At 34.8% G+C, this 72,089-nt stretch overlaps 5 protein-coding genes and 1 long non-coding RNA gene across 11 annotated transcripts; all 6 read right to left on the reverse strand.

Moving 5' to 3' along the window:
* Positions 1 to 4,210: 4,210 nt before the first annotated feature.
* Positions 4,211 to 8,757, reverse strand: LOC112001529 (sulfite exporter TauE/SafE family protein 3). Of its 6 annotated transcripts, none has more exons than XM_065782106.1 (12): positions 7,929 to 8,757; positions 7,424 to 7,583; positions 6,665 to 6,865; positions 6,521 to 6,585; positions 6,385 to 6,412; positions 6,197 to 6,288; positions 6,039 to 6,125; positions 5,817 to 5,888; positions 5,463 to 5,684; positions 4,904 to 4,997; positions 4,658 to 4,798; positions 4,211 to 4,544 (listed from the first exon to the last, which is right to left on the reverse strand). In XM_065782106.1, exons 1-12 carry the CDS (start codon positions 8,148 to 8,150, stop codon positions 4,462 to 4,464), a joined length of 1,467 nt encoding a protein of 488 aa, XP_065638178.1. In that variant the 5' UTR covers positions 8,151 to 8,757; the 3' UTR covers positions 4,211 to 4,461. The 6 variants fall into 6 exon arrangements, with proteins under 6 accessions (XP_065638178.1, XP_065638176.1, XP_065638177.1 ...); XM_065782104.1 differs by having other exon boundaries at positions 5,817 to 5,939; XM_065782105.1 differs by having other exon boundaries at positions 6,039 to 6,131; positions 7,929 to 8,754.
* An 11,592-nt stretch (positions 8,758 to 20,349) lies between these two features.
* On the reverse strand, positions 20,350 to 21,205 carry LOC112001575 (uncharacterized). Its single transcript, XM_024033754.2, has one exon. The coding sequence runs from the start codon at positions 21,018 to 21,020 to the stop codon at positions 20,496 to 20,498; it is 525 nt and encodes a 174-aa protein (XP_023889522.1). The 5' UTR covers positions 21,021 to 21,205; the 3' UTR covers positions 20,350 to 20,495.
* Positions 21,206 to 24,035: 2,830 nt separating this feature from the next.
* LOC112024093 (ras-related protein Rab7) lies at positions 24,036 to 27,749 on the reverse strand. The gene is made up of 7 exons (XM_024056732.2): positions 27,583 to 27,749; positions 27,226 to 27,252; positions 27,013 to 27,112; positions 25,953 to 26,099; positions 25,786 to 25,866; positions 25,481 to 25,626; positions 24,036 to 24,452 (listed from the first exon to the last, which is right to left on the reverse strand). The coding sequence occupies exons 1-7, from the start codon at positions 27,633 to 27,635 to the stop codon at positions 24,383 to 24,385; spliced, it is 624 nt and encodes a 207-aa protein (XP_023912500.1). The 5' UTR covers positions 27,636 to 27,749; the 3' UTR covers positions 24,036 to 24,382.
* A 1,227-nt stretch (positions 27,750 to 28,976) lies between these two features.
* On the reverse strand, positions 28,977 to 30,359 carry LOC136071147 (uncharacterized). Its single transcript, XM_065782088.1, has one exon. It carries the CDS (start codon positions 30,357 to 30,359, stop codon positions 28,977 to 28,979), a length of 1,383 nt encoding a protein of 460 aa, XP_065638160.1.
* Positions 30,360 to 31,281: 922 nt separating this feature from the next.
* Positions 31,282 to 38,943, reverse strand: LOC112024110 (proline-rich receptor-like protein kinase PERK1). Its single transcript, XM_024056749.2, has 8 exons — positions 38,221 to 38,943; positions 35,731 to 36,240; positions 34,590 to 34,676; positions 34,428 to 34,498; positions 33,967 to 34,043; positions 33,643 to 33,790; positions 32,453 to 32,614; positions 31,282 to 32,116 (listed from the first exon to the last, which is right to left on the reverse strand). The coding sequence occupies exons 1-8, from the start codon at positions 38,600 to 38,602 to the stop codon at positions 31,814 to 31,816; spliced, it is 1,740 nt and encodes a 579-aa protein (XP_023912517.1). The 5' UTR covers positions 38,603 to 38,943; the 3' UTR covers positions 31,282 to 31,813.
* A 25,358-nt stretch (positions 38,944 to 64,301) lies between these two features.
* On the reverse strand, positions 64,302 to 66,415 carry LOC112009250 (uncharacterized). Its single transcript, XR_002882652.2, has 2 exons — positions 66,209 to 66,415; positions 64,302 to 65,275 (listed from the first exon to the last, which is right to left on the reverse strand). It is a non-coding gene; the product is annotated as an uncharacterized LOC112009250 (long non-coding RNA).
* Between the last annotated feature and the right edge of the window lie 5,674 nt (positions 66,416 to 72,089).

Here is a 72,089-nt window from a genome sequence, read left to right on the forward strand (position 1 = left end):
AGCTACAGTGCCACTTGGCATTGTAGTTACTATTCAAAACTTGGGAAAAAAAAAGTGGCTCACAAAACCAAAGCACTGTGGCTACAATGCTTTAGTGCATTTGCACACGTTAATAATTGTGAAAATATTGTGAAATTTATTGTGTCAATATAACAATATATATACCAGTTTACATAAATATTTAAAAGGAAAAAAAATAAAAACACAAACTGATTACTGAAAAAAAAAAAAAAAAAAAAACCGTAGCTATTGTAGCTACAGCTTAGCAGTAGCTAAAGTGCCACTTGGTACTGTAGCTACTGTTCAAAACTTAATAAATAAATAAAAAAGACAAAGTGACTCAACAAATGGCACTGTAGATGTATAGCGCAAAAATATTGTACATGCAAAAACACTGGATATACAATGCAAAAATACTGCACATGCATTCGCGCTTTTATATATAAGTAAAAAGAGCACAAATCAATGATTGAAAAAAAAAAAATACATATTGAACAAACCAAAAGTACTATAACTTTTACACATTCACCTAACAAGTATCATAACATTTTCACAAAACATTTATTTTCAGTTGTAATTGGTCACATTTTTATATTTTATTATTTTATTTTGACTTATAAGAAATTGACACCTCAATAATTGTGAAATTTGTTGTGTAAGTATAACAATATATATAAATGAAAAAAAGTACAAATAGAAGACCAACAAAAAACCGGTAGCTACTGTTCAAAAAAAGAAAAAAAAAAAGAGAGAGAGAGAGACAAAATGCCTCACCAAAACTTTGATGTAGATGAATACTGCAATACGTTATGTGAACAGTAGACAATCACTGTTTATATAGTTGATAGAAAGTAGATGTGAAAGTAAGAGATTTTATTATTCATGAACAATGTCAACACTCACTAATTAAATCAAGATTCAAATCCCCTCTTCCTGGGGCGGTTTCTCAAAAAAAAAAAAAAAAAAAAAAAAATCAAGATTCAAATTTACTTTACCATCCAATATTGAAAAAGAAATATACAAATGAATGGCTATCAAATTCTTATTCATATAAATGAGGTTGTAGATAAGTTGAACTGAGCCCAGTATTAAAAATTCATGCTTATTCGCTTAATTTCATTTCAAACACAAGTTGAACTCAAGCCCAATTCAAATAAGATTACTTAATCATGATTAAATTTGGTTCATTTTCTTGTCGAGCATGCTCGAGTTGTTTAAAAACTATTTGATTAATTTATTTTTGTCCCATATATAGTAAAACTATGACTAGATCACCCATTTACAAATCTATAAATTTTAATTACAAATGGACGGTTCATATTATATTAAACTATAAAAATATTCATATCATAAGGACATATTTATAAACTTATACAATTCAATCTTAAGTCAATATAATATATATTTTTACACAATTATACTTGTAAAAATATAATATTATTTATAGTTAAATCGAACCTCATGTTCACAAACACATTATTATCTTTGAACTTGATGAGTTTAATAGTTAAGTTTAAACTTGAGCTTGAGCTTGAGCTTGAACTTGGCTTGCTTGCTAAACAAACGAATATAAATAAGTATTTTTCAGAGCCGAGCTCAAGCTATTCATAAATAGCTTAGTTCATCCACAACCCTATCCATATATCGCATTAGACTAAAGTGTCTCAATAATTCAAAAGATAGACCATGACGTAATCTAACACATGTGAATGGCACATGTTAGCATATGTGTGTGTGTGTGTGGCTCTTCATTCAATGGTGGAAAAAAAAGCTAATAAAAGTCAAAGTCGATACCCATCAACAATAAGAAATAGGGCAAGATAAAACATAAACATGACAAATGGTTTGAGTCGATTGGTTCAAGTTCGATCAAACAAAATTTGAGTCAGAATTTGTTGGACTAAAATGGATTATAGTTCCTATGACCCTCACTCGGATTCTAATGGATTGAATTAGTTCAAAATGTCCCATATTTCTTTCACTTTAAAAAATTATCTCCTTTTCCATATTTCTTTTAATACAAATAAAAGGAAAAAAAAAAAAACTCAATTTTTTTTTAATGGCACATAAATCCTTAAGTTTATAATTCAATAATTAATTCTAATCATTTACTAGTCTAATAACTATTTATACCAAATAAGAAAAGAAAATGCATATGCATGTTATACACGAAACATGAAATAAGGTTCAAATCACCTATAAACTAAGTGTGATTTTGGATTAGTTTATTTTTCATTTTTATTTTTATTTTTTGAGAGCTTATTGTTTATTTGCTAAAAGTTGGCAAAATTATAATTGTACTTTAAAAATGTTAAGGCTTTTAAGAAATTGTACATAAATAACAAGCTAAAAAGTTAAAAGGAAAAAACTAATCCAAACTCTTATCTTATAATATATATAGCTTTAAGAAATAAGAATAAAATATAATATGATAGGCCACAATCTGAATGATCCCTTGTGATTAAACCAATTAATTAATTTAGCCAAGTCATTAATTAATCAATTTAGCATGCAAATATGTGGAAGCACAAACAAATCACCAAATAACTAAATATGCAGCAGAAATTGAATAACACGGTGATTTGTTTACGAATGGGGAAAAACCTTGCGGCAAAAACCCCACCGGGTGATTTTCAGGTCACCACTCCCGAAACTCCACTATTATCAAATCAAGCGGTTACAAGTAAAGGAATCCCAAGTACCTTACCAACCTACAGTTGAACCTTTACCCCAATACCCAATTGGACTTAATCTGTAGCGACAGTTCCCACCTTTGATGCACGACTCTCAAGTACATGACTAACCAATGCGTGGATCCCAGTACGCGACTTCAAAACACCAACTTAAGGAAGAAAGGTTGGCTGCAAAGTTCTTCAGTTCATCTTACACGATGAAGATCAGGAAGATGCTTGGTCACAAAACCCTATGGTGCAAATACACAGCAACTTCTTTAGAGAAGATGAACTAGGTCAAGAACTTCGTCTTTTAATCACAATTTGCTTGAACAGAGATTGCTCAATGAATTTGCAACTTGTGTTACACTTGACGACTCTTAAAACAATCATTTTATATGTTTAGGGTTTGGAGAAAAGAAGGCTCAAAAACATATTCACGGATCTCAAGAAAATCATATCAGAAAATCTGAAATTTGAAATCTCGATAAATAGCAAGTGTCGAGGTAGCTATTGAGCAGGTGTCGAGTTTTAATGAAATTGCACTTCAGCTTACTTTTTCTTGGACAGACTTGATGACTTCAACACTTGACCTTGAAACCTTGTTTCTTGAAGTATTAAAAACACCTAGAACTACCCAATTACAAGTAGAGTGCGTTTTGTCAAAGGATTAGCCAATTTACATAAATAAGTGACATATGTTCTTAATAAGTGAAAACACATGTCCTAACATAACAAACTAGGTAAAAAAAAAAGTAAACAATCAGGAAGAAAATCTATAATGAACTTATGAAAAAAATACTCAATGTTAATAGCAGATTTGATATTGAAAAGATTCATATTTGAGAATTTCTTGTCAAGTTGATGAGTTATGTTATTATTATTTTCATCGAAAATATTACAATTTTAATAAAACTTTATTATACAAACATAAATTGGAAATGAGTAAATTAAAAAAACTTAAATTTTTATAATAAAGGCTTGATGAGCAGGTTAGGGTGGGTACAAGTAGACTCAACTGGCCGGTTCAAACCAGATTGGGTTCAGGTTTGAAATTTATTAGATTAAAAAAAGTTGTTATTCTTATGAACCATAGGTCCCATACCCTATTTTTTTAGTTCGGATTCATGAATTTTCCTGTTGGCAAGTGCAAACTAGTCAGATTTTGCAGTTCTTTATCTGCTAAATGAACCAATGTTAAGGTTGTTCATATTTGTTATTCTAATTTGGAGGATCCAAAACCCCCCACAATTAGAAGAATGAGACACAGTGCGCTGTTTCAATCATTGGACATATACTGCATCGTCTTCTTTTAAGAAAGTGACATACATAGCCAAATGCTTCCTAGAAGCACATCATTTTTATCTAATACTCCAGCATCATGTCCCTATTATAGACACCACACAACTCATCCCTAGTATCTTTGAGAACTACCCTTAGATGGTTATGGAACTTTCCAGCATCCAATCATTGCTTTTCAAGGTTGCCAATATATAACTTCATGCAAAAAAAAAGGTAAAATCTAGAGAGCGTGTAGGTTGAAGCATTTTAATCAGCTAGTGTGCCTCCCTTCATACTTGAATTAGGTACAGATCAATTGGTGCAAAGAGGAGTACCACAAAACAACTGCCATTAAAAGTTATTAACTACAAAATACAAAGCCTAAGAGTGGAGCTTTTATTTGATATATATACTGTAACAAGCCTGATATATTGCTCTTTGCAGGTTTCAAAGAATTTGGTTGCCTAGTATGAGAAGAAGTTTGAGTTAGGCTAAAAAGTCAAAGGTTTTAAGGCTTTGTGCAGAGGCTATAAAATCCCCAGTAGCCCTTGTGCTCAATCTTTTTGATCATGCGATCTATGTCAACCCCACCTGTTTAACAAGGAAGAGAAGTAGTTAGCACTTTTGAAATTAATCCAATCTGACTAAAATCAATGAACAGAACACCAAGGAATATATGCATGTTTGCCCCAAGTGACACATACCTAGTGATATTGCGCTAATAAAAATTGTGGCAGCCAAAATGAAGATAATCAAAGATGCTCTCCCTATCATTGCAATCACTTTTGTTACCACATGTTGTCCAACGAGAGCAGCAATGATCGCCACAGCAAAAAAGTAGAGAGCTGCAGGGTGTAAATAGAAAATGACTATGCTGAACTTTGAGAGCAATTCACGTCTCTAATACTTGTTTAAGGTAAGATCTGTATGGTGGTGCTCAAATTGCTTACCATAAGGAACAGGGAAGCGTTTTAGAAGATAGTATTCCACCACAGACATGGATGAGGAAAATGCCATGACAAATGTGGCTGTGGCACTTGACACCTATATGAAGATTCTAAATTAGTCAGTCCATGAAAGAAAAAGTTGACTTTAAGTTGTAAAATAGTTAGGGGTGTTTTATAATTATAATAAGGCAAGATTACTTTTTGAAAGGTACATTGAAGTTTTTTGTTTTTATTCTAGACGTTCAAGTGAAAGTGAGTGCCAAATGATACTGTAACCATGTATGTATTACACTAGCTTAACCACCAAATCAATTCTTTTAGAGTTTCTTCCAAAGATGGCTTACTTCAAATATGTATAACTTAACCATTAAGAAAATGAGTTTTTACATTAAGATTATGCTTGCATAGTTCAAATACCTATAATTTAACCACCAAGTGAACTATTTTAGATAAGAGTCCCTTAAAAAAGAAGATGGTTTGAACTATCAACAGCTTACTGGATAAGTAAACACAAATTTACAGCATCAATATGTTATAGTTTTACATAAAGCATAAAATGTACCTGAGGAGGGATTCCCAGCTCCAGAAACAGTGGACCCAAAATGAACCCTCCACCAAGACCAAGCAACCCACCAATAATTCCAGCTACAATGCCACAGACACAATAAAGAACCAGCTGGTGTACTCGCAAATTTGTGACTGCTTCGCCTCTTGATGCAATCACTCTCCGCCCTTTGTACAGGCCAACAGCCTCATATGATGTCACTCCAACTGTCACGGGGATCTAAAAACAACAAGAAAGGAGAACAATCAGAATGATGCATTAGAACTGGATTTCTATAATTTTAGGATCAAGTCCACATCTCATCTGTCATGCTTTGCCCCAATTCTTAACAATGAGGTTGTGATTTCATACCCAAAATAGCCACCTAAAGAATAATGAAATGAAGAAATTAATCTGTTCCCTTATCGATGTCATAGAAGGTACCTGCAAGAGGTTTAAGATCCAATATGGCAATGAACAAGTTGTTGTGTAATTCTGTGTCCAACACATTTGCATCCCATCAGTTTACTAGTAGATGAATAAATCAGAGAACTCCAAAATTTACACTTTTATGATGAAAATTGAAAAATAAACCTTGGCAATCTGCAATGCAAGGACTATGAACCAGACAGCAACAATTATTCCAAGTTCCTTCCAGTAAATGTTCTCAAGAATAGAAACCTGGACCTGCTACAGAAGTGAGTCCTAAAAATCATAAATCATGGTCGTAATTACTGCCTATATATTCTAACCTCTGATTTTTTTGAGTCCTTGGATTCTGTATGAGCACCATTGCTTTGGCCTTCAGGTAGAGGTCTGAGTTCAACATCTGCACTACCAATACCTGATTGAACGGGAAGTTAGCCTGGCAAAATGATTCTCTAAAATATCCAAGATAGGCTTTGAGCACCAAACCAAAAAAGTTTCATGACCAACTCACCACTTGATTGCAAGCGTTGAGCAGCCTCCTGAAAACCCCCCAAAAAAAGGGTAAGAAATGGAATAGTGGATGGCCTAAATTAACATAGAAAAACACATCAATGTCAACATTGAGTGAGAGCAAAATTTCAGACCACCTTTTTAGTTATGGTTTCCTTTTTCCATGTCTCAACACCCTTGAGGAAAGCCTTAGTTGACATAACTGCATGTCAGGATGACCAAATCAAGGGATGTCGTCGAAGAAGAAGTGGAGAAAAGACTACAATTTAAACAATATATACCTATGAAGATGATAATTAACAATACTGTGATCATCCACTCAGCAAAAATCACATTGAAAGAAACTCCAATACTAATTCCCAGCACCAACATTGGTTGAAATAGAAGAGCCAAGTTATAGTCAATGATGGGCAGGTCAAGGGTGGGATGCCTTTGCCTTAAATTGTAGAAAACTGTTGCAGCTGCTCCACCCATGATCATACCTGACCAAAACAAACCAGAACAAAGACAATCGCTGACAGGTTCTTCAACAGAATAATGCAATGTAATTCAGCAAAACAGCCTTTTATACGATATAATCTTGGCTATTAAGTAAGAAAACTGTATAAACCAAATGCTAGCTGCTCTCAGGCTCCAAGCTACCACATATCCACTTCAGGAATCAAAAAGATAGTAATATGAAAATGATGCTCGGATAAGCAAAACCAAAAGTGTAAACTGCTGCATTATGTCAGAAAGCTTATGGAATGACTGATAGAGTGCCTATTGGATTTCCATGGTATCAAAGAAGTAAAGATCTTTATCTGGGTAATGGCACTTGCCACTCCAAGTCCTAGCAAACCATTGAATGAACTCGGGTGGCTTTGAGGGTAACTAATTAAGGTTTCATTTCTTAGTTCTAATCCTCCCACGTTCCAATAACTAATTACATATGACAAGTTAGAACTGAGCAGAGATGTTAGGCTTCTTAATTCTAAATAACTTTTCAGTGACCCGAATAACTGCTTAAGGCATGAAAAACCAGTGATGAGAGTACTTACATTTTGATAGAGCAGTTGATGATTTCTGATCAAACCCAATAATCAAGGTTAGCATTGGAACAAAAATTCCACCCCCACCAACTCCTCCCACACTCCCAAACGCCGCCCCAAAGAATCCAATTATTGCTCCCACCACTATCTTCCAGCCAAATTTCATTTTCTGTCCAAATATCTCAAGCTATAAGAACGATATTCCAAACATTTTCAGAAAACAATTTATATGCTTAGAATCAATGCAAAAGGCTGCTTTAGTAAGAATCTAGAGTAAAAAAAATTTCATTTGTTTGAAGCAAAAATATGAGAAAATATTAGCACATATAATTCTTTAATCCTTTTAATAATTTTTTCAACTTCACAAATTAGTTGAATTAGACCAGAAACATAGAAAGTCAAATTTTCCAACATTTCTTTTACAACCAGAGTAGGAATAAAGAATGAACTAAGAATTACATGAAAAATCCTATGAACCAATATATATATCCTAAGTTATGAAAGATGGACTTACTGGCCAAACATGTGCAGGACTTGATCTATTATGGTTGTTGCCTGGGGAGTCTGATACTTTCATTACAAAATGAGTTTCAACCTCTTCAGTCACTTTGTAAGTTGAAACTTTGTGTTCCGAACTTTCTTTTGTGACAACATACATAGAAGCCATAACAAGTAAAGCAATCACAACCATTCCAACCAATCTTGATCTCCACCATTCTGATCCAATCCCAGCCATTATATATTTCAATTCTCACCTCCCTTTCCCTCAAAACATCAAACTCTTATAGAATTTACCTCAAACCCAGAACTCAAAAGGAGCATAAAATGTTAACAACAAACTCTACTTCTTATACACAGCTCTTCTGCACTTACAGCACACTAAAAACGTGTAGACCAAAAAATGAAAAGCACACCAAGGAGCTAACGTGTGTGGCTCTTTTTGAGTTGAAAAAGAGTCACCAAACTGAACTGAATTTCGAAAGAGCTAGCGTGTGTTGCCTTAAATGGAAAGCACACCAAAGAAGTATTGGTGAGGCACCGCTATGCAAGTAACATAAGTGCATGACCAAGAAAGGAGCTTGAAACCGTAGATGTGAACTCTCTCTCACTCACTTCTCTATCTCCATTACTTCCATGAAGTTTTTTTCAAAGGGTAAAAGTTAGTGTTTAGGGAATAAATTCTTCAAGATTAAAACAAAAAAGAGCTACTGTTTTTACTGTTATTAATAATAGAAATTGGCTTTGCGCTTGTGAATGTTCTTTGTGTTTATATGAATTTCCTGAGAGTACACGCTACCCCTTGTGGAAAATTTAAGTCCCTTGGCTGAGAGAGAACAGTCTCAATCTTTTTCATGAACATAAGACATTATTGAATTTGCTTTTGGAGGTGATAGAGAATTGATTCGACTTGTTTAAAGTGTAGTCCAACTAACACACTGTAATTCTGATTTGGGAGAACCTTGAAGTAGACTTGTGAGCACAAAAGTCTCGTATCAACGAACTGTTAATAAAAAGGGGAATGACTTATGCACATGAACATGATGGATCCCAAAACTTTTGTAGTCTAAGCTTTTGGATGTGTTTTAATCATGCATGTGCATTAATCATTGTTACATACGGAAATTAATAGGTACTCACGAAATACGGCTATGTGGTGTTCACTCCTCACATATGAGGTGGACCTCATCATAAATTTAATTAATTAATGAAATTTGCCAAGAATGTAATAGGAGGAAACACCTTACTTTGGAAGTACTTAACTTGAAATCGTGACTTGAAGTCACAATTTACAATAAATTGTGACTTGTATGTACTATGTGTACACTTAAGTATGTGCAATAAACCGATCTTTTACTCATTAATGAAAGATACTTTTTAAACTCTTACTCAAATATAACTAAACCCATGGGTTGTGTTTGTTTACACACAACCATGTTATACACACTTGTGTGTAACAAGAGTGTGTATCTTACTCAAATTATTGAAACTAATTGCACATCTTTGGACCTTAAAGTTTAGTTATATTTTCATTTTAACCCTTTTATGTTTGATTTTCTTTTCATATTGGTCCTGTAGGTTTGTTTGTAATTTGAAGATTAAATGTCTTAATATTTAACAATTTTATGAAATACTACTATACTAGCTTTAAAATGTCGTTTAATGTAAATTTTTTTCATTAATTTTATGTCAAAACAAACAGTAGCCTTACTTTTGTAACACTTCAAGCTCTGATTGGGAACTTGTAGCATAATGATAAAGCAGTTGATAAATGGTAGGCTGATAAATCAAATACCTATATCACCATAGAAGAGAACTTGGAGTATCTATGTGGAATCAACCTTGTAACTTTAATGCTTAAGTTAGCGGGATAACTATGGATATGAAGCTAATCTAATGAAAGTAGAAGGAATTTTCTCATACACATTCTTGATTCGAATTTTCTCATACATTTCTTTTTTAAATTTTTTATGGAACTCTCATACATTTCTTGGTCAAGCTTTTTCTTGGTTGGCATATCTTTGTTGGTGATGTTGCATTGCATCTATAAATCTTCTCTATATATGGTGGTATGCCATTATTATATGTATCACATCATATTAATTATAATTATCTCAATCTAATGTTGAAAGTGTGAAGCTTGTTAATAGATACACTAATGCTTTTATATGAAGTTAATTTTTTATTTTTTTATTACAGTGTCAGTAATTGATTAATCTTTATTTATTTACCGTATTTGTTATCAACTTTATGTAATTTATGCTATCTATGAGTCTAATGAATGCTATTAATAAAAGGTTGATTTGTCCACGGGTCGGGCCAGGTCGGGTTTGTGCCCAACCCGAACTCCACCTAACCTTATCGGGTGGGGAAGATTTCAACCTGCAACCGACCTGAATGAAGTTTCAAATCAACCGGGTTGGGTCATATCGGTTTTCGGGTGTGAATCGGTCAGTTTCGAATTTTTTGATATTGTTGGATTTTGGTCGGATCTCGTCAGATCTAGTCAGATCTAATGAGATTTAGCCAAGATCTAACGAGATTTAGCTGAGTTAGAGTCAGGCTTACCAGAGTTTGGCTGAGTTTGAGTAGATTTGGGCTAGATTTGCCGAATTTAAGCATATTTGAGTGAGGATTTGAGCCGATCTGAGTAAAGGAAGGCCAAACATGGCCAGATCGGAGTTGAGAAGCGCTAGATCGTCGCCAGATTTTAGCCTTCTTTGAGGTTTTGTTGAGCAGGTCAGATAGCTCAGGTTTTTGAGGACGAAACCCGCCACTCGACCCGCCGAAGTAAAGTTCTAAAGGTTGGGAGCTATCACCAACCCGTCAGAGGTGTCAGTCTGGTCGTGACAGGTTGGGTTGGTCGGTTCCGGCGAGTCTTCGGTTTGGCTAGACAGCCCTAGTTACACGTGTTTGATTTTGAATTTGTTGGGGTTTTTTTTTTTTTTTTGAATTTCTTAATTTAATTAAAATTTTAATTTTAATTTTAAAATTTTGAAAGATTAAAATTTCAATTAAAAAAACTTTTGATTACCAAAAATTAATTTTTGGTAACCATTTTTTTTTTGGGTTGTTTTTGGCTATAGTGGCGTTTTGAAACGCTACTATAGCCAATTTATAAAAAAAAAAATATATATATATATATATATATATATATAAAATAAGGGTCTATAACAGCGTTTTAAAAACGCCACTATAGAGTTCAGACCTATAATGGCGTTTTGAAACATTGTTCTAGCTTAATTAATAAAAAAAAAAAAAAAAGGGGGGGGTCTATAGCAGTATTTTACAAATGCCACTATAGGTCTATAGTCATGGTGCAATAGTGGCGGTTACCTATAGTCCAAATGGGCCTATAGTGGCATTTTTAGGACCTATAGTGGCGTTTCACAAACGCCACTATAGATCAAATTTTTTGTAGTACACAATTTTATTTATTTATTTTTTTGGTCTTCATTCTTCTTGTAAACTTGTAGTTTTGTTAATATGTTATTTTTCTTCCTTTTTTCCTCACTTTAGAGTGTATTTGGTTGGAGTGAAAATAGAAAGAATGAAAAAATAGAAGAGATTTTGGGTAAGAATTGTGTTTGATAATTGGGTTGATTTTGGAGTTGAGAAAATGGTGGTCGTTTCTCCCTAGGCTCACCACTTTTTAAACCCCCCCCCCCCCTCTCCACCAAAAAAAATGGAGAGAAAATGGGAAGAAGCGGGGATTTGGATTGAAATTACCCATTTACCCCTCCCCTCCCCTAAACTAAAATACAATGTGAAATCTTTTCTTTCTTTTTTTTCCTTTTTTTTTTTTTTTTGGTTTGGCTATTTGCTGAGTGTTTAACTTTCATATTTGCTGAATGGTTATCATTTTTTTTGGTGGAAGGTGAACTTGTAGCCCAAAATTAGCTAATGCGCATTATGAAGATTATGCACTAGCTAGTGTTTGCCACAATTCAAACATTACTAATTTGTTCTTTTCTTCCTTATTAAATTGGTTCCGATTCTTAAATAAAAATAAATAAAAACTCAATGGTATAATATGGTGTTTCTAATAGAGATATTTTGAATTCAAATCCTCCCTCACTAACTTAAAAATGTAACCATAAAAATAAAATTAAAAAAAAAAAAAACCATATACAACACCACAAAGATCTTTATTAACAAATTTTTAATAAAAATGGTGGGGTTTGAATAAAAATCCTCAATCTCATTCTCAAGGTTCATTTGGTTGGAGGAGTGGAAAAGTAGGAAGATGGAAAATATTTAGTTTTCCTTGGTGTGTGTTTGGTTGGAGGGATGGAAAAGTGGGAGGGTAGAAAACTTTTTTGTTTGGTTGAAAAGAAAAGTGGGAGGATAGAAAATGTAGTTTATATAAATTGACTATTATACTCTTGTTACATAATAGGTAAGAAATAGATTTATTTGTACTCATTAAATAATATAAAATTTACCAACAATTATATTTTTCTATGAGAAGTGTTACGTCCACAATATTTTTCGCAATACTTTCACAACAAAATTTATATGGAAAGTTGTTACTAGTTTTAATTTGAACCCACTATTGAAATTATTTTTTTACTCACCAATATTAACTAATAACAATCTGTTACATAATATTTATTGTAAAAATATTGTGACAACATTTCTCAATTATGATTTTTTATTCTTTATATTATTTATCTTTCTCCCATTTCATTTCATCCATACGTTTTTCTTTTCTTTTCTTTTTCCTCCTCCATACATGTTTGTCCTTATCTCTTTATCTCTCCCTTCTTTTATTTTCTTTTCTTTTCTCTTTCTCTTGAATGCTCTCATTCTCTATTTTTTGTCTCCAGCTCTTGCTCTCTATTTTTTTTTCTTCCTCCATACATGTTTGTCCTTATCTCTTTATCTTCCCCTTCTTTTCTTTCTTTTTCTCCCTCATTCAAGAAGTGCTCTCATTCTCTATTTTTTGCCTCCAACTCTTGCTCTCTGTTTTTTTTTTTTGCTTCCTCCATACATGTTTGTCCTTATCTCTTTATCTCCCCCTTCTTTTCTTTCTTTTTCTCCCTCATTCAAGAACGTTCCAACTAGTGCTCTAATTCGCTCTCTTTTTTTCTCCAGCTCTCGCTCTCTGTTTTTTTTTTTTTTTTTACTTGATTCCGAAACAGTCGTTGTGTTTGTGAAGAGAGTTGGTGGGAGAGAGCATTTGTGTAATTCCACGGTGAGAGCAATTTTTTCTCCACAATTTTCCTCCCGATTTGGGAGGACATAAATTGTGGGCTCGGAAGAGAAAATTTTCTCCCATGTTTTCCATCCTCAGCATTTTCCTCAGCATGCCAAACAATGGAAAACACTGTTTTCCACCCTATTTTCCTCCCTTTGTTCTCCATCCTCCCTATTATCGCCCCAACCAAACACAGTGTTAATGTTCTATTTTATGCTCTACTAAGTGTAATATGTCATGTGTCTAATTTTTTATTTAAATTTTAGTTATTTTATAAGGGGGAAAAATATTTGGCAAACTATAATTAATAGAGCATAATTAAGTTGAATACTCATAGTGAGATAGAAGATTTTCATTCAAAAGGAAAATTATATAATTTTTTAGGTAGGAGGGTTAAACAAAAAGGAAAATAAAAAATAAATAAGAGAAAGCTCAGGGTTCAAGGGGAAACTCTCCCTCGTCCAACTCTGCTAGCACCTCTCTCAGCTGCTGATGCAATTTTTTTTACCTCTCATTCTAAGATATGTAAGTTTACAATTATATCAAACTTTTATTCAATGGAATCTTTGTTTAGAAAAGTGAAAGGGTGTAAGTAGGTCCACAGGAACAAGACACAGGCAAATGGATTAGTGGCGTACTACAAAATTCACCTGGTTGCTAAGGGTTTCACCCAAGAATATGGTATTAATTAAGAGGAAACTTTTACTCATGTTGCTAGAGTGACCTCTATTAGATTTTAATTACAAATGTTGTTATCTGTTATTGGCCTTTTGTAGTTTAACCATTACCTCTTGAGATTTCCAACAAAAACATCTACGAATCAAATTTCCCATCTCCCATTGTAATTATTGAATTTATAATAATAAATTATGGATAGATAGTGAGAAAGGAAAAGTTCAAACTGCGTACAAAAATGAGATACTCTATTCATATCCATTTTGTTTCAATTTTTATAATTTATCCACACTATTTCTTTACAAACTCTCAAACATAGTAGTAATTATGTTGGAGCAATAGTATTGGTGGAGGCAAATAGGTAAAATGCTAAATTTAGCAATTAAAAACAACAAAAGTGAAATTAAAAGTGTGCTGCACCAGTGGAGTGAAAGCCATATTTTTTTGCTGTTGAGCTATAGTGCCCAGCTAAAGATGGTTGTGCATTGTAGGTAAGATGGTTTTAAAAAAACAATATTTTATTAAAAGATATATCATTTTATTGTGGTGGTGGTGGTGGTGGTGGTTGTTGTTTATTGTAGTAGATATATTATTTTGTTATATTGTTTATATTATTTTATTGTATTGAATGCTAAAATAAAATTACTAATATTGGGTGTTTTGAAAAATAAAGTGATAAAATAGATAAAGTAGCTTTTGTGGTGCCAAATTGCTAAATTTTTGGCACCATCGATACTGATGCTCTAGTTTAAATTGTTAAAACTTTAAATTTTGAAAATCATCCAAGAAGTCTCTTGCTTGCAAATGAATATAATAATTGATAGAATCAAAATAAGTGAAATATGAACAATCATCTTAATCTTATATATAACTAGGTTATAACTCTTGCATATGGAGAGGTGCAGGTAAAAATAGCTACAATTAGACACACACATATATGGAACTTTTTTACTTTATAAGTAATAGAATGTACACATTCACAATATTACATAAACAAAGTATAATAAATTTGAATTTAATATTTTTATATTTTCGACATTTAGACGTATGGATTTGTATGTAAATATAACTAACACAAAATTAAAGTATAATTGGAAGATTTGGCACAAAATTAGAATCTCATTTGGATTTTTGATTGAGCTTCTACTTTTATATATATGAAAATATGATTATTTGCCATTGCAAGAAAGAGCAAGGGGGTTCCAGAGGTGCGTTAAAAGAATAATATCAGGAACACACCCCTTCTTACACCCAAATCAACACCTTGCTTAAGTATCAACTCCTGATTGCTGGATAAGGTGGCACAACATGCTCAGGTATCTATGATGAACCGGCATAAAAGTGATAAAATCCAATTATGAGTTGACACATAAATAAGACATGAATTTGAGTGTGAAAAGGAATGTATCCTTAGGTGTACTAGCTTTAAAAAGAGAGAAACAAAAGCTATAAAAGAATAAACAATAGCTACCTCACGTGTATGACTATGATCAAACTATCCTTTCACTTTCAAGTTAGCTAAGCCTGCATAGAAAAGGAAAAATAAATAAACATAGCCACTCAAATTTCAGACACAGTAAAGACAAGATTATATCTTTTAATTTTTTTTTATTTATTTTATAAAAGACAAGATTATAAGTCATGACTCATGACGCTTGTGGTGCCTGTATAATATTTGGAGGTTGTTGGGAGACCAAACTTTCCAGTAAATGAGAAATGGATTTCCAATTCCTTCCCAAACTTTTCAAATCAAGAAGCCTATGTCTGTCTTTTTGTCCAATCAAACAATCTAAACTAATAAATTTCAAAAAAAATAATGGATTGAAACACATATTTCCAAACTTTAAAATGGTCATGTGTAGAAGTATCTAGTTGAAAACTGAAGTTTCTAATATTAGTAACCTCAATTTTATTATGACAGTTGACCTAGAACATGCCATTAAAGACTTGTTCATAAAAAATCAGTTTTGGACCCACTTCCCACGATGGAGGTTTGCAATTGTGAATTGTGATAGAGCTTCCGCTAATGTAAACATGCACATTTTTATATAATTCAAAATGGACTCAACACTCTTCTCTACAAAGTGGCGTTAAGTAGCCAATCTACTTCAATGGATGCGGATTGGTGAGAGAGCTTATCACAAGTAACCAATCTAATATTATATTGTACCCCAAGAGTGGTGGTACTATGATGCTTAATTCCTGTAATCTTCTAGTGTCCACTGCCACTGGTGTTCTTGGTGTTATTGATTCATCAATTATTGAGGAAGCAATTTGGATCACACTTAAATATGGTGGTCATGACTAATTGGAAGACATGAGCCAAATTAGAATATTCTTTTTCTTCTAGTTTGGTACAAAGGAATTCAATTAGAGAAATACCCAAGAAATACAGTAACTAGTAATACAACTCCCTTTGCTCTGCTCCACAACCCTAGAGCCAAAAGATTGCTTCATTTTCTACTTTATTGTACCTATAGAAGGATAAGTAAATTAAGCTCTTAAGTATTTAGGCAACAGACATGGTTTAGCTCTAGTGTTTCAATATACTGAAGTTGACACAATACGGACACGTGTCTGATTTTTGCTACATGTTTACATTGTGTTGGCTCAAGTACATTAGAGCTAAGCCTTATTCATATCCAATCATCTAATATCTAATTAGATGACAGTTCATGATTCAATGGTTCCACAAAAAAGTACTATAAAGCATGTCAATAATATACATACATATATATATATATATATATATAATGGCATGATCCCATTTGTTCACATTGTAGTACTATATTCAACCCCAAAAAAATAAAATAAAACATTGTAGTACTCTAAAGAAAACTTCAAGTCAATAATATATTTAATTGATTGTTTGTACATTAGTAATGGCATGATCCCACCCAATGTGAACAAACTTTGAAAAACAAACAAATTGCAACCTATCTATTTCATTGGAACCATATAATCCAACACCAACACGTATTCATCAGTCCACACATGAACCACACCATTCGTATGGAGTTAAGGACCACTGAGTGGTTTGTCCCATTTACACTCTGTTTTTAGGATTTGGCCATACCATTATGTTGATTGAGAGCGACGGAAAATGATTGAGGTTCAAGCTTTGGGCTCCATTCATAGCACATCAAACGTTCATCTATCATGAATTAATTACAGCACTCACATTTAGAGAATGAAAAGAGGGATTGCATCAAAATCAGGCTTCATGCAATTTGGATCACATAAACTTGACACCATGATCCGTTAAAGTTAAAGGAAAAAGTTACAATAGGCCCCAGCGGTTTTGGGTTAGTACAGAGACCGAATTATGTTCAGATTATTCCAGATTCCAACACCAAAATGTCGGCAAACCATCAAGCTAAACTAAACTATCCATACATGCCAAATGAAATATTTATTATATATACTTCGGAAGTAATATGGGGCAATGGGGCTTAATTACTAAATTAAGCCCAGTTGTTAATTTGATTAGTGATCAATCGATAGGAAATACCAAAACAATCACAAGCAACCCAAGCATCGCAAAGTGCATACAAATAAAAAAGGACCCAAGACCAGGCAAAAAAAACTCTCTAGGACCTATGACACCAACTAACATCACTAACAAGAATAGTTGCAATACAACTCACTTACAAACCCTCCAAGCTATATAAATGACAACGTATTTGAGCTTTTCACTCTTGATTGCACCAATCTTGTATCCTTGCTAGCCATTGGTTTCGCCAGTTGAGCCACCAACTGCAAGACCAAGTCTCCTTGTCCACTCTAAGGTCTCTTAAAGATTTAGGGATTGCTGCAATAATTTCTAGTACCAAGCATCAACTAATAACCCTAAAAAGTACAAGTGTTTAAGGCTTCGGTCTTCTCCGATTTGGCCATTTGAGAGGGTGAAGGTAGAAACTACAATGGATTTTTATCCTAAATAAAATGGGTGGCTGTCTAGCTCTTTAATATGAGAATCGAGTGTGAAATTTCTTAAGATTAGATGGCTATATGAGAGGGTAATTGGATGGGTACTACAAAAAATGAGTGTAACAAATTTCTCCCTAATTCGCAATCTCACTCAACCGAGTATCGAGCAAGTGTCTAGTAATGTTGCAAGTTAATTGATTTTCAAACTATGAAACTCGCCTAACGTGTCCATCTCACTCAACCGAGATTCTTTACCCAGCAACTTCAATTTCAACACTTTGAGCTCTCAATCCAATTACAAGGTAACCCACAAACGTTCAAATCATACTAATAATAATAACACAGAATATATCAATACTAAGATTATGCAGGAACTTTGGAAGTTAAATTAAACGTCCTATACAGCAAATGTATGTTCATAGACAACGTGTTAAATGTTTCATTTGAAACCCCATAAAGCGAGAGAGAGAGAGCCATATGAATTAGTAATTTATTTTTGCTTAAGTAGAAGTAAAGGTAAAGGACAACTGAATTTAGACTTTTTTTGGGTGGGAGGGGGGTAATTCATAGATTTTTTATAGTACGTTTAGATCGGTGCTTTGCAAATTTGTTGAAAGTAGAAAAAAATACACTTATACATGGGAAAATAAGTGAAACTTTAAGAAGTTGAACATAAGAAGATAGAATAAAAAAAATGCTAAACCAAATGCACATTAAAAATTTTGAATTTGTAGCATTAGATAGTCAGTGCCAAACACGTCTAAATTATTGTTCAACCAAAAAAAAAAAAAAATCGAAACTAATGGAGTATATACTTTCTTCTTACAAATTAATTAGATAGATCTTATAGCCGGATTTGGGGTTTAAACCTAGCCATAAGGTCTTAATCTTTTTTTCTTTTTTTTTTCTTTTTCTTTTTTCCTTCAAATTACTTTAAAAAAAAAAAAAACGACGGGATAGAGACAGCTGCATACAAGCATCTTTCCAACAACAAAACGACGGGAACACCTAGCTAAGCTATCAATTGAGCGATCAACAGCAATGTCTCAATTCGCTCAATAGCAAGGTGTCAATTTCTAATTTACACTAAAAAGTAAAAACTTGCACACTTTGATTGACTCTAAAAAAAATTGTGTCGGCTTTGCCTCCTAGAAATATCAGCAAATCATGCCATATGTTTTTTGTTTTTTTGGAGAACTTGATTACAAAGGGAAGGAAAGGGTAAAATTGAACTCGGAATGTTTCAATTGAAAATATCAAAATGGTGCCAACCGAGCTCCCGGCACGAAATAAGCTTTTTTGTAATTGAGAGAATGTTTTTGTTTAGTTTTGTGGTGAAGGACAGCCCATTCATATAGATCAACTTCTAGTTTTCACATCTCCAAGTGCCATGTTATGGGCCATCTCAAAGGCCCAGTAGGCAATTAACCATCTGTTGAACTATACTCTGGGAAAAGCCACTTGCAGTGTATCTCCAGTCTCCATGAAGCTCTAGTAGGCAGGTTGAATCAGTAGCTATTTCTGCCTAAAAGGACTGGGTTCTCCAAGCAATGATAGATCCTTGGGATTACATCATTTGTTGATACAACATGGCATCGTTTGTACTAAAAATAAAATAAGTGTATGAGTTTAGATCTATTTAATATTCTATTAATAATTGATAGGATTCTAAGTTAGGGATTGGAATTTGGGTGGTTGATTCAAGATAGCCAGGTCTCCTAGAGAATTTGTGATATAGAATAGAGAACAGAAAGTATAGAAAGGTCATGAGCTTCAATCTTATTACTTCAATGCAAGTACAATCAGATCTCCTTCTATTTAACAGTTCTCTTAAAACCTAACATAAACCAACTAACTGCTAACTAGCCGCTGATTGGTAGTGTAATTAACTTCTAACTGCATTCTTAAGCATGCTCAATTCTAATGATACATGTAAATTACAAAGTAGCATATGCTACAAATTACCAACTATCCAGCTTGGATGCCATTGTGCTACTGAAATGCCACTTAGCTCAGACTGCACTTGCTAGTTGCTACTTGCTACCACTACAAGCTGTGACCACCAATCCAGCTGCACTACATCAACTATCTTAAGTGCTAGTAAATTATCAATCATTTACTTTTGTTATTGCTATATACGATGTGGGACTTGAATCCAAATCTTTTGTTCCCCACACTCTCTGCTCCAAAAATCAAAATCTGCAATATGTCCATCTATTTGATTAATTCTTAATCATATGCTTTTGCTTATTTCATTTACCTAAAATAAAATAAAATAAAAAACCTAAAACATCCCTTCCACCACTACTAATCTCTATGATGATAAAATTCTTGGGAGCAAAATATTGCAAGCAGCATTCCATTTCTTTTTTCAGCAAAAGAACCATCCCGACTCTTGTGTTGGCAAGGTATTCTTCCTTATACAAATTCAATCCCAACTTAGGCCAAATGGAAATGCAACCTTTTTTAAACCACAATCTATTGGGTTAGAAATGCATTCTTTGTTATAGAAATTCAATCCTAACTTATACAGAGTTCATTTCCAACTTCTCAAGAGTACCTAAAGTTTCAGCATTCAGTTCACAAGTTACCCCATGTATATTCACTATTCAATCCTAATAAATCACAATCAAATTTCTAATACCAAAGTTTATTTCCATAACCAGCTACAACAAAACTTCAAGACCTCATCATATACAAATACAATACAATACACAAAAACAACAACAACAACAACAGCATAGACACTTTGAAAGAAATGTAAGAAAAAAAATATATTCAAACAAAACCCTCAGTTAAAGTTGGTTTTTTTTCACCTTCTTTCTCATCATTTCCACCATTCTTCACTTTCTCTCCAATCTTCAAACCCTGCAACCCTTCCACACAAGCTTTACCCCCTCCATCTCTCACACCCACTCCTCCTCCCACCACCACCACATCACTTCCTTTCTCCTCAGCCTCGCCGCCGACCACCACGTCGTCCGGGCCCACCTCTGGGACTCCATTTCCCTTCTCCTTAGCGCAGGGCCCCGAATCCGCTTCATCTTCGTGCTCCGGCGAAAGTCCGACCAGCGTGTCGTTGGCGCCGGCGGTGGCCCAGGGGTCCTTGACGCAGTTTCCTTCGTCGTCGTCGTCGGTGGCGAAGATTGAGGAGGCGCGTGACTTCACGGCCGTGGCGGCTCTGAGAAATGCTTCTTTAATCGAGTCCGGTGGGAGCGCACAGTCTTCGAGGCCTGCGTCTTCGAGTCGCGGAGGTAAGATCTGGTTCAGTAGTCCACCTTCTTGATCCTTCGTTGTTTCCATGACTGAAATTTTGAAAACCCTAACCCTAATTCTTGGACAGTTAAAACGCCACCCTTTATGACCGTATAGCTTGAGCTATGGATTTTGCATTATATATTGGAGGGAATAGAGAGGAGATCTCGGATCGGTGGGGTTTTGTTTGTTGAATGGTTTTTATTTCCCATTTTAGCCATGAATTCATGTTGGTTTTAACAAGCTAAGTTGAGCTAGTCCATTTAGGGACAGGACTGTCAAATGGGTCATGGCAACGTGTCAGTACTTCTCAACGAGGGTGACACGTGGGTTTCAGGGCCACGTGTCAAAGCAGGACAGTTATTTCAGTTTGAAGGTGCTCAACCGAATAGTTAATTATGAGAAATTCTTCGTTAACGTTGGGAAGATGTACAGTGTTTTTAAAGAATGTGTACATGTACATAATGTAAATATTAGTACATTGATAGTGAAATATAAACTAACAAGGACCAAGTTTAGTATTGGCAAAATTTAGTTACAAAATTATTTGTAACTTCAATATCTTCTTATTAGAAGTAAATTTTGATAAATCCACTATTGAATTACATTTCTTTATATCTTTCATGCTTACAAAATTTTTAGAAAATTAAAGATTAATAACTATGTCATTAATAAATTATTTAAATTGCAAGTTTTTGTAATTTACAATTATGCATAAAATATAAGTTTATAGATCATATAGTAAATAATATCTAATTGTCACAAAATTTGACATGTGTATTAAGATAAAAAATAACATGCAATTCAACAGTTAAATTTTCAAAATATGTAGAAATACTTATTTTATTGAGTAAAATTGTAGTATTAGGCTACAATCAATTTTGTAGTTACAGTTTTTCCAACATATAATTTTCCGAATAATTATATTTATTGTGTATTGTGGGGGAGAAAAACCCAGCCCAACTTATTGGGCCCAAGGCCCTGAATGAGGAACACTCTTCATCCGAGGAGATGAGGCCTTCAGTCGGAAGCCCACGCCAATGGGGGACGCCTGGAGATGATCACGAATACCATCCGAGGAGATGCTCATATGTCCGAGTAGTCATGCATCCTCGGATCCGAAGAGGTTTGATCAAACACGAGTATGGGAGGTTCAAGTGATCTATTTGACAAGTGTCAAGAGGGAGAGGAACCTCGGACACACATAAAGATAACGGCAACAGAGAAATATCAAGGAGGCATACTATATATAAGGGAAGGGTACCTCTGATAGTGGGGGACCGAAAAAGGGAGAGAAAAAGAAGATATTTGATTGCTGTAGCTCCAGATATTGTAATCCTAAATGATCAATGAAAAGCTCTTCTTCGGACATAACACTCATACTAGTCCGAGAACACATTAATCCAAATCTTCCCATTAGCATTGCTGTTTGATATTGTTATTTTCATTATTAGCCTAGCTCTTTCACCCACTCTCTACAAAATTTATTGTCTTGGGCTCGGTGGGCCAAGGACCCATACTTTTTTGGGCTTGGGCTGCAAAAACGGACCCTACATGTATATTAATAAAAAAAAATTAAAACAGTTTTGAAATATTTTAACTTGTGATTATTCCATTTGACTTGATCATAAGAGTTTCTTTATTTATTTATTTTTATTTTTTATAAATGAAAATGCATTAAGAAACTAAGAAGAGTTTGGAATCAAACAGATAATAGAATCCATTGAATACTGCCCCTAAACAGATAATAGAGCATTAGCATTTGGAGTTCTAAAAAATTACTTATTTTATACTCTAAAAAGTTAGTTTATTCATTTTAACAACTCATTTTACAATACACTAAACATCTAATTTCTTATTTTTATATACAACCCAATAAAATAATATAAACTATATACTCAAAAAAGCTAGATTGGTATAAGGGTTTAGAGTCTTGAATCAAATTTTTTATGTTGTTTCAAATAATTTCAATTGTTAATGGAATCTAGACCACCCATTATTTTGGAAAAAAGCAGCAAGCTAGATAGCCTCCATTGGAATTTTTATTATCTTTTTGCTCTTGCACAGTGTATCCTCAAAGCTTTCAACCAGAAACTAATCACTGTTCGCACTGAGTGAGCCCACAAAGGGGTAAAGTGTTGGCCCATGAAATTCTTTTCAAAGTGCAGGTAGCAGGACTCGAACTGGGGAGCACACCCAGTCGAGCCTGGTACAAACACTTTGAGACTGAGAGCCCAACCAACTCAACCTAAGGCACGTGCAAGTTTACTTCATATTACAATTCTCTCCATTTGAAATTAATCTATTTCATGGTTCAAATTAAGTATTAATCGTGAAATAGACTCACATTTCAAGTAGAAATAGAAAAGATTCTATTCTATATTAAACTTGAATTCAATAGGACCTTTATTGAGAAATTGAGACGAGAGTTCTCCCTTCTCTCGAGGGATGGTTTTGTTTAGAATAAAGAATGAGAGCAATGTCAAATAGTGACTCTACCTAAACATGACTAGTACTCCTTGAACAGCACCTATAAGGGTCTAGATAGGAAGGTGAGTTGAGGTATAACATAATCTCCGCTCCATCCAATGCGCCTATAGTTTCAGTGGATGGAAAACATGGTGCTTAAGCTAAACCCCACTTCGAAGTTTGAAGTCACACGCTAGAAAAAATTACCGTTCAACAACTCAATCCAACGCTTTATTTTTAGACGATTCAAAATGTTTATAAACTTTAGTCTTTCGGGGAAGGTGATAATCATGAATCCAAGGGAAAGAAAATATCAATTATCAGTTTATCACCAAAAAATACTACGCATATCTAAAGCCATCCAAGCCCTCAATCTCCAAGAGAAGGCATCAATAACTGGGCCAAAATAGTACCACCTGAAACTGAAAGTCACATCCTCTTGTTTGCCTACAGTTTCCTTTCCTTGTGCAACATTTATCAGGATTTTGGTTGTTTATTTCAGGTTCACAGAATTCCAATAAATTGTGTTAGTATATTGCATTCTGAAAATTCTTCAAAACTTATATCGTGAGCACAGTACTAAATAAGAAATGATTTATCCAAGATGCAACATACAACCATTACAACTTAATATGAAAATTATCATCTATCACAAGTGATACAAGATTCATAATACAAGATTCACAACTTAGCAACCAGGTACAAATTACATTTCCAGAGGAACAGAAATGAAATATGGAATACAGATAAAATATAAACAGAAACCAATACAAAGACAATCAAGATACCTTTTCTGACCCAGTAATGATACAAAATAAAATTTTATAACCTTCTTTCCTATACTATTGATTGTTAAAATGACTGACTTATAAATCACCAAATATTAGTGATAGCTGTATCTGGAAATCTGAGGATCAAAAAGCACCGATCCAAGAATGCTTCTAACATTCACAACCCGTAGATCTTTGCTGCCGTCCACCACCCGCAACATCAATGGTTTCAGGCAGGTATCTTCCATTAAAAAAAAAAAAAGGAAAAGAACAAAGTGCAATCAATTAGTATAATGTTAAGATAATTGGGTTTCTAACAAGATACATCCAGAGTTTAAAAAGCTAAAATACAAGAAGACAGATCTAGATTGAATATCAAATCAGTGATCATTATAATTCATTTGACATTTACTAAAGAGATAGGAGTTTTACAAAACAGCTGTGATCAAATGCAATGCAATCCTCTTGTGGCACTGATGCTGGCCATAAAATTTTTACTATTTCTATCGAAGACCTACTGGGGGTTGAGCTCTACATGTATCCAGATCAAACCCCATTCTTTGAGGTCAAACATACCCCATGATCCACCTATTGTTTCATTAAGAAAAAGTGGAATGGGCTCAATGGGTTTGGATGGCAATTTCAAATTGCCTATTAGTGTGCACTGTGCTCTAGAGTGTAATTGCTCTCGATAGATTCACAGAAATTTAAAATGAAGACATGAAAGTGTAACTACCACAGTTTCAGAAAGAAGAAATGAAATCATGAATTTGATAACTGCTTCAATTTATTCAGCTGTACAGAATCTCTGTCTGAATCCAATTACAACAAAATGACAAGCACGGTTTAACCTCATTTCCAACAGCACAACCCCCAGTCAATCATGCAGATGCTGCCACCATGGCAGCAAAAGAAATACAAGGCTTTTAGAAATAGTTTCTTTTCCGATTTCTGGCCCCAGCATAGACAGTTCTGGCCCCATCATACATTATTCTGACTTCCAAAACTATATGGTTGAGGGAAAACTTAGCTTCCCAGTACCTCATAATTAACAGGGGATGTAGGTTGATAAAACTTAGCTTCAGAAATTAGAGTTTTGCAAGTATGCAATAAAAATAATAGAACTCAGTCAGATGAGATAAGCTTGTTTTGGCCCCAAAGAGAGGGAGAAAGGAAGATTTGAACTAGTGACCTCAACTTCATGAGACGTGGTCCCCAAACAATTATGCTAATCCTTGAGGTGAAATTTAGATGAAATAAGATACTCACATTTCTTCTTCAGGTTCATTCTTGAGTGCATTTTTGGCTATACACTGGAAAGCATCATCAACATTGAATCCTTCTTTTGCAGAGGTCTCAAAATATGGTATATTTCCCTTAGAAGCACACCATGCTTTGGCTTTCTTCTCAGAAACCTGCAACCAAAAGACAGAGAACCATGTTAGCAACAGCAGCTGCATAGGCATCTCCATAACATCACCTATTATTCCAAAATCCAGTTGGCTAGATTCTGAGACCACTAGATTTGCCAATGACAAGAACAGAAGTATGACAAGTGGAGGCAAAGAACTCACCACTCGACTATTCCCACCATCAACATCTATCTTGTTCCCCAACACAACAAACGGAAAGTTTTCAGGGTCAGAAGGGCTGGCCTGAACATCAACGACAAAGAATAACTTTCAGTGACCGTTTATTAATAAATTAAGGTTGTTTGGGCAACTAATAGATGGATAAGTACCTGAATCAGAAACTCTTCCCGCCAGTTATTAAGATTGTCAAATGACTTCATGACATTCACGTCATACACAAGAACACAGCAGTCTGCACCACGGTAGAAAGCCACACCAAGACTCTGAAACCTTTCTTGCCCAGCAGTATCCCAAATCTGTATATAGGAACATGAAGTGCTACCCTTAAAAGATTGCAGGTGAAACTATTCCAGCATCTTCAAGGTCTTTAGTTCTAATCAGCAATTTTATTTTCTCCAACAATGGTATAAGCTATGTAAACAATATGGCATTAAATATTACTTTTCTTTTTCATTGGTAATATGGCATTAAACATTAGATAGGAAAATTTATATAGTATTGGCATCTATTATAAATGTTATGATAATCAAAGGAAAAAATGGTTAGCAAAAGCAACAACATAGGGATACAGGCAAAAACTTTTGTTGTGTACCAAGAACCTCTCCTCCCCTCAACAACAACAAAGTGCTAGTCCCATAATTTGGGGTCGGCTATGGATCCTCAACAAATTAGATTGTGTGCCACATAAAATCTTTTTCTCCATTCTATTCTATTTAAAATCATGCTCTCCATTACTTCCCTATTTGACATGTTCTTTTTTATTATTTATATTAATGCTATTTTTGGCCTTCCTCTACCTTTTTTTCGTTCCCTCATCTTAAATCAAATCACTCTCCTCTAAACATGATCAAAACAACTAAAGCAACTCTCCAACACCCCCCACCCCCCACCCAAAAAAAAAATATATATATATAAAAAATTCCCATTTTAAAATTAATTTCCGTTTGGTTACTGAGAAAATGAAGGAAATTTTTTAAATAACTGATGAGTAAAGAGAAAAACCCAGCTCAATTAGGTTAATAGTGTTGGTTTTGGTTGAGTTTGTTTGGATTTCTTGANCCAATTCGCATTCATTAACATGCAATTCAAGACGAGAATGAAATGCTAATAAATAGATACCCCATTATTCAGACCTTGTTCATACATATTCATAAATAAATAAAAAAGACAAGTTATCAATATGAGAAAACCTATGCAGATCGCTCTAACCTGCAATGTGAACAACCTATCTTCAAACTGAACTTCCTTAGTCAGAAAATCCGCCCCAATCGTCGCCTTGTACTGATTACTAAACTTACGATTCACATACCTAATCACCACAACAACACACAACATTCAAATATCAAAACAAACCCAACAAAGAAAAAAATTATAAAAAAAACTCAGGAAACATAAATCCAAGATCTGGGTTTTAGAAGGTACTGATTCATCAGAGAAGTTTTGCCAACCCTGCCAAAAACAAAATCAAGCAAATTAAATATTATATCCCACATTGCAACATTAACCCAAAACTCTACATTAAAACAAAACAAAAAATATATATATATATATATATATTATAAATAAAATTGAACCAATTTCATTTTCCAAAAATCACAGCATTTATTGTTTCTGCATTATCAAAATCAACAACTCAACCAAACCAACACTATTAACCTAATTGAGCTGGGTTTTTCGCTTTACTCATCAGTTATTTAAAAAATTTCCTTCATTTTCTCAGTAACCAAACGGAAATTAATTTTAAAATGGGAAATTTTTTTTTTTTATATTTAAATTTACCCGCTGTCGCCGAGGATAATGACCTTTAAAAGCATGCGCCTACGAGAAGCCATGGATCAGAGATTCAAAGCTAAGAGTTTTTCAAATTTAGGGTTTTCACAAACGAAGTAAAGAAATAAATTTTGGGAATTTATGGGTTTGTGAATTTGAATTGAAATTTGATAGTTTTGTAACTTTTGTTTGTTTGTTTTTGTGGGGCTGTTATTGTTGAGGGGACCAGCCAATCATGGAGCGCCAGCGAGGATTCAGTGCCGGTAATTTTTAAATCCCGTTTATACCCTCGGTTTTGGATCGGTTTTACAGTTTTAACCGCAGCTAAAGAAAACTTTGTTCCTAAACGTTAAGTTTAGGACCTGTGGACCACGATGTGAATATTATTTGGACACTGTCAAATGTTGCTTATTACACTTTTAAATTTAGGCTGGTATTTAAAATTGGTTTATTGCTCTTTAAAAATGGTAACACATATCATCAATTATTCAATTGATGATATTAATGTGTCTCTTCCATTTTGATTTACATTTTCGCTGCTAAATCCACTTTAAAATGCCTAAAAACAAAGTTGTTTTTTTTACTTTTTCTGTTTTTCCTTCTCTTTTCTTCAAAATGACATATTTTGTAGTGGGTTAACAAGATTATATACCAGATATTGACAAATGGGTGTGCACAATATGTGAATTTTTTACTAGATGTCAATGAGCTTTATTAGTTTTTGATGTTTGGGATAATTTATTTCTATTCTTTTTTTTTTTTTAAATGAAAAGACCATAACTTTATTATGAAGAAGATAAAATCAATATATCTTAAGCCACATCAAATTTAATAATATTCGAATTTTTCTCTATCCAAATTACATAATTATCAATTCACTTAACAAATTGTGTCAAAATGTATGCTGCTTGATTGCCTTCTCTCTTAATATGTGAGATTTTTTTACATATCTAAAAATACTTGTTGCTTGTGTGGCATATCCGTGACATGATGTTAACAATAGCAATTTGTGGACTGCTCATCATGCCTACCACAGCATCAGCAACTAATTTTGAGTCACATTCAGTTAATTCTTAGTATCTATGACTTCAATTTTAACACACTTACATCAACTGAGAGGACAAAGTAGTAAATTATAGCAAAGCTTAAGCTGGCTGTGGAAATCTAATGCGTAATATCATCCAGGTTGTCATGTATGACAGTTATGTTTTTTTTTTCTTTTTTGATAGGAATGTATGACAGTCATGTTGTTAGACTAATTGGTAACCTCATCTTTCCAATCCCACTAGATAGATTTTAACTTCCTTTGTTTGACATCACAAATGACATCATAATATTTTTAGGCGGCTAACTTTGCTCTATTCAAACTAGTCACAGCGTGTCGGCATTTGCATGTGCAAAAATCACGAAAAATTGCCCACTGGTGTTTGCTTCCTTCTTCCATGAGGACTAGCCAAACTTTTACCCTTCCTACTAGATTTCCGCACATCAGAAGCACTCCCCGACTTAACACCTTTAGATGGGCAGCAAACACTGCCCTTGATGCCAGCTGAGCTAGGATGAGACCCAGCCCATGTGACGAAAGAGAAAGCGTGATCTAGCGACTGACATGAGGGGCTGGCATGAGAAGGCTCAGCGCCAAAATTTGCCGTGTCTTGGGAGTAAACTCCACTCTTTTCCAAAGCACAATTAGACAAGACTTGTCTTCCCTTTTTCCCGTTCCCTTCAAAGGCTCCGCGATGGGACTTAATGTCATTTTTGTAAGGTTGGTGATTGGCTCGAGGCACCTGACCTTCCCTACTTCCAAAAGCACTAGTGTCAGCCCCGCGGCCTGTCATGCTTGCAAGGAAACGTGACTTACTAACATTGGGTCCTACCTTTCTTCTAGTGACCAACATCCACGGTCCAAATTCCTCACGCGCCTCCTCTCCTGGCTCGTCCACAGTTCGAGATTCGCGCCCACTGGTCTCACTATCTTCCCTTCCAAAAGATCCTCTTTCCTCCTCCTGTCTCTGCTCGGAATTACTTGCCCGGACCGTATATGGACAAGCTTCTTGTCGGTGTCCAGCACGGCCACAAGAAAAACATAAAGAGCTTATACCTTCATATTGAATTTCCTGAACCACCCCTTCCAACAGGATTCTTCTAACCAAAGGCTTATTGAGGTCGACTTGAATGCATATCCTAGCGTATCTTCCCCTCGTCTCCGAAGCCGTATTTGCATCAATCCTTAGAACAGGTCCAATGGAATTACCAATCTCTTTAAGGACGGCAAGCTCATAATATTCAAAGGGAAGTTCAGGCAGGCGAGCCCATACTGCAACCAAACTGCAAGCAGCCAATGAAGGTTTAAAATTTGGTTCCCACATTCTCATTGTAAGGTAGTGACCCCCTACAAACCAAGGTCCCCCCCTAAGCACCCTATCATAATCCTCAACAAGGCCAAACCGAATCAAAAAGAAGTCCTTCCCCAGGTCTACACAGTCTAACCTGCCCGCTGGTTTCCACATGCTCATCACCCTGGAGTGTAGGAAATGGAAGCCCACTGTTCTCCCAAAAACCTTAACAATAAGAGCATGAGCCCATTTAGCTCTAATGTGACTTCTAGTCTCTGGTTGGAGCTTTACCGATATCAGTCCCATGTTCAGATCATCAATGTCCGCATCAGGCACACTACTCTCCATGTTTGCTGCTTCCAAGTTGAAAGCTTGCATAAACGCTCCTGGGATTTCACCCAAAAGCTTATCCTTGAAGGATATCGGGGAAGTAAAAGCAGTGGTGTCCATTGCCTCCTTGATTTTTTTTGGTACTCCGTTGGAGTTCAGCATCTTCCTCTCTAGACCTCTCACGCTCAGGCCTCTCACTCTCCATGAGTAGTTTTTCTACTTGTATTCTTATTTCTAATTCTTAGTATCTATGACTTCAATTTTAACACAGGTACATCAACTGAGAGGACAAAGTAGTAAATTATAGCAAAGCTTAAGCTGGCTGTGGAAATCTAATGCGTAATATCATCCAGGTTGTCATGTATGACAGTTATGTTTTTTTTTTCTTTTTTGATAGGAATGTATGACAGTCATGTTGTTAGACTAATTGGTAACCTCATCTTTCCAATCCCACTAGATAGATTTTAACTTCCTTTGTTTGACATCACAAATGACATCATAATATTTTTAGGCGGCTAACTTTGCTCTATTCAAACTAGTCACAGCGTGTCGGCATTTGCATGTGCAAAAATCAAAGTCTATTTTAGCACAATTTGCATTTCAAAACAACTCACCCTAGATGGTTTATTTTACACTATTTTTTTTTATTAAAATATCAATTTTTTTAATTTTTAAAATTATTTATCTTTTTTCATATGCAATAATTACCGTTTACTCTCTTCCTTTATTTTCATAAAAAATAAAAAACTAAATACAAAATGAATAGTTTTAATGTAAATTTACACTATTATCCCAACAAACTTGTAAATTTACACAATTATACACTCATTGATATAGGTCATTTTTAGGAAAAATGAGTGCTCTAAGATTCTATTCTTAAAAAAATATATAAATAAATAAATAAAACCTACTCTGATTCTCAACAAAGAACTAACTCTCGGTTGTTTAAACTTGTGCTACCTGCACACCTCTACACTACCAGGAATTACCAAATAAAAAAACCCAAAAAAAAGAGGCCTACAGATGATGCAACTCTAAAGAATTTGACCAAACTGAATGAAATTTTTTTGTTCATTATCAAACAATTCGCATAGTTACAAACCACTTGCTGATTTAATAGCTCTCATTTTCCCGTCACATGAAAAAATAAACTCATTTTCTCGCTGCCCAGCCCTATCCCCACTTGCAGATGGATCCTATAGGAACTGGACAATTTCTACTTGGTCCCTACTCCAATAATATATGCTGACCAACTTACACCACTCACAATTAGTTTGCACCCTTTTGAGTATCAGTAAGAAATTCTCTACATTGGAAGATCTCAAACCATCCAATCCACTAGAAAATGGTGTCAGAACCTTGAAGATTTTGATGAATAAATATGCCACTAGGACAACTATTCTGCCTCAAGCAGGTTTTCTGTACCTAAAAATCAACTAATACTGTCAAATGGCTGGGTACTACGCTGGTTTCTCATGCCGGGCCAGGGTGTGATAATTTTATAAATTTTCGCATGGGTAGGACAGGAAAAGTAGGTGAATTTACATGAAAATTGGAATCACCAAGCAAGAGATTTAATCAAAATCTTGGGCATCATTTTTAACTTTTCCCAATTCTACCTCTTGGGTAGTTTGTTGGCCTTCACTGCTTGAGCCAGATTGCTGCACCACGGACTCATTGCTAGGTACGGTGTACTCCACAGTAGTGGCTAGCACGTGGGTTTCCAGTGCCATCTTTCTGAATTTTTTCAAGTCCTCCTTATATTGGCCATTATCATAATCTGCACTCCCAAAGGAATCAAATGCTCTGCTGTGCCCCGGTCTGATTCCCTCATTTAGTTCATCTAGAGAAAGATTTCCTTCCAAAGCTCGAACTATCTGCTTTTTACCAAGAATAGCAAAGGGTTATATTCCATCATGAAAAATGAATAAGGGTTGAACACAATCTCAAACAACGTCTTTGTACCAGTTTCAAAACCATTTCTCCTTTTGATAGTCAGCTAGGAAAATTTAAATTCCATAAACGTACTGATGATTTTGAACATTAAAAGGACAAAAACCTGCCAAAACTTTGCAATATATTGAAACCAAATGTAGATTCCATACACTTCACAAACACGGTAAGGGCCAAGGAGGCTTATTTGTAATTTTGGATTTGAATGATTAGACAGAGAAGGATTTCAAATTTTCAATATTAGAAATTGGTAGAGTTACCTGGCTCATTCTTGGCCGAAGCCGGGATGAATGACGCACACAAGCAGCAGCACAAGCCACCATTCGAACCATTTCACTAGAGTTGTAATCATTTTGCAACCTTTGATCAACGACAGTATCAAAGTTACCACTTTCCAAAGCTTGTGAGAGCAAAGGCCTTGCCTAAAATTCCATAACAGTAAATGTTATTTTTCTCATGTCACTCAAGCTTTGCAATTAAGAAAGCTCCATCTTTTAAGAAGAGAAAATTATAAAAGTTATAACAGCCTAAACTAAATGAAGATACACCTAGAATTTCCTTGTATCTGCATGCCGGGAGGGCCTAATGACTATGAATTTAGCACACTTTATTCGAATGAACAGGAAATGACGAGTAAATACTGTCTCAAACACATAAGTGAAAGGTTATCAACTATCCTATACAAAAAATAGAAGAAAACCAACTCAATGAATTAATATAGCACCTGAAACAAATGTAGACATGCACACATACCTACAAACACACAGAATAGAACACCATGAAAGAATAAACCCCTGCCCCCCATGCACACACATACCTGCGAAGATTTCTTTTTCTTAAACAAAGTGATTGTTCTTTTTAATATTTCATCAACAAAAAAAAGTTATATGTAACGACCCCACCCCACCTTGTGTAGATATAGTCCGCTTTGAGGTCTCATACCCCTCACGGTTTTGTTCTCCCCCAAAGCACACAGTAGTAGGGGAAAAGGTCTCTACACATTGAAGGAAAGTCATTCCTTATAAAGACATTTCCATGTGCTTCCTTAGGCAATATGGGATTCCATAGAATGCAAGAACCCCCTTTGGGTTACTACAATTCACCCCCTTACGGGCACATGCATCCTCGCGTGTGGGGCCCACACTTCCGGCTAAGGCATGGCTCTGATACCATCTGTAACGACCCCACCCCACCTTGTGTAGCTTTGGGGCCTCCCCTCACGGTTTTGTTCTCCCTCAAAGCACACAACAGTGGGGGAAAAGGCCTCTAAACATTGAAGGGAAGTCATTCCTTATATAAACACATTCTCATGTACTTCCCTAAGCAATGTGGGATTCCAAGGAATGCAAGACACCCTTTTGAGTCACTACACTATATCCCAAGAAACCTGATTACATGGCAAAGTATAGTAAACAATTAAGGATTGGTGATCATGAAATGGTATACACACCCACTCAACCATGCTATCTTCGGTGAAGGAATTAGTTTTATCGATAGGATGGCGTCCAGTAATCAACTCCAAAAGCACAACCCCGAAGGAGAAAACATCTGATTTATCAGTGAGCTTTCCACTAGCAGCATATTCTGGAGCCATGTAACTGCATTTGGTGAATACAGGATTATTTCAAGATATTGAGAAACAATTAATTCAAAAGTTTGAAAGAAAATGAAGTATCCAAGCCATCATTGCTTTTTAAACATTAGACCGCACCAAAACTAGACTTCATGGCAGCACCACAGCTTTGCAAAAAGAACAGAGAGAAATGGATCTTACCCAAAAGTTCCCATTACTCGGGTGGAGACATGAGTATCAGTCTCTAATGCAATCTTAGCAAGCCCAAAATCTGCAACCTGAACAAAAGATCCAGGTGCATTATTGTATCATAAAAGTTAATATTTAAAAAGTATCTAGGTACGAAATGAAAACGAAGTTTTTCCACATAACTCATGTCATGCAAACAGCATTATGCAATCAAATGACACACAAAACCTTTTGTTTGTTGTGGGCAGAGGAAGAAAGAAAAAGGAATCAAAATTTTTCCCATCATGGCTGCATGTTCCTGATCCATTTTGAGCCAAGGATAATCCCACCGGATCTAAATCTAGAGCTTTTGCAACTCAATGACAGATATAAAGGAAGCAGCAAATCAAAAATAAAAATGCAGACACTCGTGGATAGATATATCATATATGAAACTTAACAAATAATCCTTTGAAACCATTAATAAACCCTACCTTTGCATCAAAATTATTGTCAATGAGAATATTAGCTGCTTTGATGTCACGGTGTATGATCTTAGGCTGGCCTGAAGATTTAGCTCAAAAGAAGAGTGAAACTATAACTAGGAAATATTTGTAATGTTTGCAATGTAAAGATGGAACAAAAAGGAGACTCACAGTCCTCATTCAGATATGCCAATCCTCTGGCAGAGCCTAGAGCTATTTTCATTCTGGTTGGCCAGTTCATAGTTGGTCTCCCTTTTCCTGCAATGTCATTTTTCTCCAATAAAACATTGCATAGTAATTTTGAAGTACAAATACAGTTATAAGACTCCCAAATCAAATTGAAGAAACCATAATCTCAATCCGAACAACACATTGTGATCTAACTTAACATCAAAACTCTCACGATAATAAAACCCTATATGAATGCTACTTGGTGAAGTTTAATTGCCAATTTGACTATTTTTACTCTCTCTTTTTCACATAGGGTTACTAAAGAGGTTTATACCTCTCTACTAATACTTTCAGCCAACTCACATCTAAGGAAATATTCATTTAAGAGGCTTGTATCAATATAGGACTCTTGAGAAATGAATGACCAAATGATATTTAACACTGCAAAATATCTTTTCTTCTTCTTCATTCTCTTTATTTCTTCAACAGCTTAACTTTTCTATATCAGATACATCATCTTCTGATTTTGCTTATATTTTACATATTTGCAAGCAACTTTTGTATTCATAGTGATTTATGTATTAACTAATATATATATATATATATATCAATTTCATAAAGTATGCCCCATTCAATTATTTTTTTCAATTTTATCTACTAATACTACTAAAATCTTTTATGTATCTTATCTCTCCAGATACTTTCAGTTTATAGCTTTTTCACATGTTTATGCAGTTTTACTGAAAATTATATCCCTTTGCCATTTTTTCTATCCCATAAAACTTTATGATACTTGAGATCACCATTCAAGTAGTCCCGCACTTTGGGAACTAGTGATGCAAATTCTTGAATAATGACTATTGAATAATGAAGTGGAGCTAACCTATTGAATAATGACTATGCTTATGGATCTCCCCTTTTTTAAAGGATTATCTTGGGGAAAGGATAAAATTGTTGCTCTATTCTTTCATTAATAACAGAAGAAATCTTTTTGTAAGGACACAAGAGGAAAACCTATTTTATATCCAAGAACACCAACAGGAACTATCATCCCCCCAACAAAAAATAAAAGAAAGGGAAAAAAGAAAAAAACAAAGTTACAGATAAAACAAAATAATATAATCACCCAAAGGACTTATACCATGTAGATGAAAATCCAACGTGTAGTTTGGGACAAACTCATAAACAAGCATTCTCTGTGCCCCAGAAATGCAGTATCCAACCAGTGAAACAAGGTGTTTGTGATGGACACGGCCAATGACCTCAACCTCGGCCCTAAATTCACGCTCCCCCTGTCTACTGCCAGCTTTCAACTGCTTAACTGCAACCACTTTCCCATTTGGAAGGACTCCTTTATGGACGTAACCAAAACCACCCTGACCAAGGAGGTTGGTATTGGAGAAACCATTAGTTGCCATGGCTAATTCTTCAGATGAAAATGTACCCTGTGAAAGACCTGCGGTGTAGCCAGGGGATGGTGGTGGCAATGGTTTATCAGAGTCCATACTACTAGTCGTAAAAGAAGATGCAGGGGGAGTAGTGACTTGCACCATTTCCGGGCTATGGACAGCTCCATGGGGATGAGTTGGCTTGGGAAACAATGTTACTCTATCATCTTTTGGTGGCAGGGAATTTTGTTGCCAATGCTCATCTGGAGATCAAAGATCAGCACCAAAAAAAAATCGGCAAGTATGAGTCTATCTTAAAAAGTAGATGTTTCTGAAAATACATAAAAACTAGATCATAAATTACATGAAAGATTTTCATCATCAAGAAAAATGAAATACTAATATACTGAGTTCAATGAGATCCATTTGATGAAAAGGTTAAAATGAACTGATGCAACCCCACGGCCACGTTCTGCACCTCTTCCTCCATGAGGGGCTATGATTGGATTAAGGAATTACAGAAAAGCAATAGAGAAAAAGAAAGAAATTTCTGGTTATACTTCAAGGGATAACTGGGACATTCTTTTATTTATTTATCATTACATAACCAGGACCTTCTTGACAAGCAAAAGCTTGATGTTTGGGTTAAATTTTTTTATGCTTTATTATCATTCAAAGTGGGCTATATAATAGCCTTACAATCTGAAAAACTGAAACATACTTATGGAAACTGCTAAATGACAGGATAAAACTAAAACCTATCCTACTGCTCTGTTTGAAAAACTCAAGCAGAGTCCCATTATTTTGAAAAGAAATAACTAATCTGATAATAACCAAAACATAGATAGCAAGCTGGTCCTTAACATAAAAACGAATAATTGATTGCAAATACTCATTAAGTAGCACCTTCAACAATTTCTTTGTGGTATAGACACATAGAGATGTGTTCATTTTAACATCAAACCTTCCATCAAAATCAATCTTGTAATGCTTACTTGCCAAAAAAAAAATCTTGCACTGCAAAGAAAACCCATATGTACAGTCCCTCCTAATCATGCCTTCATTTTGTAAACCCACAAAGGAGTTACCAACCTTGTTTTGTTGGACTCCCAAAACCTATTCTTAGATTAAGCTAGCAAATTTACCATGCATCATAATTTGACACTCAACCTGACAAGCCCAATACGAAATTCATTCCTACATAATCTTCCATTTCAAGGCATACTATAAAGGAACTCTTAAAAGTAGTAAACTTTCATAAATATTCAATTAGCAAGCCCTTGGGACTTGCCAATTGGAAAGGAGTCTGGTCACAACCCTATAGGCTACAACTCAATCCCTATCTTATTGTTCCTCTTATATGGCATTTTTCTACTATTTCATACCATTACAAAAAATAAAATGTTAAAACTACTATCAAACTTACTATAAATGTTTACAAATTGGCTAAGGGCCTTGTATCTCAACTCATTGGCACCTCCTGATGTTTCCAATGGAGACATCCAAGATTCAAAACTTCAAATCCCACCTCCCCCAACTATTGAATTATCCCCAAAAAATATGTTACAAATTGGTATAGCAATGAATGTGATTGATGTCACATTCACAACATAGCAAATAAATTTCCTAATTAGATTTTTTTCCGTGTTTAATAATTAACAGTCAGTTTGTAAAGTTTTTTATAATGCTTTAAGGCTTATTGTAGTGAAATTTGTAGTTTCACTAACATGAAGCATCACTCAATCACTAAAGTTACTACCGATTTTACTACAAAAGTCCAACAGACAGACAATGAATGTGAGTGGCGCAAATCAACAATATAATAAATTTAAAAAAAAAGTCTTGAATTTCATTTTTGTTCTGTGTTTGTAACAATCATGCAGTAAAATTTGTAGTAATCTAAGTTGTCTAGCATGAAATTTCTCAAAGAACTCCGCAAAGCTGATCTACAGAACTCAATTACAAACAACAACAACAAAACAATGTAATTCAAAAGCAACAATAGAACAAAAACTAAACATTAAAAAAAAGCAATCAAACAACTAAATTAAATAATTAATTGATTTAATTAAACAATAAATAAAAGAAGACAAGAGAACACAATTACCAAAAAACAACAACAACAAAAACAATGTAACTCAAAGGCAACAATAGAACATAAACTAAACATTAAAAAAAGCAACTCGATAACTAAATTACTTAATTAAACAATAATTAAAAATAAAATAAAAGAAGAATCATACTTTTAGTATTAGGTACTTGTGGTTGTGGTGGTGAAGGACCACCATCACTGTCCTGTCTCCTCCGATTCTTTCCTCTATTGCAAATTACGAAAATACCCACGCCAATCAGCACAATTAACCCTCCGATCCCTATCCCAACTATCAGCCCCACCAGCGCCCCCGTCTGCAATCCACGTTTAGGCGGCTCCGGCGGCCCGGGGAGCGGAGGGCTTAAAGTTGTGCCGACGGTGGGAAGCGGCGGCAGAGTAGTCGTAACATTGGTGGTAGGCGGCAGAGTAGTTGTAGCATTGGGGGTAGACGGCAGAGGAGAGGTGGCGTTGGTGGCCGGAAAAGGAGGAGATGACGGAGAGGTGGAGTTGGTTACCGGAGGTTGAGCCGACATCACCACCGGCTGCAAAGGCTAGGGCTGTTCGATTTCACCGAGGTCTCTGTCTGTCTTTTTGAAAAAGCAGTGAAGTGTGTAAGTGTGTGAAGCTGATGAGGTTTGAAAGAAAGAGAAAAAGGAGAAAAGGAGATGAGTGGGGTCACAACAACATGTGGTTGGGTGGCGAATGAAGCTTGAAGAAGAAGCGTTTTGTTGCGTACGTGTATGTGTGTGTGTGTGGGGTGGTGGACCCAACTGATTCGGAATCTGGAGTTTTTGTCGGTATCTTTGGCGTATTGTCTTGAAGAGGTTAACGCTACCATGTCCGAATCACCAAACAATAGTAAATTTGCACGTGGTTTTACAATCATAAACCCTAGAGAGAGAGCGAGATTTTTGGTTAACTATTAAAGTGGGAAGAAAATTTGTTGGGATTTGTTTTGTTTTGTGCTTTTTACAAGAAAAAAGAAGAAGAAGAAGAAGAAGAAGAGAAGTTTAGAGAATTGATTGTGGTTAAAGGTACGTGATATAAGTTCTAAAGGAAAATTTGTGTTGATGCCGTAAAAATAGAATGGGAAATGGATCACGGAAAAAGGGGAGATTAGCAAATATTTTCTTACTAAATTTAACCCGTTTAGATGGAGGGGAGTGGAGGGAAGTAGAATATAGTTAGCTAAACATATGTTAATTTTAGGTTAAATTTACTTTATTATACTCTACTCCATCTCCTTCTCCCTCAATTCAAACGGAAGGAACTACTTTAAGAAGAGGAGGAAGACTTTCCAATTAATATCTTAATAAAGTTAATTAGTAAAGAGGATAATATAGAGCTATGTTTTTGGGTTGGGTCAATCAGGTTTGGGTCAAGAACAAGTTAAGGGCAAAAATGACTCATTTTAAGTTGGTTATAAAATGGGTCGGATTAATCGGGTTTCAAGTTGGGTCGACTTGTACTTTTCACATGAATTTTTCAAAAAAATTATATTTGTTATTTGGATTTAGTAAGCTTGTGTAGAATGCTTGTTCAATAATAGTTCAACTCAACAAATTAATTAATACTTGTTCAAATATTTATAAAATTATACAAATTCTAACATTGCTAACAAAAACAAAATAGTACAAACACAAAAAGGAGTCTAGTCTATCATGTGAAAATCTAATTTAAACAAACGCATATATTTCATTTCTATGCACTATCAACATTCCAAACATGGTTTTGAAATCTAGACCGGACTGGCCGGTTGGACCACGATAACCGGGAACCGTCTATCATTCCGGTTTTTTAAACTACCAAAACCGGAAATTTTAATTTTTCAGTGAACCTTTCGAACTGCGGTCAAACCGCCCGGTTTTCAAAACCGAACACGAGTCTGACGATTCCTAAAAAATCAAAAAACATTGCTCAAATTAATCTCCAACATCAGATCTTCCAAGAAAAAGAAAAAAATAAAACAAGTAAAAAAAGAATAGAAGACTATGGAAGAAAGGCTGCAAATCTGCTTTTGGCTTCTGCATATGCATCTACATTTGCTTCTGCTTCTTCTTTTATTTGTTGAAAAATTGTGGAAGGAGATTGCTGTTTGTTTGAAAACTGTGGAAGAAATAATAGAAGGAGAGAGAGGAGGAGGCTGTAGGGAAAAGCTAAAAGAATAGAAGACAAAAATCCATAAGGTTTGAAATTTGATCATGTGACTGGCCAAAATTGCCCTATAACACCATTTTTCAAACATATTTGCTAGTTAGCATCTTTTCCAAACTATTTAGGAAACTAACATCTCGAGTATGCCAGACTCAATTTTACTGTAGCAAATCAAGAATTAGAGACTCGTTTTCTATATTGTGCGAAGCCTGGAACTCGAGCCTGAAAAGCTTGAGTTCCTTAAAGTGAAATTGAGCCTTATAGGCTCGATATTTAGAAACCAAGACTTCCTCACCAAAACCTTAACCTAGATCGTCACTGAAACCTCAACCCACCCAAACCCACACTGCGAGCTGGTGAAGAGGACAAGGAAGCACCGCGCCGGCGTAGATGAACCCCCACGCCGTTCCAAACACAATACCACTGCGAGGTCTGAGCTTCTTCTTCATCACTGACCCACCTAAACCCACACTGTGAGCTCTAGAGAAGAGGACAAGGAAGCACCATGTCGACGTAGATGAACCACCACGCCATTCGACATTGATCAGGTGTTTGGGTTTGTTGATTTCGTTGTGGGTCTCTGGGTTTGCTTGGGTTTGTTGATATCTTTGGTTGTTGTGTTTGATTGGTGGAGAAGATGGGTTTGCTTGGGTTTGTTGATCTCTTTGGTTGTTGTGTATTGTTGGAGAAGAAGTTGTTTGACTGTCGGAGAAGAAGTACTGAAACAAAATCGATTTCAACGAACTCGATTTCAATGACAAAAAACGAGTCTCACGGACTTGATTTAGCATTCCAAAATCGAATTTATTGCACTCGAGGTATTAGTTTCCTAAATAGTTTTGAAAACTTGCTAACTAATAAATTGTTTGTAAGTCAGTGTTATTTTGAAAAAAAAAAACCTATGTCACTTGAGTAAACGTGTGAACTTTGATCATGATACTTGGGGAAATGTGTGAGAGGGGTTGGGTTTCTCATGAAATCTCATGAGTCATAAGTTTTTTTCTTCTCTTTTTATCCAGCACAACCAACTTATTAAAGTTTAATTTTATTATATTTTAGTTATATTTTTTAAAACTTTTTTTGTTATATTTATTTATCTATATATATATATATATAACCAAAACTTTTGAAGCTCTCACAATTTTCCACGTCAGCAATTAATTTTTTTTTTTAATTTTAAAAATAAATTATTTTATTAAGTTTTTTACTTGCTAACCCGATAAACTTCCCTCACTCGATAAACTCCCTCTCCATCTTTGCCTCTTCCGTTCTCTCTGCCTCTCTCAATTCTCAAACCCCTAAACTATAGTCCACAGCGCTGGCCTCCCACTCCTTTAGTGGTTGAAAGTTTTTGATCTTGAGACTTTACCATCAGACCAGATTCTCTCTGCAAACATTACCGATAAGTTTTTTATTTTGTTCTATAATTTTGGCTATTAAATATGATTTAGGGTTTTGTTTTTGGTTCTTTGCCTCTTCTATTCTCTCTGCCTCTCTTAATTCTCAAACCCCTAAGCTATAGTCCACGGGCGCCAGCCTCCCACTCCTTTAGTGGTAGAAAGTTTTTGATTTTGAGACTTTACCATCAGACCAGATTCTCTCCGCAAACATTACCAGTAAGTTTTTTATTTTTTTATTCTATAATTTGGGTTGTTAAATATGATTTAGTGTTTCATTTAGGGTTTCATTTTTGGTTGTTAAATATGATTTAGGGTTTCGTTTGGGCGTGTTTCTTTTGAATGATTAGCTTAGATTAATGGGTTTGGAGCCCGTAGTGGGTTTTATTAATTTCAATTATTGGCCGTGAGAAAATCCATCTGGGATTTTAGATTGATTTTTTATGTGTGTAGATTGAAAATTGCATCAATTTTGTGAGTTCAGGGGTTACTTAGTGGAAAAGTGATTATTTTTAAAGTATGAAAGTAACCACTGTGTTGGATTTGATTGTCTGAATGGCTTATATGGGTTTGATTCTTTGGATTGATAACATACTAGGGTCAATTTTAGTTTTATGTTTTATGGATAAGATTTATTTGGGCTGTTACTGGATATTTTATTTAACCGTGAATTCTAGTTGAACTTTTGGCTACAGGAATGAAGCCAGAATCTGTTGCTGAATTGAGTGAGCAAGATGCGGTAAGTCAGAGTTAGCAATTCTTTATTTCCCCCTTTGTTGTGTTTTGTGTAAGGAGTTTTGCACCCAAAAAATGGTGATGGCTTGAATGAATAATACAAGTTAAGGTTTATACTATACTTTTTTTTTGAGAATGAGGTTTATACTATACTTGATGCTCATCTTTTGGGACAATAATGATATTTCCTATCCTTTTATTAGTCAAGCATCCTTGGCATGCCCTTGATGTTTTTGTGAGTCATTTGTTTGTGTTTGGATTTAATTTAAGTTTTTGGGTTATGGTCAAGCTTGGTTTTATGTTTAATTTAATTATTATTGCATCTCAAGTTTACCATTGTTTTTATTACTTCTTTATCTAATTTTTATGGGTATGTAGAATAGTACTGTGAAAAATACATGCATACACACATGAATTGATATTAAATCTCTTCTTTAGATGAAAGAATGTTTATTAACCAACAAAATCTAGACAGGGTCAAATTTTTCTACCAAAATCCAAAAATAAGGAAGAAAAATATCATCTTGAAATTACTCATTTGAAACTAACTACAAGCAGATTTGTTGCAATGAAGGTTTAATCCATCAAATGCTAAATTTACTTTGAAATTGCCATATAACCTACCTATAATATCATTCATGTAATATGAAGCAAAGTTCTCTGAATCCTGTACCTTAAAATTACTTTAGAATTTGCATAATATCATAAAAATTGGAGGAAAATAATGAAGCTAGAGTCTACTGCATAATCCAATTCTCCCTACTTTATTAGTTCCATGTTACAATTTAAATCCAAAATAACTTGAAAATATATAGAAGCCTATAATTGAACCTATTAAACTCAAATAATACCATATTCTCTCTGATTCATCAATTTAGAACCAAAGAAGAAAAAAAAAAAAACAGAGAAAAAATAATGGATTTGTCACAATTTGAGCTATTTATGTCTTTACTTCGAACATAGTGAAATAATGGATTTGATAAACAATTCTATAAGGTGATTTGCATTATGATGGAAATACACAATTCTATGTTAAATATAGTTTTTCTTATGTTCTTTATATTTTCCCTATTTACATGTATTGTGGTTTGCTTCCAACAATTTTATTTTCTGATTGTAAATCATTAGAAAGCAAAATAAATGTGTTTCATTTATTTTCTCTTTTGTGTATTTTATTCACATATTTCAATTTGGTAGTCAAAAGTAATTTGGCTGGTAAAAAGTGTTGTTCTTTAGTGCCAAATGTTTGTTTGAATTAGAAGCCTTAAGGAACAATTTTCATGAACAAGGAACCCTCATTTGTTTGGTGTATTTTATGTTCAGCTGGCCTTTGGTGTTACTATTAATTACATATGGCTTGGTCTTAATGAAAGATTATTTCAAGGCAAAGTAAGTGGGGTTTCTGTACTGTTATTTATCTCTGAGTTGAGGACTTCTTTCATTGTAATTTGGATGGTTCTTGCTTCATGTTGAACGAAATTTCTTGAATTTGCTGCAAACCTTGATGGGTATTGATTAATAAAAAGTTATTTGTCTCATATATGTGGTCAACTGCAACTATCACGGCCATTGCTCTTGCACATGGAGGGGTAAGTCCATATGACTTCAATTTTATTTTTTTTTCATCTATCTTTTATAGCAAGGTTATCAATCTAACACTGACCCCAAAAAAGTTGAAATAAATATGACTCTAGGCTTACTTTGTCTTGAAGATTTTCAGTTTTTTTTTTTTTTATTTTTAAAATGTATATGATATATGCTCACATTAATGATTTTTTTATATAGCGGATAATCCGTTTGTGTCTTTTTAAGAAATTTCAATGAGTAATATAATATTTTTTTATAAAGCCATTCCTATTCAAGAATTATAGGAGCATAAGTATAGTGATGATCTTATTTTTTGTTTCAAATGGTAATTCATTTAAGCTTGAACATTTTTTTATAGGGACTAAGGCTTCACAGTGTTGAAATTGTCAATTTGAAAGAAGCAGACAAGAAGAATTTATTAATTCATAAGAAGCTATATTTGGTTTTTGATTTAGATCATATGCTACTAAATTTTATTCAGCTTACAGATATGACATCAGAATAAGATATTTAAAGAAACAAACAAATTATTTGCAAGGTATTACTGTTACCTTTATATTTTATTACTTTGGTGGTGTGCTTATCATTTTGTATATCATTTATTTGGTAGTTTAGACTTTGTTGATGGCCATTTTTTGGATGTCAGAAAGAAGCCTAGTGGCATGGGCAAAGAGAAATTGGATAGAAAACCATTAAGCCCAAGCGGCAGGAATAATGGGTCATAGGTCCATAAAACAAGTAAATGGGTCTTGAGGAAGTAAATAGGCCTTGAGGAAGCAAATGGGCTCAAAAGAGCCTGGAAAGAGAGAAATAACAAACAACAATCCCATGGGTAGTATATGAGGTAGAAAAGTGAGAATGGGTTGCGGTAGTCCCAAAGCATTGTAAACAAAGAAAGTAAGGGGCCAGTGGCAAGCCCACAAACCCTAAGGATGAGAATAAGATCATTGGGCCGGGGAAGCCCAATGAAGTTAGTAAAAGTCCATGGGAATACAGAGTTAGGAAAAGGGCCAAGGAAGCCTAAGAAAAGCAAACGGGCTGAGGATGCCCAAAGAAAAAACAAAGGGATATAGGAGCCCATAAGTAAGAAAGCCCATGGCCATGCTAGGCCACTAGGAAGAGAATAAACAGTAGGCCTAAAGAGGCCCAGCAGGATTAAGCCATTACAGCAGGAATAACAGAGTGACGTGGCAGGACATCATGGCAATCAAGGGATAGGCTAGAAGAAACATAAAGCCCAGTATCCAATAAAGTCCAGCCCGTAAGAGGAGTAGGAAACCAAAAATTAGCTCACATAAAAGGTCAAGAACGGATGGCAGACTATGCAGCAAGCCTCCAGACCACGACGGATGCATGAGCAGCAGGCAGATTTTGGACACACATGGAAAGTAGGCACGTGCAAGGCCTAGGCCTTACCAGCCTGTACCCAGCCAATATGGGACATGGTAAGGTCATGGTTCAGAGGTAAGAGGGCATGGTTTGGTGGTGGGAAGAGGGAAAAAACCTATTCGGGGTTTCTGCTCAAGCTCTTTTGAGGGATACGTCCTGTTGGGATGACATATCTCCCAAAAGAGGCAAGACTGAGTTGGAACCAGTAGGTGCATGCCATGAGGGATAGAAAGAGAGAGAACATCAGCGCCGTGGTAGGAAGAGGTGCCACGGTAGACTAACAGACAAAATAGTTGTCTTTGTCTGGTAACGGCAGACTAACAGACAAAATAGTTGTCTTTGTCTGGTAAAGGGGAATGACACGCAGATGGAACAGTGATGGTCAGTAAATACACCCAGACCAGAAAAAGGTGGTTAAGGGGTAGAATAGTAAAGAGAGGCTTTTGCCGTGTATAGAAAGGGGGATTTTTCACGAAGGGAGAGGAAAAACAACACATAGAAACCACGGTGATAAAACCACCAAGGAAAGACTAAGAAAGAAAAACAGCAAGGGGGAGGAAAGAAAGAAAAAGATAAAAGAGAGAAACTAAAAGAAAGAAAAATTAGAGAGTTAGTTCGGCAGGCATGCACCAATAGGTCGACCCCTCTCTCCCTCTCAACTCCTTGCTCTCTTCCATGAGTAAAAGGATTCTCCTGGGCATCAACCATTCAGGTCAGTTTCCCTCAAAATCCATTAATTTCCGCAGTAGGACTTTTCTTGGGAGATTAATTGCGTTGAGAGGAGGCGTTCTTCCCTCTTTGGTTTTGTTCCTGCGGATTAAACTTGACTTGGTTTCTTTATCTTTTGATTAACCCATATTACCATTTGTTCCTTCTATTTTATTTGTAAAAGTCATTGTTATTGCTATGATTATGTTTCACGAATAGGGATTATTTGGTCATTTTCTATTAAATAGTCATCCGGTCATTTTCTATTAAGTAGCTAGAATACTTTGTTTTATTCATCATATATGTCTGCCACAAGCTCCTCTAAAACAGCTCTGCTTGTCGTAAGCACACTCTTGGCAGACGAGGCATAATTTGTGCACAAGCCGGCCCAAATTGAGTTGCAGTTGGATTGGTCTCAACTCCCATACTCAGAATAATTGGGCCTATTTTCGCAAGAGGTAGCCCAGCCCAATTCAACAAAAAAGGCCCCTACAGACTTTAGAGCTCATTCATGATAAAAGTCTTTCTAATTATGACTGAGATTATGCTTTGACAAGTTTCCAATTATTTGAAGTATGTATAGTTTCATTCTCAAAGGTTCTTTCTTCATCATATTGAACTTGACCTGTTTGTGTTTTGAAATTAACTTGAATTCTTATTAAAAGCTTGGTTTTGTATCTACTCTATGTGAAACACTGTAAAGAAGTAAACTTTGACTTTTTAGTTTTAAATTATAATTTTTAACTTCTGTAGTCAAACTAAGAAGGGTGAGGGAAAATTTTTCTAAAAAAAAGGAAAAAGGCTTATGGATTTTATGAGATGTATACGTGTTGATTGTGATTTTTATGTTGTAGAATGATGAAAATAGCTGAGAAGGGAAAAAGAACTTTGTTTAGGATCCACTTGAAATAGGGCAGGAGCCTAAAGGTTGCTTCTAATGTTGCTGCACTTGGATGATTCAAAAGCTATGTAGACATGTGCTTATGCATTATATGTGATGTTTTGTTTGGCAAAATTTACATTTTTAAGGTTCTTCAATAAATGATTATTTTTTTTTGGGAGTTATGTGGATATGTGTAATTGTTATTTATCTTAATTCTTACCTATCAAAAACATATCATCTATGTAAGGAGCCTCACTAAGGTGCATTTGAGACATTGTGGTTAGTTAGTGTAGAGTGCAGGGCAGTGTGATGGATAGTGCAGGGCAGTGTGATGGACAATGCGGGGCAGTGTGTTGGGCAGTGCAGGGAAGAGTGCAGGGTGTGCTGTTATGACAGAGTGTCAAGGGACAGTCACCAGTAGCCTTAAAGTGTTGTACAATGGCTTTAATAGTGTTGTACTGTTGTACTTTGGTTGTATTGCATTAAAGTGTTGTACTTAGTTAGTTGAGCTTAGTTAGATAAGCTGTGAGGTGTTGTACCTAGTTAGTTAGAATAGGATATAAACTACAATTCAGATTGTAAAGAATTCATTGAAGAAATAACACATTGAATAGCTAATTCCTTGAATTGCTATAGGAGGTAGATTCCCTCGAAGAATCAATCAATGGAGGCCTAGTTCCCTTGAAGAACTACTAAACTGAGAATCAATAGACAATTAGGGATTTGGATTCTTATCATTTGGTATCAGAGCCAGTTCAATCATGGTGCAAGAAACAAGATACTCCCTGTTGAGTGAGACTGTTTCATTGGTTTAGCAGAGGTTAGATGATCATGCCTCTGCCATGGAAATGATTTCTCGAAGGTTGGAAGCTTTAGACAACAATTTCAAGGGATTGAAAGTTGTGTTTGAAGAGAGACTACCAGCAATGCAACAATACGAAGGCTCTGTTGCTCAGCCAGGAAACAATCATGAAACAGAGGTGCAATCAAATCAAACTCACCAAAGACTTGAGATAGGTGTTCAATTCCCTAAACCTATTAGATTGGAGTTTCCTAGGTTCAGTGGAGGTGATCCTTCTGCTTGGATTTTTAGAGTTGAACAATTCTTTAGGTATTATGAAATTCCTAGAGAAGAGAAGGTTTTGAATGCTTCTTATCACCTTGATGATGAGGCTTTAATCTGGTTTCAAGATTGTGAAAGATCTTTGGATTCATGGGAAACATTTGTTAGGGCTATACAGGTCAGGTTTGGACCTTCCTCATATGATGATCCTATGGAAAATTTGACTAAACTTAAACAGATTACTACTGTGGCTGTTTATAAAAGTCAGTTTGAGATGTTGAGCAATAGGATCAAGAATTTACCTGAGTCTCATAAGCTTAGTTGTTTTTTAAGTGGATTAAAGGATGAGATAAGTTTGGCTGTGAGGATGCAAAATCCAAGGACATTGAGTGCTGCTTTTGGGTTAGCAAAAATTCAGGAGGAATATTTGATCACGTGTAGGAAGGCTTATAGACCATTCCAAGAATCTAGCAAGACTAATTGGCAAGAATACCCAACAACTAGGCATAATAGTAAAGCTGAAGCTAAGGTTCCCATACAAAAAATCACATCAACCCAAATGGAAGAGAGAAGAAAGAAAGGCTTGTGTTATTATTGTGATGAAAAATGGCAACCTAGACACAAGTGTAAAGGACTCAAACTATTCATGATTGATGAAGTTCAAGAAGTGTGTCAAAGGGAAGTTGGGGATGAGGATTTAACTACAGAATTGCAGTTGAACCAAGCTAATATTACCCTATATGCATTATTGGGTAGTCCTTCCCCGGGAACCATGAGGGTGTTGGGTCAGATTAGGGGACATTGGGTGGTGATTCTTTTGGATACTGGGAGCTCCCATAATTTTCTTGATGCTGTTTTGGTTAGAACTTTGAAGTTGGCTGTGGACACTACTAGAATTTTGGAGGTGAAGGTGGCTAATGGAGAGGTGATTAGAACTAAAGGGGAATGTAAGGATTTAATGCTTAAAATGCAAGGTAATGAGTTTATAGTGAATTTGCATGTATTGTCTTTAGGGGGCTGTGATGTGGTGTTGGGAACTCAATGGCTTTGCACTCTTGGCCTTATTAGTTGGGATTTCAAGCAGCTAAAGATGGGGTTCATGTACCAAGATAGACAAATATGGTTGCAGGGCATTAAACCTACGGGTTCCTTGATTCAGGATGCAAATGAATTTCTTAAACAGCCAATCACTAAGGGGTTGTTATTGCAGATTGTATCTACTGAAGTGGCTAACATATCCAAGGCTTCAGAGGTCCCCACAGAAGTGTTGTCCTTGCTTGAAGAGTATGCTACTGTTTTTGAGGAACCAAAAGGCTTACCTCCTTGTAGAGGGCATGAGCATCAAATTCTCCAAGCCAGGTACTCAACCAACTTGTCAAAGACCCTACAGGTATCCATATTATCAAAAGACTGAAATTGAAACTATTGTTAAGGATTTGCTTGAGTCTAGTTCAATTAGAAATAGCCAAAGTCCTTTTGCCTCACCAGTGTTGTTGTAAGGAAGGCAGATGGTAGTTAGAGGATGTGTGTGGACTATAGGGCTCTTAACAATGATATTGTCAAGGATAAGTTTTCCATTCCTGTGGTGAATGAGCTCCTTGATGAATTGAGTGGTGCTTGGGTGTTCTCAAAGTTGGATTTGAGGTCTGGCTATCACCAAATTAGAATGAAGGGGGAGGATGTGGAGAAAATAGCTTTTAGGACTCATGAGGGCCATTATGAGTTCTTGGTCATGCCTTTTGGATTAACTAATGCTCCTTCTACATTTCAATCTCTCATGAATGATGTGTTCAAGCCTTACCTCAGGAAGTTTGTCCTCGTATTTTTTGATGATATTCTAGTCTATAGTAGGGACATGGCTTCTCATGTTTTGCATCTTAGATCAGTCTTGAAAGTGCTGCTTAATCATAAATTGTTTGCCAAGAGAAGTAAATGCACCTTTGCTTGCTCTGACGTTGAGAATTTGGGACATGTTATCTCAGGCCATGGAGTGAAGACTAATCCTTAGAAGACTCAAGCTATGCTAGACTGGCCTATTCCCAAGACTGTGAAAGCTTTGAGGGGATTCCTAAGATTAACAGGTTACTCTAGGAAATTCATAAAAGGATATAGGTCCATTGCTGCCCCATTGACTTACCTTCTTAAGAAGGATGCCTTTAAGTGGACGAAACAAGCTGACCAAGCATTTCAGAATCTTAAACAAGCTGTTTCTCAACCCCTTGTCCTTGCCTTACCTGATTTTTCTCAGCCCCTTGTAATTGAGCGTGATACTTCTGGTTTTGGAATTGGGGCTGTGTTGATGCAGCAAGGAAGGCCCATTGCTTTTTACAACCAACCTTTGAAAGGTAAGAGTGCTCATTTATCTACATATGAGAAGGAGTTATTGGCCCTTGTTACAGTAGTAAGAAAGTGGATAGCCTATTTGTTTGGGAAACCCTTTGTGATCAAAACTGATCATCAAAGCCTGAAGTACCTGCTAGAGCAGAGAATTGGCACTCCTATGCAGCAAAGATGGATAACTAAGCTCCTTGGTTACTCCTTTCTTATTGACTATAAGAAAGGAAAGGAAAATGTAGTGGCAGATGCATTATCCAGACAAGGTGAGAAGGCTCACTCTGATTCAGAATCTGTTTTGCTCAATTAAGTGGAGTTGGTAGACTCTAATGACTTTTCAATCTCTAAGCTGGTTCATTGTGATCATTCAGACTTCAGTTTGTTTTGTTTGGACAGTCTTAATAGCTTATATCTCACTTCCTTTCCTTATCCAACTTGGCTTGAGGAATTAAAAGCTAGCTATACCATTGATGTGGAGGTGCAAGAAATCCTACAAACACTCCATTCTAATCCGGTTGTTGTTGGCAAGTTTAGTCTGTAAAATGGACTTTTGTTATATAAAGGCAGACTTTACTTGGGTTCTAATTGTGGTCTGAAGCCTAAGGTGATGAGTTTAGTGCAAAAGAGTCCATTGGGTGGACATTCTGGTTATTTGAAGACCTTTCACAGAGCTAAAAGGGACTGGTTTTGGAAGGGGATGAAGAAGGACTTGAAGGAGTATATTAAAGGCTGTGAGCTGTATCAAAGGATTAAACATGAGACATGTAAACCAACCGGAGTGTTACAGCCCTTAGAGATCCCTCATACACCATGGTCTTCCATTAGTATGGATTTTGTGGAAGGGTTGCCTAAGTCCTTAAGGCATGATGTGGTGATGGTGGTAGTGGACAGACTTACCAAATATGTCCATTTTATTCCACTGTCTCATCCTTATACAACAGTTAAGGTGGCTTCCTTATTCCTGATTCACATTTTCAAGTTACATGGGCTGCCTACTTCTATAGTGAGTGATAGGGACCCAGTGTTTACTTCAAGGTTTTAGGAGGAGTTGTTTAGATTGCAAGGAGTTGACTTGGCTATGTCCTCTGCCTATCACCCTCAATCTGATGGTCAGACTAAGGTGGTTAACAGAAGTCTTGAGCAATATCTTAGGGCCTTTGCTGGTGACAAGCCAAAACAGTGGGTAGAGTGGTTACTTTTGGCTGAATTCTGGTTTAATACTAACTATCACACTGCAACTAAGGTGACTCCCTTTGAAGCCCTTTATGGTTTTCAACCCCCTAAGTTGCTGGACTATATTCCTGACCTCACTAAGGCTGCTGCTGTGGAGGATTTTTTTATTAACTAGGTAGCAGATTTTGGAACTTCTTAAGGGCAACTTAGTGGCTGCTCAAGACAAAATGAAGTTACAGGTTGACAAAATAGGCAAGAAAGAAGTTTTGAGGTGGGTGATTAGGTTTTTCTGAGGCTGCAGCCCTTCAAACAACACTCCCTTCGTTGGTCTAAGGTGGGGAAGTTAGCACCTAAATTCTTTGGCCCTTTTCAAATTCTGCAAAAGGTTGGGTCTGTAGCATATAAACTGGATTTTCCTTCCACTTCAGGGGTCCATCCTGTGCTCCATGTCTCTTGCTTGAAGGCTAAAGTTGGGCAATCTGTTACTCCTATCTCAACAATTCCACCAGTTGATGCTCAAGGCCACATCACTCCTGGACCAAAAGCTATTTTGCAGCAAAGGCAATGTCAGCTTAGAAGGTACAAGGATGCTACTAAGGTGTTGGTTCACTGGGAGAGCTCTTCTCCAGCTGATGCCACTTGGGAACTCCTTCAAAAATTGCAAGTTCAATACCCTCACCTTGTGGACAAGGTGCTTTAAAGGGAGCGGCAATGTTAGGAGCCTCACTAAGGTGCATTTGAGACATTGTGGTTAGTTAGTGCAGAGTGCAGGGCAGTGTGATGGACAATGCGGGGCAGTGTGTTGGGCAGTGCAGGGAAGAGTGTAGGGTGTGCTGTTATGACAGAGTGTCAAAGGACAGTCACCAATAGCCTTAAAGTGTTGTATAGTGGCTTTAAAAGTGTTGTACTGTTGTAGTTTGGTTGTATTGCATTAAAGTGTTGTACTTAGTTAGTTGAGCTTAGTCAGATAAGCTGTGAGGTGTTGTACCTAGTTAGTTAGAATAGGATATAAACTACAATTCAGATTGTAAAGAATTCATTGAAGAAATAACACATTGAATAGAAAAATAGGCAAGAAAGAAGTTTTGAGGTGGGTGATTAGGTTTTTCTGAGGCTGCAGCCCTTCAAACAACACTCCCTTCGTTGGTCTAAGGTGGGGAAGTTAGCACCTAAATTCTTTGGCCCTTTTCAAATTCTGCAAAAGGTTGGGTCTGTAGCATATAAACTGGATTTGCCTTTCACTTCAGGGGTCCATCCTGTGTTCCATGTCTCTTGCTTGAAGGCTAAAGTTGGGCAATCTGTATTATCCTATCTCAACACTTCCATCAGTTGATGCTCAAGGCCACATCACTCCTGAACCAAAAGCTATTTTGCAGCAAAGGCAATGTCAGCTTAGAAGGTACAAGGATGCTACTAAGGTGTTGGTTCACTGGGAGGGCTTTTCTCCAGCTGATGCCACTTGGGAACTCCTTCAAAAATTGCAAGTTCAATACCCTCACCTTGTGGACAAGGTGCTTTAAAGGGAGCGGCAATGTTAGGAGCCTCACTAAGGTGCATTTGAGACATTGTGGTTAGTTAGTGCAGAGTGCAGGGCAGTGTGATGGACAATGCGGGGCAGTGTGTTGGGCAGTGCAGGGAAGAGTGTAGGGTGTGCTGTTATGACAGAGTGTCAAAGGACAGTCACCAATAGCCTTAAAGTGTTGTATAGTGGCTTTAAAAGTGTTGTACTGTTGTAGTTTGGTTGTATTGCATTAAAGTGTTGTACTTAGTTAGTTGAGCTTAGTCAGATAAGCTGTGAGGTGTTGTACCTAGTTAGTTAGAATAGGATATAAACTACAATTCAAATTGTAAAGAATTCATTGAAGAAATAACACATTGAATAGCTAATTCCTTGAATTGCTATAGGAGGTAGATTCCCTCGAAGAATCAATCAATGGAGGCCTAGTTCCCTCGAAGAACTACTAAACTGAGAATCAATAGACAATTAGGGATTTGGATTCTTATCAATCTATCCTGATACTGGAATATCAAGATGAAGGATTTGCACTTGATCCATTAAGACCAAATTCAAACATGCAAGTGATTTTGCTACTAATAAAAAGCTGGACAGTTCATAACATGCAATTGATTCTTTTACCCAATTTTGTAGTCTAATTTGCAAATGATTCTAATTGTAAAGCTTGACAATTTGTAACTTGCTTTGGATCCAATAAATATATATATATATATATATTTTGAGTTGATCTCATTTTTAGCAGCTTTCTTGTGCATCGCACGGGTCAGCGACTAGTTACTTTTTAGATATAATGTTCTAAAATCTTTTAAATAACAAGAGAAAATCTAACAAATACCATATTTATCGTAAATTAAGATATATTTGAATCTCTATAAGTACTAATTTAGTCAATGTAGGGGCTGGGTTTGAGCACTATCTCTGTTGGATGAGTGGACACAGATCCAATTAGCCCAATACAATGAATTTATAGAGAGTGGGTTTAAGAACTAGGCCCTAGTAAGGATTTCAACAACTAAACACGGTTGCATGTGGACTGAATAACAAAGGCATGGACTAAAGTGTGAAATTCTGTCCTCGGCCTTCCTCTGAGGAGCTAGTAGTTCTTATTCTTTCCTATGTGCTTGGTTACAAAGGTTTCAAAGATGATACACATCGCTACAATATTCTCTACTTCCAATTTTTCGGTCCCTTTTCTCTGGAGGGTCTCTTACATTATATACTTCCTTTCAGTTGATCTTGGCCCTCAATGAAGGATTTGCACTTGATCCATTAAGACCAAATTCAAACATGCAAGTGATTTTGCTACTAATAAAAAGCTGGACAGTTCATAACATGCAATTGATTCTTTTACCCAATTTTGTAGTCTAATTTGCAAATGATTCTAATTGTAAAGCTTGACAATTTGTAACTTGCTTTGGATCCAATAAATATATATATATATATATATTTTGAGTTGATCTCATTTTTAGCAGCTTTCTTGTGCATCGCACGGGTCAGCGACTAGTTACTTTTTAGATATAATGTTCTAAAATCTTTTAAATAACAAGAGAAAATCTAACAAATACCATATTTATCGTAAATTAAGATATATTTGAATCTCTATAAGTACTAATTTAGTCAATGTAGGGGCTGGGTTTGAGCACTATCTCTGTTGGATGAGTGGACACAGATCCAATTAGCCCAATACAATGAATTTATAGAGAGTGGGTTTAAGAACTAGGCCCTAGTAAGGATTTCAACAACTAAACACGGTTGCATGTGGACTGAATAACAAAGGCATGGACTAAAGTGTGAAATTCTGTCCTCGGCCTTCCTCTGAGGAGCTAGTAGTTCTTATTCTTTCCTATGTGCTTGGTTACAAAGGTTTCAAAGATGATACACATCGCTACAATATTCTCTACTTCCAATTTTTCGGTCCCTTTTCTCTGGAGGGTCTCTTACATTATATACTTCCTTTCAGTTGATCTTGGCCCTCAATTTGTTGATCATGCAGGTCACTACTCCAGTGCCTGTCCCATCAACCGCCTTCCCAAACTTTCTGTGGGTTGCAGCAACTAAGGCAGCACTGTTCAGGGGTCATTTCCTCATTAATGCGGCTAGAACGTCAGTTGTGGGCATTTAATGCGGAGGTGACAGTTCCTCCCTGAATTGCTCCTCCACTATGCTCTCATGATTGACTCATTGTACTTGTCCTTTTTCTTGGGACGCTCTGGGAGGTTGCCTTTGATGGCGTGCCGCTCTTCCCTTCTATGATCTCGGTTGGCCGAGGATAGGATCGTCCTCGGCGATATTTCTTGGCAGTGTGGACCTTCTTCGTTCGTCCTCTGACAGTCCTTCCTCCTGGGCGTGGGCTTTGGGCCTAGTATAAAATAGGCTAGGGTTGCCAAATTCTTTGACCCCATAGTCAATATTATATAATTTTAAGTATTTATATTATTATTTTGTATTAAATATTATTAATTTAATTATGACATCGTCACGGTTTGACCTCGGTCCAATCTTAAAACCCTTGAACCTTTCTCTTTTTCGGTTCTTTGAACGGTCCGAGTTTCAAAACCATGATTCCAAACATAAAATGAAATTACAAATGCCTTATTGGATAACAAATTTGACAAAAAAAAAATAATAAAAACATATAAGAAATTTAGAGCCTGTTTGGTAACCCTTTTTGAGCAACAATTTTCACATTTCAAACACACTTACACACATTTTCGTATACTTTTTCACCCACACGTATATCTAAAACATTCAAAAAATTATAAAAATCTCATCTCATACCAAACGGGCCCTTACAATCTTGAAATCTTTTTCATAGTAAAATATCAATTGTGGTTGGTACAATGGGAGCAAAATTATATATTTAACCCCATTTTTAATAGAAGTAGGTTATAGAATCTTAACTCAATTAACCTCAAGTGGGTAAAATGTTAAATTTCAAACTACGAATATGCAACTTAAATTTTGTCTAAACTACATGTGAGTAAATTATAATTAGCCCATAAACTAATGACTAAAAAGTAAAATTATATGTAAAAAAATATAAGAAAGTACAAAACTAATTAACTAACTCGTTAAAGTAAAGAATAAATAAAATAAGACCCTAACTTTTAGGTTCACCTGGTTGTGGTTTTGGTCGTGAAATACCATCCTCACATGATGGAATTTGATTGTCTACCTTCCTCCTTCTATACCAACTGATGCAGTAGCCCAAAACAACAAGCAGAACTAACCCTCCTACCACTGCCCCCACTATCAGCCCTATCGGTGGCGGTGACGACGACCGTGACTGTGACTGTGACTGCGGCGGCGGTATCATATCTGGTAGCAATTCATCTGCATCCTCTTCCGGAGGATGTTCCGGTGACAACGGTGGAGGCGAAAAGGGGCTCGGAAACGACATATCCAGAGGGATTTTACGGTGATGGTTTTTTCTATACTGTACGTACTGATACCGAGTCTGTCTAGGAGTGAGAGCTGACCTGACCTACTCTTTCTTTGAAGGAAAGAAAGGAGTAGAATTTGAGAGTTGGAGGTAAGAATGACATATCTATAATTAATATATGATTATATGGTTAAGTTGGTGAAGAAAAATTGTGTAGCAGCTGGCAGTCTAGACTTTAATTACCACAATCAATAAACTTGGCCCCATGACTACGCAGGGCAAAGCACGATTTCCACATAAACAGGGACCAACTCAGACTTTCACTTGTTCAGAAAAGTATTCTTATGCTGTTATGCACTCAGTTCAGACATGAATTTCTCCACTGATGAGCTGAAGGAAACTAATTCTTACAGTGACCGCTGGGTGGTTGCAAGACAAGAATTTCTCCGCTTTGTTCCAAATAGTTATTGAGATCAAACCATGTGCATCAGACTTTGTTTTGGTCAAGCTTGGAGATTCTTCAAATACTACTTGTTCAAATGGTGGGAAAGAGTCGACTGCAATTTCTTTTTCAAGCCTTAATGGAAAAAAAAGAAATAAACAACAGTTTGTGCTTTTCTTTCCAACAACGAGACTGATAAATAAACAAAGAATTGTCAACTTCAAGAAATGTGATCCTCCATTGGGTTATAAACAATCTCTCTTTAGAACTTAGTAGATCTATCAAGGTGTACAATGTCATTTCAATTGGATGAATGATGAATTTATTGTAATCTACACGGTACATGGCTGGACTAGGAATTGGCTGCGCCGACACAAATCAATACAATTTGACAACTAAGGCAAAATTTGAGTGGAGCATTTTTTTATTTTATTTTATTTGGATAATATTTATTTATTTATTTATATTATCATTTATTTATTTTTATTTAAAAGTTGCATGTTGTATAAAATTATTAATTGTTTTTATATTTAGATTTTGTAAAATTTATTTTCCAGTTGACAATATGAATAATCCATTTAATCTTCTTGTGATATAATTGATTTTAATTAGGATTTCATAAATTTACCATAAAATGAAATTACAAATTCCCTATTAGATAACAAGTTTGACAAAAAAATAAAAACATATAAGAAATTTTAAATTTTAATTTTTTTTTCATAATAAAATATCAACTGTGGTTGATACTTTGTTTTAGTTTAAGAATATACATCAAAATTTAATTTTTAATTTATTTATACATGATATCTTTTATTTTTATTTTTTAAAAATTTTGTTACAAGATATAAATTTTACTCTAATTTAATCTAATCTAAGTGTATATGTGTGTGAAGTTTCTTCTTGGAAACTTGAACCCCAGCTCTTACCCCTACACCCCAAAAGTATTTATACTTGTAGAATGATCATCGCACCAAGAATGTGTGGTGATGATATCTTTTATTAATATTATGTCATTGTTAAAAAATACACATTCTAAAATGTATCATCTTTTATGTTGAAAAGACATTTATTGTGTTATTAAAAAAATAGGCCTACACATCCATAATTTATACCAATTTCATTGATATATTTCAATTTCACTCATACTTCTCATGTATGTCTGTAATTTCAAATATATATTTTTGTCGGTATCTTTTGCATTTTTTCTTGATGATACTAACGTTGCCATGTCCGAATCACCAACAATGAAAACTTTGCACATTTATGTTGAAAAGACATTTATTGTGTTATTAAAAAAATAGGCCTACACATCCATAATTTATACCAATTTCATTGATATATTTCAATTTCACTCATACTTCTCATGTATGTCTGTAATTTCAAATATATATTTTTGTCGGTATCTTTTGCATTTTTTCTTGATGATACTAACGTTGCCATGTCCGAATCACCAACAATGAAAACTTTGCACGTGGGGCTACCCTAGAGAGTGTAGACTTTAGCGGAAGAAAATTTTTTGGGATTTGTTTTGTTTTAATTTTTTTTACATGGAAAAAAAAAGAATAAATTATAGAGGTACTTATAAACTTTGCTTTGGAATATCTTATTTTTCCGTGTATAAGAATTATTTGGAATTTGGGATATTGAGAAAAAAAAATTATTGAGATTTATAAACTATGTTTTGGAATATCTTTTTTCCGTGTATAAGAATTATTTGGAATTTTGGATATGTACAGCTTGTTTTTTAAATCAAATAAGCCAATAAATTTAAATTATCCCAATATAGAGTATAGACTTTACATGAATTAAATGGCATCAATTACTTAATAATTAGATTATCATGTATTATTAACATTCAATCCCTTTTGTCCAAATAAAAAAAAATTCAATCTCAGCCTACACCAAAAACCAATTGGTATCTTGGTTTGATAATAAATAGTACAATCATTAGAAGCGGACAAAATAGGTTAAAACTACATTAAAAAAAAAAAATCAAAATATTAAATGTCCAACTCCATTGACTAAAGAATATAAAGGCACGTTTTTTACACTGAATGAAGATTACATTAGAAATAATGATTTTATTACTAGGAATAGAAGATATTATAATGGAATAACTATTATTATTCATAAATTTGGTTGTTACGTATGGAAAGCTTGTAAAAGATGGTGTGTAAGGAAAATTTATATTTCTAGAAATATATTAATTTTAAGATCTATTATATGCACTAGTGAATAACTATTACATTCATTTTAAAGAGAAATTACTATTCTTCAATTTAAATAATATTTATTCCTTTGTAATAATTAATCCATGTAATAAAAATGCAACCTAATAATCGAATTACTATTAACGCATGAATAGTTATTCAATTACAAGAGCTACTCAACCATATCACAGCGTACCCTAATCCCTCCTTAAATTAAAAAAAAAAAAAAAAAAATGCATGGTTGCCCCTCTTTCTTTCTCTCACAGCTTAACCAAAAATACGTAAGCGACCCTAAGCGAGTCTTATTTTAAAAGTCAAGCTTTGGCTTCCGAATGACTAACGAAATGGACCTTAAATAGGGAGACTTCTACAACGGGCCATGAAAATAAATGAAAGAAAGAAAATGAGCATAGTGGAGAGAGAGAAAAGCAAGAGCTTTTTTTTTTGAGAATAAAAAAGGCAAGAGCTTATAGAGCCATATATGGGATCGAGTTATTTTCAAAATTTTGTATAAATTCTAATCTTAAATTAGTATAACCCTATTATTGGGTTTGTAATCCTACCATAATCCCATTTGATCCTTTGGGAGAGAGTGAGATTTCCAAATTAGAAAGAGTATTCGACAATACTTTTTTTTGATAAGAGGTTAGGACTTAACATGCCAATTAAAAAAAAGAAAAAAGAAATATATATATATATATATAAAATAAAAAAGAAAGAAACAGTGCTAATGAGTTTGTGAGAATTGAACACTTTCTTTTATATGTGGTTTATGATCGTTAACAAAGTGTTTGGTACAATATATATATATATATATATTTAATTCATACATAATAACAAAAAAAATGGTGGATTCTTATTGGATTTAAGAATAAATAAGATTCTCTTAAAAAAAAAAAGAATAGATAAGATTCTATATTAAAAATATGGAGTAAATAAGATTAATAGCAATCAAATGTTTTACCTTGTTATTAGGGATTTAATTTTAGGGTGATAATTTTATTTTGTTAATGAAAAATTAAGATTAGATTATAATAATGATATAAAAAGTCAATCTTTTTCTCCTTTTTGCTTTTGATTTCATAGGTTTATAGATATTATAAATTATAGATGATATCATTTTGTCAATTTTTTTTTTTTTTTTTTGAGATAGTTTCAACTTATTACGTTCACTTCAAATGATAGCTCATTAGAGTAAGACACTAATCAGTTTTTAGTGTAAGCGGAGATTGAACCCCATATCATATATTCAACTATCAAAGACTTTACCAGTTGAGCTAACTGGAACCCATATATCATTTTGTCTATTAATTGGTATCTATAGTTGATATATATATATATATATATTTTTTTTTTTGAGAAAATATCTATAGTTGATATGGTATCATATTTTTTAGGCGAAAATACACTTTTGGTCTTTGCATTTTGAGTCTAATCTCATTTTGGTCCCTAAATTGATTTGCACCTATCTAAGTCCCTGAAAACAGAAAATCATTTTCATTTTGGTTCCTACAGTCAACCCACTAACAAAAAATGCATACATGACAAACAGAGTGCTCTGTTTGCATGTTAGATGCTAACGTGGTTAATAATATAATAATATAGAATTTTATTTGATTTTTTTTTTAAATTTCACGTCAGTATTTAAATAAATAAAAAATTACAAAAAATTAAAAACAAAATTCTGAAAATTTATAATTTTTAAAAATTAATTAAAATATTTTAATTGATTTTTTTATTCCTTTCTTTTTTGAAAGAACATATTCATGTTCTTTGTGTTCTTCCCTAGAATATGATTCATATTCTTAGCAAACTAATCCTTATTTTCTTATCAGTTTCTTTGTCTTTCTTGTACTTTCTTTATAACCAAACACATCAAAACAAAATAAATTAATTAAATGTCTTTCTTGTCTTTTCTTCCCCATAATCAATGTCCAACAAAGAACCAAACCCCAATCCCAAATCTCCAACAAAGAACCAAACCCAAACCTAGATCTCCAAGAAAGCAACCAAACTCATAGACCTAACAACCAAACAAATCTCCAGCAAAGCAAACCTTAGTCTTCAAAAAAANTTGAACCATTGATGAAGATCGAATAAAATACCAAAAAAAAAAAAAAAAAAACGCAAATCACCACCATTGAATCAAAGAACATGAACATTTGACCCAAGCAAAAGAATAGAAACCTAGCACTACCACTGATATAGGCTTCACAACACAACACCACCATTGATTGGGCCACACCAACACAACACACCCACCAACATAGAACACCCGCGAAAATCCAGATTGAAGATCGAGAGAAGGAGACCAAACCCACACAAACCCACAAACTCAACTTTAGAGAATAAAATGAGATCGTCAGTGGTGTTTGGTGGCAGCTATGATGGTCAAATTGGGTTTAGGGTTTTGAGAGGAGATGAGATTTTCGAATTAGAGAGAGTTAGGCTCAGAAATGGTGGAGGCTGAGCTTGTGAGCTGGTGAGAGAAATGGTGGAGGCAGAAGCTTCAGCCCATTGAGGGTGAAGAGAGAGAGAGAGAGAGAGGGAGAAATTGAGATTTTTTTTCTCCCCTCGTTGAGTTCTGGCTCCTCCTGTATTTGTTCTGTGACATGATTGGTCTACGAGACTTCAATCTTTGCCATCTAATGAGCTAAGTAACGCAATCAAAACATTTCAAAGAAATTGAGATTAGAGAGAGTATAGAGTTTTAGTTTATTTATTTTAATTTGATGAGTTTAAATAAAAAGGAATTTAAAATAATTTTAGTTTTTTTTTTTAAACTAATATTGTTTTATGGAATTTTTAAATAAAAAAAAAATTAAATGCTAACATGGCATTATTTAAATGCCAAACGAAATTTTTTTGCTGATGTGGATATGGCATGGATGTGTCACTAATGACACGTAGGATCAATTAATTATTTTTTAATTGCAAAGCCTGCCAACAGAGCACTCCGTTTGCCATGTATGCATTTTCAGTTAGTGGGTTAACAGTAGAGACAAAAATGAAAATGATTTTTCTGTTTTTAGAGTTTGAGGTAGGCGCAAAATCAATTTAGGGACCAAAATGAGATTAGACCCAAAGTGTAGGGACCAAAAGTGTATTTTCATCTATATATATGTGTGTATATATATTGGTACTATCTACCTGAGGTGTTGTGTCAATTTGTGAACTTGAAGTGTGGGATTTAAGAAGAATAGTGCAATTGATCTAATTAGAGCTAGGAGTGAATGAAGCCAAATAATAAGTAGGGGTGAATAGTGGTCAGTTTAGCTAAGAGATATTCGAGCTGTGTTAACTTGTAAAGTCTCTGATGGTTGAATAAGAGGATTGGAGTTCAATCCCTGCCTACACCAAAAATTGATTGGTGGTCTAATGAAAGAACTATCATCAAAAGCAGATGCTATATGTTGAAACTTTCTTTGCTCTCTCTCTCTCTCTCTCTCTCTCGTTTGTGTGCACTGCACTGTTCACATACATCCTCCTTATATATAGCTATGAGCAACCTAACAAGAGCATCAATATTGGTGGAGCTAAAATTTTTAGCTTTTAACAATTCAAAAACCTATTTTATCTATTTTAACACCCCACTTTATAGTACACCCAGCATCAATGATTTTATTATTTTTACTTCTTTATTTAAATATTATTTCTTTCTTCTTTTTCAATGCTTCTTTCTCTTTGTCTCTCTCGTATGAAGCAAGACTCAAAGCCACCTCCACCAGTACAACCAACCCAGTCACAACCACCCACCATCATAACCAACCACCATTTATTGCCATAAGTCCACAACCACAACTAGCCCACCACAACTTTGATTTAATTATAAAAAATAAAAAAAATAATGACCACCACCACCACCACAAACCCACCCACAACCCAAGGAGGCAATAATGACAACTCTTGGACACTTTTTTGAAGATGCAAAGTGTAACACCCGACCCAACCTTATATTAATTATGTGTTTAAATGGGTAATTATTATTTTAAGCTACATTCTTTTATAATTAATAAAAGAGTATTTAAATAAATATAATATTTTATAATGCCATTGAATAAGAATTGTAAAGATTATAGATAATTGAATGGCTATTTGTATTATAAATATATACTTAGTATGTGAAAAATTATATTAAGTGGTTTAAGTTGTTAGATGCATAGTTGGTGGTGATTTGATTAAGCATGTTGCATGAGTTGTTATAATAGAAATTCCACCACATGCAACCAATGAGAATTCAACACACATAATGCCAAAGTTTTATGCATGATGGTAAACTCCAAAGACGAAGACTTGGCCATGCAATGAGTAAGTTCCACCTAGCTTCTTCTTTGACTTTCAATGCAACTAGAAGCTCACTTCCTCTCATTTCCTACGTTCACACAAATCAGAAATTTGTGCTCACTTTACACTCTTTTTCTTAAGGAAAGAGCTAGGAAGCTCTCTTGTGTCCCTTTTGTCAAACCCACGGTCCACACATTAAAAGAAAGAGAAGACTCATCTCATTTCTTATTCACACTTTCTCAAAGAAACTAGAACATATATGCTCTTTTAATGTGATGGATATAACTTTATAAAGGTAAGGATATACATATATATATATATATATATATATGCAAAGTGATATTATTTTTGTAGGAAAGTGTGAGTGTGAATGCAAGAAATTATTTTTGTAGAAAAGCATGTGTGAATGCAAGAAAGTTGAAAGTGGGTGTGATTTTTCTTTCCCTAGCCATACACGTATTCCACCCCATATGAGAATTTAATAAGGATGCATGTAAATCAATTTTTTTTATAAATAATTCGGATAGGAACATCTTTTTATGCATAGTATTTTATACTATTTATGATAATAACTATACGCTCCTCTAGGAAAATATGTCTCTTTCTTATCAATAATATTATTATACTTTTATGATAATTTCTTATACGCCCTCGGTAGGAAANGCCCAGTAAAGGTAAGATATATGAGAATTTAATAAGGATGCATGTAAATCAATTCGTTTCATTTTATAAATATTCGGATAGGAGAACATCTTTTCATGCATAGTATTTTATACTATTTATGATAATAACTTATACGCTCCTCGTAGGAAAATAATTGTTCTCCTTTTTCTTATCAGAATAATATTACCAAAACCTTTCGGATTGAATTTATTTCATTTCATACAAAGTTACCATATATATATTTTCATTACAAAATAATCATTTTAACTTAAAATCAGATAATCTGTAACTTTGTTTTAAACTGGAAGCATCTTAAAGAATAATAAAACTTTCCTTCATAAACTTCTTCTCATAAAATATTATAACTTTCATAATCATAAAACTTAACGTTACATAAAGAAAAATAGATATCTGATAATTTCTTAACATAAACTTGTACTTTCATCAGAAGCTTTATCTTTATAGCACGATAGAACTTCAAAAACTTTTACCTTTAACGAACAGCTTTCTTTCATCAGAAACTTCTTCTTTTCATGAGAGCTTTTACTTTTCAGAATGCATTTAAACAAAATAATTCTCTCATGATTAATAACATAATATAGCTGTTCATAAATAACTTATTGGTTAGTCCATATCTGATAAGTCTGTACAGAGAAGGCCTTATCACATTTGGGTCCCCTCGTGTGTATGATATTGTCCCCTTTGGGAGGCCTGATGGCACATCCCCTCCAGGTTTTGTTCCTCCCCGGCGTCCGCACACATTGGGGAGAATGCCTTATTCAGATTAGAGTTACGGGCAACCCCATTTCCTCTACTTTAAATGGCCTAGAGTTACGGGCAGCCCCATTTCCTCTACTTTAAATGGCCAAACAGATAATATTTTTTCCATGGAAAGCCAGTAATTAACCCCTACTGGCCGAGTTCAGATCACCAGAGAACATAACCCGAAAACATTTCATACTTATTCATCATACTGAAATTCATAGTTTGCATTACATTTTACAATAGTAGCATTTCTATTGTTTTCTTTAATCATCATATTCGTTGAATTAGTAATAGCATTAATATGCTTAAATCATATACATAAGGTTTTCGAAATTTCACGAACATATCTTTGTCTGATAATGCTTACGTGTCATATCTCTAATCAAAAACCTTTTAATGCATAATATACTTTAAAATAACCTCATGACTTACCAAATGCCCATATAACTTATCCCTTACCTGAAAGCAGAGGAACCGAGAGCCTAAAGTCAAATGAGCTTAGACCTGACGATTGGTAACACCTAAACCAAAATCAAAGCTTATTACTATCCATAATTTCTTTATCATAAACTTACACATTCATCTCAAAACCTATCTCTTATAATCAAGGAAATCCTATCCCACCTCAAAGAGGTTCCCACAAATACAAAATACATTCATTGGACAACATGATGTACTAAATCACAGAGAAACCAATTCATAAAATTAATATATGATTCTAACATAGCAAAGGATGAGCATATTAAATTATAGCTCAAAACATTCAACCTAGCTATAGAATTAAAACCTCAAAATTAGGCATGTCCCTTACTGTTCACTGTTCTATTACAGCCGCATATTCCCCATTTGTAAAATACAAATCGGCCGTCCACACACATCAAATTGTCACAAAATTTTACAGAACCACTCCCCTATATGTCCAGTATATACCATAAAACTTTCGGAATCAAAGCATAAACCTATGATTTACTAAAAATCACGGAAGACAGCATACTCAAATCTGTCCTGACAGAATTTCTTGCAAATTAAAAATTAAACCATTATTTTTATGTTCATCCAAATGCTGTGAGACCACTTCCATAACAACCATGTGTGTCTTAGAATTCATAAAAACTACTCCTAGCATCCTAATTCACAGCAAATGATTTAATACAGAATTTTCTTTTGGTAAACATCAAATCTGTCACAGGGACAGCTTCAGTGCATGTTCTTTCTAAAATCATCAACAAATAGCAATAGGTCTTGATTTCATTTGGGTATTTTTATACCTACAGTATACATATAAAATATGTTAATAAGCATTCAATAGACCACAATATCATCAACTTTTAAATTACTAAAACAGAATCACAAAGTCAGCTTCTAAAATCAGAACAGAGGATGAAGAAATAGAAATAACAAAACAATTATACTATCCAAAATACACAAAATCAGATGAAGTTTTAATTACTTACCCACAAAACCTTAGTGTTAGGCTCTTAATTTCATCTTTAGAGAATGAGGACTGCCGTGTAAGAGCAAAGAGAGAAGAGAGAAAGAAGAGCAAAAAAAGAGGAATAGAGAAAGAAGTAAAGGAGCTGGACTTTCTTGCCGGGTGCAGCCAAGAAGATTAGATATGGGAGAAGACTTTTGGGGCAGCAAAATCAGATAAGAGAAGGGGACTTTTGATCTTACCTTTACTGGGCTTCGCAGCTCATCCTATTATTTTTCAGTCAACAGGTTTTTATTTTGGAGCAGAGGGAGCCTTAGTCGAGTTTTGGAAGGAGCTAGTTTTAGTTTTATATGTATAGATCCTAAATTAGCAATTTGATGTTTAGCTTTGTAGTATTGTGTATTTTAGGATCTAAGGAAATTGTGTGCCTCAAAGCATTAAGATATGTATTATGTGGAATTTAGAATTTGAGTAATTGGTGGATTATATTATTCTTTGAGTACAGTGTAGATGCTTCGAATGTCAAGTGAAAAGTTATATTATTTAAGTAAAGAAACAAGGATTTAAATAAAGAGGGAAGCTTTTGTAAAAGCTTTTGTGAAAGTTTTGTAAAAGTTAAGTTGGTTCTTGTTAATATTAAGTTTAAACTTGATATTAGCATACTGGTCATGATTACAAATCCGAGTATCGGGTTTGGGGCGTGACACAAAGTCATTAGTTATGAACCTTACATAATAATTTTTAGGGCATGTTTTGTATACTGTAATCGGTCTTGTAATATATATAATGTCGATTCTTTTTTTGAGAAAGATTATATAATGGCTATTCATGTGTAAAAATTGTTCAATTATTTGGTTACATATTTATTACAAGTAATAATTATTTCTTAGGAATATCTATTCTCCTTTGAATGAGTTGAAATTAGGGCTGTCCACGAGTCGAGCTGGGTCGATTTTCGACCCAATCCGGACTCGACCCGCCGGCGTCGGGAGGAGGGCGGAGTAACTCGAAACCGATTGCCGGAAAAATCGATCAGTTCGGTTTTAGGTGATAATTAGCATCGTTCAGGATGAGTCGGTTGTTGGAATTAAGAAAGGAATCGAAATCTGAAAAAAAGTGTCGTTGGAAACTGGAAAATATTACCAGAAACTGGATTTGTTTTTCTGAAATCTGCATTTTTTTGGTTAGAAATTGCTGGAATTTGGTCTGATTTGGCCAAATCCCACCAGATCTAGCCAGATCTGGTTGAGATCTTGTTAGATCTGGTCGAGATCTCGCTGGACCTGGCTTGTTTTTGCAGATTTGGCTAGATTTTTTTGTAGCTCTGGTCGGGTTGGGGTTGCTCGGGTTTTGGAGATGCAAACCCGCCACTCGACTGGCCGGTGTCGGTTTTTGAGAACGGAAACTCGCCGCTGATCGTCTGGACCTTCGATTTGGGTCGGAATTGGGTCGCCGTCAGGCGGTTTGACCGGTTTGTCGGGCTCCGGTTGGGTCTGGATAGCCCTAGTTGAAATAGTTTTTATTTTTATTTTTTATTTAAGATAAAAATTCTATTATAGCCAAATCTAAATGTATATGTGTGTGAAGCTCTTTCCTAGAGACTTGAACCCCAAACCTTATCCCCCATCCCACAACTTCTAAAACAATATATTTCCAAAAATACAAAATTTCTATATGCACGTTACAATTATGAAAATAAAAAATTATAAAAAAATCTCTTTATCAAATTTTATTTTCAAAAATAATAATATTTTTAATAAATATATATAATCATATAAATAAGATATATAATAAATACATACCTTGAGTTTATTCTAATGTTATAACCAAACTTATGAATAAATTTTTATTATTCTATTACCATTCTTATTGCAATTTCCATTCAATTTATCAAATATGCCCTTATCCACACTCGCAAAACAAGTAACTTATAATTTAGCCAAAAAAAAAAAAAAAAAAAAAAAACAAGCAACTTATTAGTTGCCCATACGTTGACACAAAAAGCCAGGAGGCCCAGGACCCTTAATTAGGGACATGGCTGTGAGCCTGTGTCATCTCTAGATTTACCAACAGGCATAGTTCATGTATAACGTTCTGATTTTCCCGTTAATAAAAACTAGAATTCTTAAAAAAGAAAAAAGAAAAAAAAGCCTCTTGTCTCTGACTCCATAAAAACTTGTATTTGTAAATTAATAACTATCGTGTCAAAGGTGTGTGATGATTTTTTTTTTTTTTGGTTGAGAAAATTTAAAGAAAGGGGTGCAACACTTGTGTAATAATTATAATCTTTATTTGTAGTACAACAATAAATTTTATGATATTGAAATTTTACAACACTTTTCATAATTAACTATTGAAGTGACAAATTATGATTGAAGGTATAATAAAAGTGATATCACAATATTACCGAATTTATCACCTCAAAAATTATAAAAGAATTTGTGAAATTTGTTAGCGTTTGCATCATGGTTGCATTGCCTAAAACTTTGAAAGAAAACCAACTTCACGATTTTTTTTTTTTTTTTGCTTTTATTTTCATACAAGAAATGAACTTAGACTTTCCAATAAAAAACAAACCTTAATAGAAGAGGAATTTGACTTTCTAGAAATTTTTTGTTTTTATTTTTTGGTAGGTGGTACTAGTGAGATAGACCATCACAGCTCACCTGTCTTTGAACTACTTCAAATTCAACCTTCATATATATTTAGAATTGATGAGCCAGCACTCATCATATTATTTTAGACATAATTGGTCCATTGGACAGTAATACTAATTAATAGTCATGATCTCCATGTTTGGTTGTTTCTTGGGATATTTTGCTTCCTAACAGTAGTGTCAATGCTGTAAGAACAAAACAATAATCAAACAACGTGTTGAAATCATGCACCAAATGTTTGAGCTGGGCCATCAATTTGCCTACTCAACATTCCAAAAGGCTTTAATTAATTAATATGTATTGGCATTTTATTCTTGGTTACTTACCGTTAGAGCATCCGCATCAGATGTGGCAAAAATTATGCCATTTTGCCACACTAAAACCCTACTTTATTATTTTACCACATTATTTTACAACATTCCATTTATCAGATGTTTTATACTACAATTCTATATATTAAAATAATATTTCTTACACATTAAAATAATATAAACAACCTAATAAAATAATATATCTCACCCAATAAATAACCACAACAACCACACACTGCTGCCACCGCCGCCGCCGCCGCGCCGTGGCAGCCACAATCCATCGGAACAAATCAGAACAACAAGAACAACAACAACAGCAACAACAACAACAAAATAGCAGAAACCCATGGGAACTCCCTGATCAACCAAATAACAAACAACTGCATCGGAACTCCCTGATCAACAACAACAAATCGGAAATCAACAAACAAACTCATAGCCCACCAAAACCTTGACCCACAATCGGAAATCAACAACCTCGACCCACAATCCCGCTGACCCAAAACCTTGACCCACAACCCATAGCCCACCAAAACCAAATCGGAAGCCCCACCACCGCCACAGCCACCACCTCAACCACAAATCCCAACAAACCCACCGCCTCCACACCCTCACCCACACCCACTTCCAAACCAAAACCTTTATAATCCAAGTCAACCCAAACTCCAAACCCACCATCTTCATCGCCGTCATCGTCATTGCCTAGCCCATCCGAACCCACCCACCTCCGTCGGAACAGAACCCATCAAAACACAGCCCAAAAAAAAAAAAAAAAAACAGAAAAACCATTGCTGGAGAGAAATCGGCGTCGGCGTGGAAGTGATCGTCGGCATCGGCGTCGGCGTTGGCGCCGGCGTGGGCGTGGAAGAGCAGTGATGAGGATTGGGGTGAGAGAGAGAGGAGAGGATTGAGGTGAGAGAGGTGAGAATGACAGAGAGAGAAGAGAGAATGACGGAGAGAGAAGAGAGAGAGGAATAAAAAAGAAAAAAAAATTTTGCCACACGCATCCGTACCGTGGCAAATTTGTCACGGTACTGTTCAATGTTGCAAAAATATGGGATATGGCACATCTGATAAATGAGGTCAAATGGTGTTTGGTGTGCCAAATGTGCCAAATATTTAACATTTGGCACATATGGCACAGCTGATAAAGATGCTCTTATGTTAGAAAGTGGGTCTTATGGCACGCTAAGGGATCACTTTATGGTACATAAATACACAAAATGGAGGAAGAAAAAGCGATTTAACAGATAATTGTTTATTTCCCAAAAATAAAAGGTAATTGTTATTAGGTTGAATCGCAAATTATACTCCTAAAATTTTCAAAATTTAGATTTTACTTCCTGATGTTTGGGAGTGTTTGGATTTTATACTTTGATGTTTCAGAATTTGGATTTTACCCTCAAAATTTTAGGGATGTTTAGATTTTACTCTCTAAAGTTTCAGAGTATTTGGATTTTACACCTTAAAGTTTCAAAATTTGGGGTGTAAAGTCCAAACACTTCCAAACTTTAGGAGGTAAAATCTAAATTAAATTCTGAAATTTCATAATATAAAATCTAAATACCCCAAATTTTAGGAGGATAGAATCTAAATTTTAAAATTTTAGGGTGTAAAATCTAAACATTCTAAACTTTAGGGTTGTAATTTGGAATTTACCCTTGTTATTATATATGCTACAAGTTGTGGTGCGATGAAATTGCCACATTTTCCCATCTAAATTCCATGCACAGTTGGTTTACAATTTCTTGTTTTATATGTTAATTTAAATATTTAAAAAAAAAAAACTGCATTAAGTTAAAGAAGAAGGAAAAAAAAAAAAAAAAAACTTGGAGTTATAATTGTTAAGTAGAATATACGTACGTACCCTTAATAGAGGTCATTTTCCAGCAACAAGAAGCCCAGATTATCAAATGTCTCCCACTTTGCCTAAGATGAAGAATAAATGAGAAACATATCTAGTTTGGCTCTAGTAATGGAGTCTTCAGTACTGTGCGAAGCGCATATTTTATGTAGAAGGAAATTAATTAAGGTGTTGGGACGAAACAAGGGGAGCTAGATTGTTCTCAAAAAAATAAAAAAGGGGAGCTAGATTAGTTCAGAGTTGGGCCGAACACAAGGCCTTTGGGGAACTGTATGGGGAGTTATTTATTTATTTATTTTTTTTTTTTTATGGCCAAATACTACTGTTTTTGAAAATATTTTACAATATCTGCCATTGTTTTTGAAATATGTAGAGATTAACCACTAATTGGGAACTTGAATTTGGAGAATTCAAGTTTTCCATGGTACTCGAGTTTCATGGAAAAATTTTGAAATTTTTTTATGGAACTTGAGTTCCATGAAAAAGTTTTGAATTTTTATTTTATTTTATGGAACTTGTGTTCCATAAAAAATAGCAAATTTGAAGGTTATTTTTTCAAAAAACTTAAGTTTCTGGAACTCGAGTTACACGGCAAATTTGAGTTTTAGAAACTCGAGTTTCAAAAATGTGGTAGATTGCTAAATATTTTGCAAATAGTGGTAGATCCATATATATTTTTCCAAATAGTGGTATATGCCATTTTGGCCACTTTTTTACTACAATACTCTCAAAATACTTAAAACAAGCTAGGGTGGTTGTCTTGAGGAAAAACGTAGAGATTTTATGGAACTTGTGTTCCATAAAAAATAGCAAATTTGAAGGTTATTTTTTCAAAAAACTTAAGTTTCTGGAACTCGAGTTACACGGCAAATTTGAGTTTTAGAAACTCGAGTTTCAAAAATGTGGTAGATTGCTAAATATTTTGCAAATAGTGGTAGATCCATATATATTTTTCCAAATAGTGGTATATGCCATTTTGGCCACTTTTTTACTACAATACTCTCAAAATACTTAAAACAAGCTAGGGTGGTTGTCTTGAGGAAAAACGTAGAGAATTTTTTTTGATGTAGG

Source organism: Quercus suber, unplaced genomic scaffold (genome assembly GCF_002906115.3).
Source record: "Quercus suber isolate HL8 unplaced genomic scaffold, Cork oak 2.0 scaffold_289, whole genome shotgun sequence".
Taxonomy (NCBI): domain Eukaryota; kingdom Viridiplantae; phylum Streptophyta; class Magnoliopsida; order Fagales; family Fagaceae; genus Quercus; species Quercus suber.

Bases quoted from the DNA above. Each gene is read 5' to 3' on its own strand.
- LOC112001529 (XM_065782103.1), bottom strand. From the start codon at position 8,150: ATGGCTGGGATTGGATCAGAATGGTGGAGATCAAGATTGGTTGGAATG. The intron at 4,799-4,903 runs GTAAGCAATTTG...TACACCCTGCAG, and splicing joins ACGCTTCCCTGTTCCTTATG to CTCTCTACTTTTTTGCTGTG. The intron at 4,545-4,657 runs GTATGTGTCACT...CTTGTTAAACAG, and splicing joins TATTAGCGCAATATCACTAG to GTGGGGTTGACATAGATCGC.
- LOC112001575 (XM_024033754.2), bottom strand. From the start codon at position 21,020: ATGGAAACAACGAAGGATCAAGAAGGTGGACTACTGAACCAGATCTTA.
- LOC112024093 (XM_024056732.2), bottom strand. From the start codon at position 27,635: ATGGCTTCTCGTAGGCGCATGCTTTTAAAGGTCATTATCCTCGGCGAC. The intron at 27,253-27,582 runs GTAAATTTAAAT...TGTTTTTGGCAG, and splicing joins ATTATCCTCGGCGACAGCGG to GGTTGGCAAAACTTCTCTGA. The intron at 25,627-25,785 runs GTGAGTTCTTTG...TTTTGGTTGCAG, and splicing joins ATGGTGGGAATAGTCGAGTG to GTTTCTGAGAAGAAAGCCAA.
- LOC136071147 (XM_065782088.1), bottom strand. From the start codon at position 30,359: ATGGACACCACTGCTTTTACTTCCCCGATATCCTTCAAGGATAAGCTT.
- LOC112024110 (XM_024056749.2), bottom strand. From the start codon at position 38,602: ATGTCGGCTCAACCTCCGGTAACCAACTCCACCTCTCCGTCATCTCCT. The intron at 36,241-38,220 runs GTATGATTCTTC...TTTGATCTCCAG, and splicing joins ACAAGTACCTAATACTAAAA to ATGAGCATTGGCAACAAAAT. The intron at 34,499-34,589 runs GTGAGTCTCCTT...CTAAATCTTCAG, and splicing joins GGCATATCTGAATGAGGACT to GCCAGCCTAAGATCATACAC.